The sequence below is a fragment of the Leucopleurus acutus genome, assembly GCF_964270905.1.
Source record: "Leucopleurus acutus genome assembly, chromosome: 10".
In the NCBI taxonomy this organism is placed as follows: Eukaryota; Metazoa; Chordata; class Mammalia; order Artiodactyla; family Delphinidae; genus Leucopleurus; species Leucopleurus acutus.
The window spans coordinates 65,054,608-65,124,431 of NC_139153.1; the positions used below are offsets into that span (position 1 = coordinate 65,054,608).

Here is a 69,824-nt window from a genome sequence, read left to right on the forward strand (position 1 = left end):
CAAAATCCCCTCCTCCCTCTCGCTGCACCCAGGCTTGGCACACCGCCCTCCCCTTCTTCCCCTTTCCCGTCCCTGGTCGTGGGGAGCCTCCAAGACAAGTGTGCAGACCGCTCTGTCTACCCACTGCCCCCGCTCTGTGTGAGGAGCCCCACTTTACAGGCCAGGATGCCCAGGCTCAGAGCAGAAGCACCCTCAGTTGCGTGATCCCCTCCACAGTCTCTCTCCGTCTCCCTCCTTTTCCTGCCTGTCGGGCTGTCTTGGCTTTTTCTGTCTCTGGTTTTTCTCTTTCTCTTGCGTTCTCTTGTTATCTTTTCTGTTTCTGCTGACACTTCTTGTTCTCATGCTGCTGTGTTCAGGCTGTATGTGAGTGCAGTGTGAGTGTGCATGCATGTGAGTGTGTGCATGTGTGTACTTGTGTGTATGTATGAGTGTGAGTACGAGTGTGTGAGTGTGCATGTGTGTATTTGTGTGTGCATGTGTGTGAGTGTGCATGCCGGCGGGTGCAGGTGAGTATCCAGATGTGGGTGTGTGAGCACGTCGATGGCAGGGGAGCATGCTGGGCTGAACAGGTATATCCTAATTAGTGGGCCTTTGGGATAGGCTGCTCTGGGGAGGACAGGGGTATGGGATTCTGCCCAGAGACTTGGGCCCTGAGGGACATCCCATAGGCCTTGGGTGCTCCAAAGGGAACCGCAGAGCAAGGTCCCAGGCAGGGAGCCCCTCGGCTTCCTTTGTGGTTGACATGTGGATCTCGCTCACCTGCCTCCCCCATTCTCCCTGAGTCGTCCAGAGCACCACCCGCCCCCCCCCCACCTCGCTGGGCCCTCTGGGATTTGGCCGCCACCTCCTCCATCAGCTTCCACTCCCTCCCTAGAAAGCCGAGGATGGACCACACGCTGAGAAAGGTCACCGGTCACTAGCAGCTTCTCGCTGTCAGAGGAGGCTGGGTAGCTGGTGACTCCCCCTGGATGGGGTCTGTGCTGGCCTGACTGAGCCCCTCGACCCCAGCTGGGAACTTGTAGCCTGGATCCCATCCCGGGCTCTGCATCAGAGGCTGCCCGGGCTTCTGTTGGGCTCCCAGATGGCAGATGAGCTATGACCCCTGGGGGCAGAGGGCCGTAGGCCACGGCAGGCACCCCACTTCCTCAGCCTCCACTTGACCCAGGGAACCCTGGAATCTGAGGAGACTGCACACTGGAGGGCAGGTGTTAAACCCTCTGTCAGTCGGCTGGGCTGCCTTGACCAGGACACAGCAGGGGTGTCACCTACCAGTCCTGGGAGTAATGTCAGGGGGAGGGGAGAGCGTTGAGGGAGCCACTAACACGGCCACCATTCAGCAGGGGCAGGGAGTAGTTGGTGGGCAGCCACTCTTCACACGCACACGTAACCTCATTTGACCGTCACATCCAATGTGAGGTTGGGGCCATTATTAACCGCAGTTTACAGCTGAGAAAGAGGCCCAGAGAGGCCTCATGGCACACAGCTGGTAAGTGGCAGAGCTGGGATTTGAACCTGGGGTCCCCCGCTCTAAACCTCTATCTTATTCACCAGGCAGCCCCACAATCACACACCCGTGGTGCAGGAACTCATTCCCCGTCGGTGGGGGGATGCCTGGGGTGATCCCCCCCACTTCCCCAGCCAAGCCCAGAGCCAGGTCTGGGCTGGGGAAGTGGAAGGAGGGAGGTGTCATCCGGTCCCCCCATGGGGACACAGGGAGGGGACCTGGCACAGGGCTGCTTTCGTCCCCCGCTCACATCTGGCTGGGGCTCAGTGAGGACGCCTTCCCCAGACAGTGCTCAGGGGGGCAGATTCTTGTGGGCTGTTAATCCGAGCAAGAGACAATGGGTGGCACTGAGAACCCAGTTACACGCCAGGACTGCAGCGTCTACCTCCTTTGCCCCTTAACCTTTATGAGGCCTCCCCGGTGGCTGATATCAGAGGCCGTCAGAGGGAGGGCAGTGACGGCCCCTGCCCTGCCCTGCCCTGCCCTGCCCTGAAGCCCGGAGACTTTGCCACCGTTTCTAGGGTGGAGGACTGCCCTCCTGGAGGGCACAGGCTGCCACCTGCTTTCTGGGCATGAGGGGAGGGGCACAGGGGCGCGGCCTGCCCCAGAGCAGCTCCCCAGGAGGTGAACCCACTATTTGTGCCTTTATTTTTCACAACTTTGTTGGTTCCGCTGGTCAGAGCAATGCTTTATAGAAAGAAATGAACTCTCAGAACATCTGAGCTGGTGGGACCCTCAGAGGCCACAGGCCAACCTTTTCATTTCACAGGAGAGGAGAGAAAAAGGGAGGCTGCAGAGAGATGAAAGGACTTGCCTAGAGTCACACAGCGGCCAGTGGAGGATCCAGACTTGAACCCTCGGCCCACGCTGCACGCGATGGGGGGCTGGTGAAGAGTGTGGACTGAGATGTGGACACGCCTCGGTTCGGAGTTCCAGCTCTGCCATTTCCCGGTGATGTGATCTTGGACAAGCATCTTAACCACACCGAGCCTCAGTTTTCTCATCTGTGAAGTGGGGATAATTTTCTTAGGGTTATTGTGACATTGCAATGACGTAGTACAAGTAAAAAAATGTTTAGCACAGTGTTTGACAAAAGACCCCCCCCAAAAATGTTGACTTATTATTATTATAAATGCCAGCAAGTCCTCGTGTGAACTGGGCCTCAGTTGGGGAGGGGAACCACAGTGGCCACACTTTCCAACCCTGAATTCAGACTCATGCCCTAACATGGTTATATGGGGACAGTGCCCCAGAATAGTTGAATCTTAGGCTGTCCCCCCAATGCAGGACCCATGGGTACCACAGAGGCACATATGAGGTTCTGTGGGAGTGTAAGGAGGGAGAGATTAGTCGGCTTGCCATTGGGGGGTGCACTTCAAGGCATCCAAGCTGGACCTTGAAGGGTGCATAGGAGTCCCCAGGCAGAGAAGGGAATGAAGGAAACAGCAAGGGGAAGAGCATGCACGGAGGCTCAGAGGCCTAGAAGCACATGGCGTTCCCAGAAGCCTTCAGAGTGGCTGGAGTAGGGGCGGGGGCAGTGAAGAGAGGACCCTTCATCTCTCCCCACTTTGAGGGGTGCTGCATTTTGACCCTGAAGCCAGGACCATAGTTCCTGGCAAGGGCAACCCTTCATAGCTCACACGAACTTTTTCTGTCATTTCACAGATAAGGAGCCAGAGGCCCGCCGAGGGGGTGGCCTCCTGGGGACCTGCAGCTGGGTGGGTAGAGCCAGGTGGGAGGCCAGATCCACCTGCTCTCAGGCCAGGGATTGACTAGCAGACGTGGGTGGTGGGAGCTGGGGAGGATTTACTTGGAAAACTGGGATGCACAGGGCGATGGTGCGGGGCTTGCAGGAAGGGCCAGGCTGGGCCTGTAAGAGTGATGGGCAGGGGTGACAGCTGGGGGGCGACTGACACACATTATTTATGGCTGTTTCTCCGCGAGTCCTTCAGGGCCGCAAAGGTAATTGAATAAGTGAGCATGAGCAAACGTGGGCGATCATTTAATTGTGGCAGAAAATGAAGTTGGTTGCAGCTGGGGGCCGCCAGCCCATTGCTGCTGGCCCTGGTTTCTGCTGAGCTGGGCAAGCAGGGCTGGAACAGCCATCCATCCTTGGCCCGCCCCCATCTGTCCCTGGGCAGCCGACCCCATGCCAGCAGGGCCCAGGGAGGCTGGTGGTCAGGGAGTTTGTTCTTTGGGCAGCCGCTCCCCAGGCCCGCTTCTCTGCCCCAGGAAGGCCCTGGAGGCTGCTACAGACAGTGAGGGGCCTGGGAGGACCCAGGAGGGCAGGTTGAATGCCTGGGGCCTGGGGGCAAGAACAGGGGTTCAAATCATGATATTTTCACAGCAATGTCAGCAGACACGTGTAAGGCCCTTGCTAAGTGCCTGGCACTGTTCAAACCACTAATTTTTATCAACTCCGGTTAATCCTCGCATCACCCTACGAGGGAAGTGCTATTGTTATGCCCAAATTGCACAGGTAAGGAAACTGAAGCTCTGGCTCCTGACTCCTGGCCCTGGATTGAGAAGCTCTGAGATTCTGGGGGGCCCGATGGGGGGCTACAGCAGTGATCGGGTGAGATGTAGCAGGGGCCTGGCCACGAGGATCCCACAGGGCCCCGTAAGCTTTCTCTCCCTCACCTCTTGCCCTATTTCAGCCTGGCTGGCCACCCACTGGGCAAGACCAGGGCAGAAGACTGGATCCCAGGTTCTGAGGCAGGAGGAGGCCCCTGTAGGCCTGGGCCAGCTCATTCCTAAAGCTCTGGCCCTCTGGGCTTTGTTCCTCTGGTGTCCTTTCCAGCCCTTCAGAGGAAGCAGAGAAAATTAGGCCTGAAATGTGAGAAGCCAGTTCACCTTCCCCAGTGGCGGTGGCAGCAGGGCAGCCAGAGTGGCCCCAGGGCGACGCCACGAAGGCCCAGCCCAGCTGACTGGGGGGCCAGAGCAGGGCTGGGGGCTGGGCTAGACCAGGAGGGTCCCTGCGCTTCCTGCGTTTTATCTGATGACCCTACCTGCTTCTGGCCCCAGTCTTCCCCTCCATTCCCCTCCACTCCCATGCTGGCATTGGCCCTCATGTCTCACGTGGAGGGCATCCCCATCCTCTCTGTGCACCCGGCCTTCTTGGGGCACAGCCGTCCTCACGCCTCCACCCGGGCTGCGGCAGGGCAGAGCAGTGGGGCAGGGCCGATTGTCCGCCTTGCACTGGACCTCCCAACCGCCCTGCCTGTGCTTGGAGCTTGTCTGCCCAGATAGCCTTGACCAGCCACCCCCTCCAGCCTCCTCTCACGCCTTCTCTGTCCTCCCCACTGGTGCAGGTGGCATGCTCGACATGGCAGCCGAATTCCCATAGCCTGTTGGCTGCATGGCCGCCTGCAGAATCCGTCCCGTTCTGAGTTCCGGTGCAGGGATTTGTCTATCTGCTTTCCCCTCCCTCCAACCTGCATCCTCCACCCCATGGGGCTGTGAGGTTTTTGAGGGTAGAGGGTCGTGTCTCTCTGCCTTTCATTCATTCGTTTATCCAGGTGGCACCTGCTACATACCAGGCATTGTGCTGGGTCTCAGGGGGTTTACAAAAACGAATCAAAGATGTCCTTGCAGTTGGTCCACACAGTGGAGTGAACACTAGGTCCACAATCCCTACTAAGTGATAGCAAAGGGGTCAAAAAGAAGGAGCCACAAGGACAGAGAGGATGAACCAGGAGAGGGCTGCAGGGGAGAGAATCAGTTTTGGGAGATGGAAAGAGACAAGCGAGTGGTAACCAACTAATGTCCAGCTTTCTCCACTTTGGGGAAGGCCCGCAGTCAAGGGATTCAACAAGGAACAGGGCGGGGGGCCTCTGAAACGAGGCAACTTATACACCTGATGCAGGAGGATGGGCTGAAAGCTGAGGAGTGGCAAGACCACATCCCCTCCCCAGCTGGGCTCCAGGGGCTGGCGATGTCCTACTTCTAGATCCGGGCTCTGGACCAGGCCCTGCCTGCAGGGTCAAGGCTCCCACAGACAGAACAAGGGAGAGGGAATACAAGGAGGCCCAATGACTCAAAGCCAAGTGAGAAGAAGCAATCATCATTTTCACGTGCATTCCAGCGACACGCTCTCTTTCCGCGCCACTCAACTGTGAAGAAAGGCAAGAAACACAGCCCAGCCAGGTAGCCCCTCTGGCACGTGGAAGGAGGGAAGGCAGATCTTGGTGGCTGCCAGCAGTCGGCCACAAAGGGGTCAAAAAATCGAATTCCCATGCAGCCTGAGTCAGAAAGCTCTCAAAAGATGACGTCCACCAAAATGAGGAGAGAAACCAAGAAAGAGAGCAACTCAGCACCCGGCAAGCAGGGAATCTAATGTTGGAAGGTGGTGGAGGGGAGGCCCAGGACCTCAAGGTTCTGCAGGCCTGGAGAGCCTTGCAGGTCAGATTACCAAAGGGCTGTGACCACCTTGAGAGGAGATGTTTCTTCTGATTTTTGTTTTGTTTTGTTTTTTTTCTGTGCTGCATGGCTTTGAGGATCTTAGTTCCCTGACCAGGAATTGAACCCAGGCCCCGGCAGTGAAAGCGCCGAGTCCTAACCACTGGACCGCCAGGGAATTCCCCTGAGAGGAGGTTTAAAGTCTGGTCAGAGAGTCTGACATAGATTGATGACAGTTGCACAGAAATCTCAAGGAGCAAACAAACAGAAAGCCTCAAAAGGCAACTTATTAACTTCAGGAAACAAAAAGTTTCCTAGGAGAGAAAATGTAATCCTGAGGCACTATAGGACTCAGATTCAATCATATTTACATGTTGTGACAGGAATGTAAACAGGAGATGCTGATTTAATAAAAATGGTAATAGAAGTATGAGGCAGGAGGGGGAGGGGAAATGGCAATAGATTAGTTAAATCTTAATGGGAAGTAAAACTCTAATCTACAGTAAGAAATCAATAGAGGGACTTCCCTGGTGGCACAGTGGTTAAGAATCCGCCTGCCAGTGCAGGGGACACGGGTTCGAGCCCTGGTCCGGGAAGATCCACATGCTGTGGAGAAACTAAGCCTGTGCACCACAACTACTGAGCCTGCGTGCCACAACTACTGAAGCCCGTGCACCTAGAGCCTGTGCTCCCCAATGAGAGAAGCCACCACAATGAGAAGCCTGTGCACCACAACAAAGACCCAACGCAGCCAAAAATAAATAAGTAAACAAATAAATAAATAAAATAAATCAATAGATAAAACCTAAAATAGAAAAATCACGGGCTTCCCTGGTGGCGCAGTGGTTAAGAATCTGCCTGCCAATGCAGGGGACACGGGTTTGAGTCCTGGTCCGGGAAGATCCCACATGCCGCGGAGCAACTAAGCCCGTGCACCACAACTACCGAGCCTATGCTCTAGAGCCCATGAGCCACAACTACTGAAGCCCACGAGCCTAGAGCCCATGCTCCGCAACAAGAGAAGCCACTGAAATAAGAAGCCCATGCACCACAATGAAGAGTAGCCGCCGCTCGCTGCAACCAGACAAAGCCCGCATGCAGCAACGAGGACCCAATGCAGCCAAAAGTAAAATAAATAAATAAATAAATAAATAAATAAGAAAAGTCACAAATTTGTAGTATCTCCACATTGTGTAGAAGTGAGACAGAAGCAGAAGAAAATGGCCAACAAAGGTGAAAGTAAGCCTGGGGGCGGGGCAGGGCAGCTTTCTTCATCAGCCATGAAATACTATTTGATTTTTACAATTATGTCCATGTGTTACTTTGATAAAAGTTAAATTTACTTAAAAAGGAGGGGAGGGTGTTTTGCCACAATAAAAAAAAAAGGAAAGGAAAGGAAAGGAAGAGCCCCCCCCCCCACCCCCGGCATAACGACCTAATGCACCAAGGTGGACCCCCTTGCTCAGCTGAAGCCCGCAGGTGGATCCGGGCAGGTGGGCGGGGCTGTGGATGCAGAGGGCAAGGATGAGGGAGGTCCCAGGCTGATGTCAACGTGAGAAGCTAATCCTAGCTAATGGGTTCATCGCTCCGCCTCTCAGATGTCACAAGGGCCTTCAGCAGCTTCCTGCATACGCTCCAAAAATATTCACTGGCTGCAGTCAGTAACTCTAAATCAGAAAGCAACTCCTGGGGAATGCAGCTTAGGGCAGCTGCCCTGGAGAGGTGCTGGGAGGGGACGGTAGAGACCATTCTATCCTTGCCTTCCCCGGAGGGTCATCTGGGCCCAGAGCCTTCTCTGTTCTGTATTCCCTGTCACGCACAGGAGCTGGAGGGTGAGATTTGGGGGTGGGAGCGTGTCCGCACATGTTGTTTCTCATACATACACAGGTGTGCACAAGAGCCCACGGATGTGCGGACGTGCGCACATGTGAATGGTGTCTGGTTGGAGGGCTGCGAGTCTGTTCTGTCTGTTCTCACTCCCTGAACCCAGGAGCAGTACTGGGAGGCTTAGCTTCCGTCCCCTGCAGGTGTCTTTAGAGCTGGCCCTCACCCAATGCTGTGTAGGCAGGGAAGTAAATCCTGAGAAACCCACTCCCCTGCTCTCTCCCTTGGCCTCCTCACATTTTTTCTTCTCCAGGATGCTATACATTGTCTCTCTTCTTTCCTTTGACAAACCTACTCTTAGGTGAGGCTCTGATGGGTTTGCATTTTTAAAAAGGACAAAGTGTTAAGCTAAAGGAATGAATTTTTAATGGTGGAATTTTAGGTCTTTTCCTCTTAGGAGAGGTTTTATTTGTTTTGGCTTTGGTTTGGTTTTGCCAGGGAAGCTTCCCTGTGTCCCTGGAGCCACCCTGAAGCCCCAGGCTCCCTCTTGGATGCTGCTGGACAGGTCATTCTCCCCACAAGTCACCAGAGCATTCCCTGGGGTGGGGGTCATTAGCTTCCTCTGGCTCCAAATGGGCCCCCAGCCAGGGAGGGTCTGCTCTCTGATCCTCTGCTCCACCTTCAGCCCGCCCCTTTCCCTCCTGCTCTGCCCTGGTACACCCTCCCCAGAGGGAGGTGAGGGGGGCTCTGGGGGCCAGAAGTGACTTGCACGCCCTCCCGAGGGGCAGGGGCTGGGCAAAGGGCACCCCAGCCACCTCTGAGTCTGTTTGACAGCTGTGACACCTGGGCCTGGCTTCCCTACCTCAGTCTGGGGCGGCAGCTGCCTTCTCTAAGCGGGAAGGCCTCAGCGGAGCCAGTGAAGGAATGAGTCCCTCACACACCCTCAGTCCCCAGCAGCCCACCTGGGGGCTCTGTGCACCAGAGCGGGCTGCAGGGGATGTACTGGGCTCCCCCTCCCTGCCCACTTTCAGAGCAGCCCAATCGCAGGCTGGAGGCCAGGAAGGGAGACATGCCATCTTTGGGTATGTGGCTGAGTCCCTGCTCCTCCCTGGACCTGGTCTCCTCATCTTCATTCTCCTGGCCCCGGGAGGCCCCCAGTGGAGCTGAGGGAGGGCTCGACACAGGGCGGGCATGATGGATCCTGGCAGCCCCCACTGTGGAGATCAGAACAGATGGCCGGGTCAGCTACCCGCGTGACCCTTCTGATGGCTGTACCCAGAGCCTCGTCTCCTGGGGTGCCAGCATCACTGTTCTGGTCTCCCCAGTCTGTCCAGAGCCCCCGAAGGTCCACTGTGTGTTCAGCCACGGGGCTCCTTATGGGAAACCTTAGAGCCCTCCTTTTCCCATCACCCCTGTCCAGACCACTGGGTGTCAGGACACTGGCCTGACCTGCCGGACAGGCCTCAGCCTGAGCCAGAAGCAAGGCCGCCTGGCTCGGGTATCACTGCTGTCCCCACAGCTAGTGGGGAGGTTAGTGGTGACCTCCCTTATTCCTGCTGTGCTGCTGACCCCTGCTGGCCATCCTCACACACCTGGGAGGCCTCCCCTCCCTGCACAGGCATCAAGCGCAGGGTTTGAATACTTCCTGGGACGGGGGGCTCATCACCCCAGGCAGCAGCCTGCTCCAGGCAGAGATGCTTCTGCTCCTTGGACAAGTTCTTTGTAATGAGCTGAAGTCTGACTACTGGTTAATTCCATCTGTTTATACATTTTCATCATCCTCATCATTATCGATACTGTCTATGCACCAGGCACATTGCAAAATGTCGTTTAATTCTTTCAACACCTGTGAAGTTGGTGTCTATGTCATCCCCATTATATAGATGGGAAACCTGAGGTCCAGAGGAAGTGTGTCACCTAAGTATGTCACACAGCCAGGAAGTCACAGAACCTGGGCTTCCAATCCAGAGCCCAGGCCCTTGCCAGCTGGGGATGTGCCCATCCCACCCCCACTGTCCGCTTGGCCCCTGTCTCCAGCTGTTCTTACTTCTCTGCCAGGCGCTGCTACCCCACATGAACTCACACCTTCTCCCCCAGACCCTGCAGCTGGATTAACTCCTCTTCCACGAAGCCCTCCCGAGACAGACAAGGGGTATGGAGGGAGCCCTCTTCCCCAGGTATCTTCTAACAGTGAGAGGAGGAGAGGTGTCACATTCAGGAGGATTCCCATGGATCAAAAACCTTGTTTAAGGGCTTCCCTGGTGGCGCAGTGGTTGAGAGTCTGCCTGCCGATGCAGGGGACGCGGGTTCGTGCCCCGGTCCGGGAGGATCCGACATGCCATGGAGCAGCTGGGCCCGTGAGCCATGGCTGCTGAGCCTGCACATCCAGAGCCTGTGCTCCACAATGGGAGAGGCCACAACAGTGAGAGGCCCACGTACCGCAAAAAAACCCCACCTTGGTTAAGCTTTAGCCAAGAGCTTCCCTAGTGTCATGCCATCTCATGTAGGGCAAGACCTTCAAACTCATCTAGTTCCATCCATCTATTCCATGCTAGCATCTCTGTTGAATGCCTGTGCAGCCTCTGCTTACATACCTCCAGTGATGGGGGGCTTATTACCTATCAAGGCAGCCCAAGGCTCAAAATAGCAAGGGCCTTCCTTCTCCTACAGAGCCGAGGTTTGTCTCCTTGAGGCTTCTGCTCGCAAGGCCCAGCCCTGCCCCTCAGGGGTCATCAGAAGTAGCCTAACCCTTCCCTTATGATGTTTGGAGCAAGGGACCATCTTCCTGCTGAATCTTCTCCCAGTCACAGCCAAGAGAGGGGGCCAGTAAGAGACCCCTCAGAGAAACTGGGAGGTGCTGGCCAGACAGGAGAAAGACATGTCACTCCCAATCCTCAGCTGAGCTGCCAAAACTCTGAGCCTGGCCCTGTCAGCTTTGGGGTGCAGGGTGGAGAGAGTTCTTGGAAGAAGTGACCTGAGTCTGCCCCCACCCCTACTTTGACCACTTTGACTTTGGGAAGTCCCAGGCCTGTCTCTTGCTGAGACGTGTTTGAAGGGAGAGGCTGCCTGGGGAGGCCCTGGCCATAGGAAGGAGAGACGGGCATGGGGGCCTGATTACCAGGTGGATAGCATGGAGGGCAGTTGGGCTTGAGCTGCCTGAAAGGTACCTGCCCAACGGGACGGCCTGACCACACGGAGCTTCAGACTCAGGTGCTCCGACTCACGGTCCCCGCTAATCTCCTCAGTCCTGGGTGCTATACCTTTATTGATGCAGCCACAGACCGACCTCCCCATTGCTTCCCATAGAACTGACCATGATCCCTAAGTCCCCAGTCCCCTGCTGGAGCTCAGCCCCGGCCCCTTCCCCACCCCCACGTCTGCACAGTCAGGTCTGTGGCCCTGAGTGCAGGCATTTCATTGCCTTCCTCATGTGAGCCACTATTCCTCCCCCATTCCTTCATGCATGGAGGCAGGGCACAAATAAATAAATAAAACAAAATAAACATGCTTGTCCCTGTTAAGTTTCATCTCGTTAGATCCACCCCATCGCTCCGGCCTGTCAGCTTCCCTTTAGATCCCAGCTCTGTCATCTGACCTACTTGCCATCGTCCCCCACAGCTGTGTGGCATCTGCAAATTTGATAAAGTACATGGAGCGTGTTTGTCTCAGATGAAGCCTCCTCCCCCCGTTGGGTGGCTGGAGCACAGCCGTGCATACATGCCTGTCCACACACACACACACACACACACACACACACACACACACACACACACTTCCCTCTGTCTGGGTCCTGTCAGCCCTGTCCAGCCACCTTCAAGATCCTGGTGGGGACACTGGGCACCTGTGCACTCATTGTGCACGTGTCCCTGTGGGGGATGGGCCACTCTGGGGCCATCCACACCTTCTCACTCCACTGGCCACTGTTTAAACAGCCTCTGAGCTGGCCACGCCCTATCAGCCTCTTCCACCAAGCTTGGGGCAAGGCTGGCCAGCCAGCCTGGGTCTCGGCTCTCCGGGACGGCTGTGTGGTCCTCCCTCCCCTGCTAATCAGGCAGCACATCCTCCTCTAGGTTGTGGCTGTCAGTGTAGAGCCAGCCCGACTGCCTGGGGTGAGGACTTCTTCTCCCATGCGCCTGCTGTGCACGTCTCTCTGATCCTTCTCTTCAGGGGACCCCAGACCTTGTCTTTGGAGTAATTGCATAGCTGGGGTAGCCAGCTTGGAAAGATCCAGATCCTCACTACAGAGCCTGCCAGACACTGCTTTAGCAGAACGAAAATAATCCCAGGGCCTAAACTGATCTTCCAGAATCTTCTAGTCCATTCCCAGCCTCCAGGGTGTAGAGGACTCAGGCAGGTTCCTCCTCCTCCCCTACTGCAATACCAGCCATTCGTTCTTCCCTCTGGGCAGGTGGCAAAAGTTAGTCGCCTGTATCTGTCAGCTGATGTTAGTAACAAACACCCCCAGATTCTGGGTGGTTTATGCCAACATACAGTGATTTCTCACACTACTGCACTGTGGGTCCGCTGGGGATTCCGGTCCAAGCCGTCGTTGCTCCAGGACCCAGGCTGCAAGGCAGCCCCAGCGGTGGCACCACCGCAGAGGAAATGAGGCAGATCGGTACCAGCTCTCGAAGCCTCTGCCTCCTAAGGCCATTGCCACTTCCATTTCATTGGCTAAAGCAAGTCACATGGCCAGGCCCAATTTTCAAGAGAGTAGGGAAGTGTGATCTTTTTTTGTGGCAGGAATTTTGGCAAATGGCCTCAGTGACACCTCTGCATACTAGCCGTTCCTGTCCCTCAGTCACTGGAGTTCCCACCGTACCACTTGGATGCCAGTTCTCTGAGCCCAGCATGGAGTGCTCTTACACCTCCCTGCCTGTGGTCTGTGTGCCCAGGATTTGGCCCTTGTCTCTCACATTTCTGCTCTACAGTGCGTGTATTTTCTCTCCTCTTCCGGTCTCAGTGTCCCACCCCTTCCTTTGAGAGGCCCTCCTCCCATCTCCTACCTTCAGCACAGGATGCGCCCTGGCCCAGGGGAGGCCCAGGTTCAGTTCTGAGCAGCCTCTGGTTCCATCCCCAGTGATTGGCTGGGAGGCGGGCCCCCCACTCATGTCTGTCTGAGCCCTTCCCATCTCTCCTTCCTTTCGATGTCCTCAGAGCAGTAGTAGCCAGGTGGAGGAGACCTCTGAGAACATGTGGCCACACCCAGGCCCTGATGCTCCCCCTGCATCTGGATGGAGCTGCTCTGAGACCCGCCCACCCCTGCCTCTCAGGGGACTGGCTTACATGAACCAATGCTTGCACCTTGTGTTGAAGTTTGTCTGTGTTTCTGTCACTTCTAACTGTAACACACACTCCTGGAGATCTTGTCCATACCTGTATCTGTTCTATCACAAGCAACAAACCACCCGAAACTTAGTGATTTTGTGTGATAAAATTTCATAGAAACACACACGAAGCGCATGTCAAACTGGTGAGACCTAAATAAGGTCTGTGCCTGAGTTAATAGTATTGTATCAAGATCAGTTTCCTGGATTTGACAATGTACCACGGTTCTGTGGGGTCATTGGAGGAATTGGGTGAAGGGTACAGGAGAAATCTCTGTACTATTTAAGCATCTTTTCTTGAGTCAAAATATTTCAAATGAAGAAGTTACAATAATCATACAGACTTAGTAGCTTAAGACAACACCAGGCGTTTACCCCTGATCCACTGATGTGACAGAAGCTTCTGGATTTGCCCCTGGGGTCTGGTCCAACCTCCTTACTTGGGATGCGGGGATGGAGGCTGGAGAGGGTCATGGGTTTAGGGGCAGAGCTGGACTCCCAACCCAGGGCTCACCCCACGTTACCCCAGGGAAGCCCCAACCTCACGCAGGGCCACTTTACCAGTCTGGCATCGCTGCCTGGGATTCTGCTTCGCACATGTTGGTGTTTGCAATCAGAAAGTTCAGCGGCCCTTCCAGTGTGCTTAAATTAGTCCCCATGAAAACCAAATCATTTCATTTGCAGAGAAGGGCTTAATTGCAAGGGGAATGAGGCAAAGGGAATTCTGTTGCCTGTTTTCATTGGAGAAAATTACTGTACTTTCCCCTGTCTCCTTACTAAACAGAAGCAGCTTAGAAATCGGGCTGTAATCACCAGTGATACCTCTGCCACCCTTTCTTCTCAGAGCCTGCTCAGTAATTCCCCTCTCCTGAGACCCTGCTCTGAGCTGTTCTTGCCTGTCTGCCTGGCTTGAGCAGCCGGTTCCAGCCCTGGTGCTGGGTAGCACCTCCCCGGTTTGGCTGGAGTCTCACCTCACCCCTGTGATGTTGAGAGGATCGCCCGAGATGTCACAGGGGCCTCAGCCAGGGATCGGCCCACACTCTTGGCAGGAAGAAACATCTCATCACTTTCTTTCGAAAACACATGAAATCTGCTCCAAGCCCCCACTCACTGGGGCTGCAGAGAAGTCACATTTCGGATGAAGGGCATCCCCAATCGATATCTTACACAAATCCTGGGGCTCGTCTGCTTTGCTGCCTGGCAAAAGGTAGGGGACCTGGACCATCTTCACCACAGCTCCTTCTGTCCTAGGATGCTGTGGACCGGCAGGTCCTCGAGGCTCTGTTGGGTGTCCCCCAGGAGGAACTCCAGCAAACAGACCCCCTCCTGTCTGGGGAGGCTGGTTCCCTCTCTGCTTCTCTGCCCAAGAACCCCACCCTGGCTCTGATAGTCCAGCCTGATTCCCACTGTGGCCAGTGTTTCCCTGGGGAGGGGCTATGGACCCTTCAGGGAGCCAGGTGACAGGCTGGTAACCTGCAGGGGGCAGGTGCATGAAGAATTAAAATATGTAGCACGTCTCGTGTTAAGAGAGAAATCCAGGAGGACTGGGCCCTAGAGGGTGTGCAGGGTGGGAGGGCAGCTACAACTCCCCACAGGGATGGTGGTCTGGAGGAGGGAGGAGCCACGTGTAGATTGGGGGTGGGAGGGATCAGCAGGGTGGGTGGAACTGCTAGCACAGAGGCTCAGAGGCAGGAGTGGGCCTGGTCAGGGCGAGGGCGGCAAGGTGTGTGGCCCGAGTCGGGGGAGAGCGAGAGGGCAGGTCAGAGGAGCCTCCCAGAGCCTCTGTGAGGTCCTGGCTGTTTGTCTGGAATGAAGTGGTTTTATTCTGTTCCGGCAAACCCACAGCAGCACAACAGATCTGAGAGCGGCTTCCTCTTCCTTTCTTTGGAGAAGGGAAGAGAGCTGGGCTGTCTGGGTTCAAACCCCGGCTCCATTACCTTCCTGACCTCGCCACGCCCTCAGTCCCCCCCACCACCACCCCGCAACCAGGGCAGGTAACAGCACCTGCGGCATGGGGCCATCCTGAGGCTTCAGTGTGCTACGGTGAGCACGCTATAATGCTATCCTGTGTTGAATAATTTTATCATGTCTTTTAAAAAAAAAATTTTTTTTTTTAAATTTTTTGGTTGTGCCACGCAGCATGTGAAATCCTAATTCCCTGACCAGGGATCGAACCTGCGCTCCCTGCATTGGAAGCACAGAGTTCCAACCATTGGACCGCCAGGGAAGTCCCTATCATGCCCTTCTTAGTAACTTCCCCTGCTACAGGGATAAGTTGACTGGCCCGAGGTCCCTGCCAATAAAGGGCAGAGTTGGTCCTGAGAATGCCGTGTCCCCACCCCCAACCCCCTGGAAACATGGCAGCACCAGGCAGCATTGTGCCCCCCACTCACCCCTTTGCCTCTCTTTTCCCGGGCGCATCATGGGACCCGCTGTCCAGATTCTCTTCTTCTCTCTTGAGCTTTCTCTGGGGATGGGGGTGCAGAAGTTGGCCTGGCTGCCCAAGGAGGGCTGTTTTGGAGCAGTTGGGTTGACTTCCTGCATAATTGCTCCCCTGATCCCTCCTTTTGGGGGCGGCTGACAGGATAATGGATTTGAGTCCACACACCTGCCTCAACGAAAGGTTTTTTTTTTGTTTGAGGCTCAAAGTCAACGGCATATTAATTAAGGGGGAACAGCTGCTACAGCAGTTCTTATGATAAGTCAGCGACAAATGGCCGCGTTTACCTTTTTCCCAAGCAGAGACTCCGGAAGGTGGCCTGGAGCTCCTGGGTGGACGTCCACGGGCGAGATGTGTGGGGTCTACCTCTCCCTCCCTCAGCCCTCAAGCTTCTTTATTGGTGCCCCCCGAGTCCGAGAGGGCCGTTTGTCACCGAGGAAGACAGGGCTGCAGCTTGCGGAGCCTTGGAAGGGACTGGGCGGAGCAGCAGAAACTTCTCAACAGTGGCCCCCACCCAATGATGCCCTCAGACCCCTTCCTCGGGCAAATCCCACCACCCCACGCTGTTCCTTCTGAAATCAGAGTCGCTGAAAAGGGGGCCTGGCCCTTCAAAGCTGAGAAAGGGTGCAGAGTTGAGCCGAGACGCCTCGCTCGGGGCTTTTGTGCCAGGCGCTCTCTACCATAAAGGAAGAGGCTGGACATTGGGGGCCTTTTGTTATTTCTTTATTTTGATCTCCCTCCTGCTGTCCAAACAGCATCACAGAAATAGAGCCTTGCGTTAACTCCCTTCTCAGCTTAAAATGAAACACGGCAGCGCGAAAATCTTGTACTGAAAACCAGAAAAAGGAAAGATGGGCTCATTTTTTTCTGAGTTGTGTTTCTGGGTCCTTGACTATCAATTTACCCACCGAGTTTCCAGCTAATGGGAGGACAGCAGGATGGCGCTCATGTACCAGTAGGACCTGTGTGGACGGGCCGGCAGGGTGGTGGAGCAGCCTTCCTCCCAGGCTGAGAAAACGGAGGCCCCGCCGCAAGGGGTGCGGACCCCCAATGCCAGCAGCTCGCCGGCTGTGCCCCCAGGGTAGAGGCAGTGCTGGTGGAGAGCGGCAGGACCCCCAAAGCACTGCCAGCAAACCCCTGCCTCCACTGCAGGTGGGGGACCCCCACGTGTCCCCCGGACTGTGCTGTTCTCCCCAGTGACCGGCCCAGAGGAGACAAGTCTGCCATCGATGTCAACCTCCTGCCTCCCAGGAGACACCGTCAGCTGCCGAGAGGCCTCGTCCAACCTCACCCGCCTCTTCCTTCCTCCCCCTCCCAGGGCTGGTGCCGAGCACCTCCAGGAGCCTCTGGGGCCTCGAGGAAGGCAGAAATGGGGCGGGAGGAAAAAGGCTCTATCAGCCCCCACTCCTTGCCACCCACAGGAACCAGGCGTGCATCTTGCGAGTTCACCCTGCAGGGTAGGTCGTCGCACCGTGTTATAAACGTGGAAACCAAGGCTCCGAGGTACGTGGTTTGCCCGAGAACCCGTCACAGGGAGGCCGCTCCCACCTCCTCTTCCAGCTGACCTCTCCCGGGCCAGCGCTTAATGACTCAGGAAGTTGCCTCGCCTTACACATTGCTTTGAGGGAAGAGGAAAAGAACCACGGACGAGAAACACATCCATTTTTAATAAATAGTTTATTTATCCAACAGTTTCAGCCCTGACAGTGAAGCCTGTTGCAGTTTCTTCTTCTGGCTGGAGCCTGATTATGAGACTGTTGCGTTGCCACGGCGCCGGCGCTCGGATTCCGGCCCCGCGGATCACCCAGACATCAGAGGAAATGAGAGAGAGTATTGCTCAAATGAGAGAGACTGGCGCTTTATTAAGGAAACAAAAAATACCAATAACACCAGAGAGAGGTGCTTCATGCCTTTTGGAGGCAGCTGTTCCGTCTCCTTGGCTCGCCCCCTCTCCCGCCCGTCGCGGACGAGAACTTGTGGAGATGCTGCTCTAATGGAGAGGCTCCCGGCCCTTAACTAATAAGGTCCCCGCGTAGGTTTCCGGAGGTCGCGCCGCCTGTTGGGGAGGCTCTGGCGGGCGGGCGAAGGTCCGCGCAGCGGGGTCGCTCCCGGTGGCCGGCAGAGGGAGGAGATGCGGCCGCACCCAGCATACTGAAACCACTGGCTGAAGTTCCCGCCAAAGTGCGTGGGGTGCGGAGGCGTGGTCGCCGTAAACGAGGCAATCTTCGCCCATAGGAAGTGCGAGGATCCCCAGGTCCTGGAGCGCGATCCGGTGATGCGCCGTGGCTGCAGGCCTGGACTGGAGAGGCCGCCTCCGGTGGGGCCGCCCAGATGGGGGCTGGCGGCGGCTCGACCCTCCTCTCCGCTCTGGGGGGCGCATCGTCGCCGACTCCAGGCTCCTCCTGGGGCAACCCTAGCTGCTCCCGACCTGAGGCCCCGTATGTCCGGGGCCGCGTGTCTAGACAGTTCTCCTACAATACTTGTTCTAATTTCTAGCACCTTACCCCTCCGGGGTAAGAGGCCCAATCCAGCTAAAGGACAGGCTTTCTCCCCTCACCCTTGAGCTCCCACGTAACACCCCCCGAAGGCACATGACCAAGCTGCTCCCCAACCCCTGCCATCCCAGCCACCACCCCGACCCACCTCCCACGGGCGCGGGGCCCACCTCCCTGCCGCGTGCTCCACACACCCAGCTGCACACTTGCTCTGCAGGGGCTCATGGCTGCTGAGCTTTTATCTTTCCATGAAAAACCCTTCTCCCCTTTCTGCCAGCAAAATGGGGCAGAGAGGATCGGACCAACACAGAGGACAGCTGCCCACCTGGCCTTCTCCCCTGGCCTTTCGAGGAAGCCCACGCTTTCCTTCTGAAAGCTCGTCTCTGAAGAGTCTCACAGAGACACCTTTGGAACCAGGGTCAGGAGGAGGGTGATAGTCAAGGCAAGTGTGAACTCAGCACCAGCAGGATGGTGGCCCTCTCACGCCCCTGGAGGGGACTGGCCGGGGACAGGCTGATTGGGAACAGGCCCCGCCCAGGGTTTATCGCTCTGAGTCAGAGAAGGAAGAGGGCTTAGTCCATCTCCACACCAGCATGTCTTCTCCGGCCACGCGGTGGGACTCTGTCTGGATCCGGGATTCGTTGGAGGCCAGGAACTCCACGGCCCGGTCCCAGACCCGCTTCATGCGTCTCCTGCAACGAAGGATGGGGGTGCAGGCTCAGCAGGCAGGCGGCGCCCTTGGCCGCTGTGCCCAGCGCTGCTGAGAGAGGCAGGCTGGTCTCTGGATGCCCTCTGTACAAAAGGGGGCACAAAGCTCCAAGATCCCACACAGAATTTATCTGCGGGAAGAAGAGCGGTCAGGTACTAACTGGACTCCTGCAGAGGAGAGAAATTTCCTGGGCCCCCGAGAAATGATTCCTCAACATTCTCTGCTCCAAAAGCGTTCAATTAAAGTGAGCTGAAAGGGGCTGGAGTCCCCTCCCCCCACCCAGGTGTCCAAGTGGGAAGACTCTTGCTGGGACCCATTACTGCTACAGCCCAGCCGGGCGGCACCCCCCTCCAGTGCAGGCTGCATTTTAATGCCTCATGTGGGCTAATTAGAGTGGCCACTGGGCTGTTGAGTCCAGACTCCACAGCACTTCAGGGGATGGGGATGAACTAGGCATCCAACCGGGGAGGCCAACACGCTGGAGCTGCTTTTGAAACCTAAGCCACCAGGTAGGGCCCCTTCGCAGACACCAGAGTTCCTGCTCTGTCGGATCCCTGGGGCCTTGCACCCCCTCGGACAGCCCCCTATTTCCTCGTTCCCCCTCCAAACTAGACAGCAAGATTCCAGGGCAGTGGGGGAGGGCTGCCTTGACACCTACACTTCAGTGAGCCCCGGCCTCCTGTCTGACTGCAGACCACTCCCCAGCGCCCACACGTGCAGAGCGAACATGGGTACGTGTGGAAGCAGGGGGTTCCGCTGGGAGTGCGCAAATGGAGGGGAACTCCCAGGGTGGCCCATGTGTCAGGAGGCAGAGGGGGGTGGCGGGGCTTTCTTCCCGGGCGATGAGGTCCTGCTGCCAACCAAACCCCACGGCTGTTCAGCAGCCCCCACCGGCTGGTCTGGCCCTGGCCACACAGGTCCTGGGGGTTGAGCCCCTCACACCGGGTCCCTCAGGGGGGGGCATTGGCACTGTGTGGGGGCCGCGGCCTCATCCCCAGCCCCCTTTCCAGGCCGCCTGTTACCAGGTGATTACAAGCCGCCCCCGTATGCCTCCCTGGACAAGCTCTTCAGATCTCCCCCAACCTCCCACAAGCGGGCCCTCATCCACAGGGCAGTATGCCCACGCAGGGCCCACAGGAGCTGATGGGTCCTTACGAGTCGAGAGCTTGGCTACACTGACCGGGTGGCTGAGCCTCCTGGGTTCACGGACAGGGGTCCAGACCCTGTGGGGCAGCTGCCCGCCTGCAGTCTCTGCTGATGCACAGGAGCCGAGGTGTGGTGGCTCAAGCCCCCGATAAGCTGCAGTGCCACTTCTTGCTCTTATTAAAATGACCATGCGTGCTGCCCTTTGATGAGGGCTCAAGTGCTCCGTGCTGCCTCGGTGAGGTGGGAGGCCACCTCTCTGACACCCTGCTCCCCTTTCCTTAAGACCTGCCACTACCTAGTGGCAACACATCTTCCTTATGCACTTATGCCACTACCTAGTGGCAACACATCTTCCTTCCTTCTTGTCTTCTGTCTTTCTCCCCAGAACCAATGCTCCAGCAGGGCAGGGATTTTTGCTTCTTCCTCTCCCTGTCTCCGCATGACCCAGTAGAGTGTGGCATGCAGTAGGTGCTCAATAAACATTTGTTGAGAAAATGAATGAATGATGGCCTCTCTTCAACACAGCCCTCTGCAAGGCAGTGGGATTATCTGTTACAGCTCAAACAGGGCGTTACCCATGGTCACATGATGAAGAATTCTGGCGGGTCCAGGAATTAGGGGGGAGTCTGGATCTACCAGTGGCCTCCCCTGAGAGCGGGAGGGCTGTGTGCCAGACTCATGCTGGGGACCAACAGCTAGCACAAGCCCCACACCGTGGTTGGTCTGCTCTAAGCTTCCTGCCTGCCACTGTCCCGGGGGTGGGGTGGGCATGAGAGTTATTAAGCATTTTCACGTTTAAAAGGGGCCCTTAAATGCTCTACTCTTCCAGCTCCTCTTGGGTTGACAGAACGGGGTGACCTCGACCACAGAGCCTGGCCCTGGGAACACAGAAGTGGCACCAGCCCTGGGTCTCTGAGCAGGGTCTTAACCTCCCTGTGCTTCAGCGTCCTCATCTGTAAAATGGTGTCCTCAGTGAACTCCCTCCAAGGGCCATGCTGAGTGAGTGAGTTGCACCTGTGCAGGGCTCAGAGCAGTGCCCAGCTCACAGAGAGCACCCAGCAAGGGTGAGCGCTTAGCACCATCCGGAGAGGACGGCATCTGGCCAGAGACTGTGGCAAAGTCTGAGGTGACCCCGCAGTGGGCCCTGCTGGCTGCCTCCTGGGACTCTGTCCCCCAACTCTACCCTACTCCTGGTTTTGTCAGGGATCTATCCAGCATCCGCAGCCCATTTGGAAGGTGGTCCTGGAGTCATGCATGACAACGGCCTGCCAGCCCCTCCCATGAGCCATGCACCCTGGAAGCTGACCCCATTCACTGCTGTGAAACCATGTTTCCAACTACGTGAGTGTGCCTTTGTGCATGGAAACTAGACCATGATACCTTAGATAAGATGTGTTTCTGACTGTACACCATGGTTAAAAATGTTTGAAAAACAATCTCTTCCTCCTTGCCAGTGACTGATTCAAGAAGAGACAAGTAACCAATTCTGGCCAGTGGAGCCTCAAAGAGGTGTGTCCCCGGTGGCTTCTGGGAATGTTTTCCCTTGCTCATGAGAGCAACAGGTAGCCCATCTCTCCCCTGCTGGTTGTTGCAAGGCAGGTGTTGCTCCGGCTAGCTGCTGGCCACCATCCTGTGACCACCAGGAACTCCAGCCAGCCAACAACATCCAGAGAGCAGGACCACGAGAATCACAGAGCAATGGAATCAGAGCCCTTAATGTTCTGTGCCTGGACTTCCATTCATGGAAACCCATCAGGTCCTTCCCTGCAAAGCCCCGCGGGGAGGGGAGAGGTCGGGTCCTAGGGTTGCACCCCAAAGCGCCATCGCTACAGAGGAGCAGGACCGTGCTTCTGTACCTCTTGTCTGCACTCTGCCTCAATAAGCTGATAGCAAGAGGTGTGGATGGCGCCCCACCTCCCGCGATCCTGGGGCTGAACTGCCCCCCTCCCCACATGACTGACTCGAGGCTCTGGGCCTCCTTCCGCGGCACTCAGTGGGGTCCGACCCGGGTCTCACCGGCTCTGTGGCGGGATCAGGGTGTCACGCACGTGTAGGATGCCCACGTATGGGTAGCGCTCCATGTCCTGCTCCCAGTCCACGTAGTGGTCCTGGACCACATCTGCAGGACAGAGGGCACTGTTTAGGGTGAGGACCCTCTAGCAGGAGCCAGCAGCCCTTTCACTGGGGGCCACGCACCTATAATCTTCTTCACCATCTCATACATGGCCTGCTCTTCCTCTTCCAACTTCCGCCACCGGTATTTCAGGAGGATCAGGAGCCCCCACAGAAAGGCCAAGCCTGGGAGGGAACACAGCACTGTTAATCGTGCACACCACCTTCCCCGGCCAGGCGCCCACTGGCTGTCTCACCAGGGCAGGTCACTGCGCTGGAGGCTGAGGGGGTTTGAGTACCTACTGTGTGTCAGACCCAGGGCTAGCAAGCAGGAAACGAAGGACTGGGAAATGCAGAGGGAGGACAGGCTATTAAGTGATCATCTTCCTCCCACCTGCTGTCACCACAGAGGCCTCCCGAGCCGTCTGGATCTCGGCTCCTCCCAACCTCATTCTGGGCTTTCATCTCCTCCCTTGTGAACCAGAACACGGCGTTTCATACATATATACATGCCGGGCCCTTTGTATTCCAGATGCTGCTGCCGATAATGATGTCTGTGCCTGCCGGCGTGGGGGAGGGAGCCGTGTGCACGCCCAGACGGCCTGTGATTTGTAACCCAGCTCTCTCTGCAGAGCTGGTGGTTTCTGTGTCACGGCCTTTGGCCTTCAGAGACACCCCGAGGCCTCTGCTCAAAGGCAGCCCCTCATGTCGGGAGACTCTGCTTTGCCGCTCAGCACCCTGGGCCTGCCTGCTTTCACTGGGCGTCTGTAGCTCCTGAGGAGGTGCTTACATTGTTCAGGGAGTAAAATTAGGCCAAGCTCCTGCTGGGTCTCCCCCTCAGAGCGGCCTGCGGTCTGGGGTGCCAGAAAGGACAATGCCCACCTCCAGCCCAAGCCAGCACCCTCTCGGGGATGCTGATGACCCCCGGCCCCAAATCCAGGATGTTTTCTAGTTATCTTCCTGCTCCAGCCACCCAGTCTCCAAAGGGAAAGATGACCCGGGGCAGAGGCTGACTGGTTCATCTCCTCAGTTTCGTTAGACAGACCTCAGGTTCACTAGACAGAAACGAACTCCGAGAGACCGCATCGCCCATGCCCAGAGTGTTGCTGAGCTGGGCTCCCGGGAGGCGCAGTGGGAGGGGCAGGGTGACACAGCGATGGGACTTACACCAGAAGAAAATGAGCACATTGGTGACGGCCGTGAGCAGGGCGCGGCTCAGGCGGCAGCCGACACCCATGCGGGGGCGTGCGGACTCCAGGCAGACCACCTTGTCCACCGTGGTCACCAGCTCGGACGGGTCTTCCCCTTTCAACCTGAAACAGGACACAGGGCTGCAAACACGTTCAACAGCTCTGAGGAGCCGCCGTATAAGCCTCACTATCAGCAGGAGGAGGAGGAAGGCGGGGCTTTGAGGTCTCCACTTGCTTATAAAAAGGACTCGCTATCCTGGTTGCACTCTTTCCAGAAATTTCCCACGTTAGCTACTTAGAAAGAATAAAACTTTAAAGACAGCAGCAGGCTTGAACCCCTGCCGCTGAAGTGACGCCTCCCTCTGTTGGGCGGAAGATTAAAGTGTAAACTGGATGCCCCCCTCCCAGCACAGAGAAATGGAAATGTTTACGGAATCACCGGCTTTGTGCAGCACGGCAAGAACGGAAACAGAGTCTGGGAGGGGGTGCCTCTCCTCGGTGATGAGGAGGCACATAAGCTGTTTACGTGCAGAGACCATGGGGTGCCGCGAGACCCAGGAGCACGAACACCGCCAGGCTCCTGGAGGCCAGACCCCAGCCCCAGAGAGGAGGTGTCAGGACGCGCGGGGACGCTGCCGACACTCCACCTTCTGCCGGCGAGGCAACAAGCTCCTGGTCTGGATTGCACAGCCGAGTGGCTGGTGCCCAAACTGTCCGGATTCCTCATGACCCACTTTTTTTTTTTTTAAATTGAAGTATAGTTGATTTACAACGTTGTGTTAATTTCTGCTGTACAGCAAAGTCTCACGACCCACTTCTAACACTGGTCGTGGGAGCCAGGCTCAGCTCCCCACAGGCCACCCTCCTCAATGTGAAAAGGCAGTGTCATCATTCCTCTGCGTTAGCAGCTTCAGTGCACGCTGCCAAGGATAAAACCCGTGTTTTCTGCCTTTCCAACACACAGGAAAATCGCTCAGCCACTCAGGGAAACTTCATTTTTTTTTTTTAAGCCAAAGAATTTAAATCGTGCCACGCATCCAGTTACCAAGTTTTAGGCTGAGCTGCCCGAGGGGCTTCTGCTGGATGCACTGCTGATGGAATCAGTAATTTGGGCAGATAGAGAGGAAGAGGACAAAACCCTAGAGTGTGCTTTAACATCAGCAGCTGTAACCTGAACAGAGACCCCGACAAACCCTGAAGGGTGGGAGGGGGCGATGAAGCGAGTGTCTCTCCAGCAGGGGACTCAGGTATCAGGCAGTGGCTGGTGCCCACCCACCCCTGGGCCGAGCAGCCAGACAGGGCCTTTCAGGAGGGTGAAGGGCACGCTGTCTCTGCTAACTGTGCTCACCAGAAACAGAAACAGGTGGAACTGCCCAGCTGGAATAAAACCCAGTCTTTCCTTTTGCAATTTCCATACTGAGTGAAACCAACATTCAGAATCATTTCATCTACAAATGAAAACTAGCACCAAGGAAAGGAAGTGCAAAAAAATGCCATCTCCAGCAAGCTGTGCGGGGCCCGTGAAGGAAGGGGGCACAGACTGAGTTACCTGAAACAGGTTTAGCTGGACTGCCAGGCGATCACCCTGACACCTGGATTTTTGTCTCATTTTGAAACTGCTCCTTACACTGCATTCCTAATGCCTCTCCTTCCGCTGCCCGGCTTCAGGCCTGGCCCAAGATGACTTGGCTGGGAGACCTGCCCTCTACCTCCCGGCCTGAGACACCTTGATGGGCGATGACAGGGCCTCAGGTGCTTCCGGACGCCCCACCCACACTCACCAGATGCCCACGTCCTTGTTACTGTTCAGTATCCAGGTCAGTGCGGCTTCAAACTTGGCAGAGGAGCTGCCGGTCACATTCTGTGGGAGGGGGCGGGAGATTAGTCCTCCATCTGGGCGGAGCAGTTGGAGCGGTATTATTCTGCTGCTAGATTAAGGAAGCCCTCTCCATGTCCTCCACCTGCCCCAAAGCCCTGTTCTGCTAAATGCCCAGCAAGCTGGCAGGAAGGAAGTCTGTAGCTGATGATACCAGGGAAGAGGCTATAACCAGAGGAGGTGATGCGGAAGCACACACAGGAAAACAATGCAGGTCTGAGACAGCAGAAGCATGTAATTTTCTCAAGGACTGAAGCACCAGGCCAGAGAGCTGGCAGCTCATCTGCAGTGAGATGAAAGAGTGTCGGGGTGGGGGCCCTGCAGCCAGTCCCGGCTGTGTGGCCTTGGGCAAGTCCCTCCCCTCTCTAGGCCCCAGGTTCCTCATCTGTGCAATGAAAATTGGACGAGGTGACCCCTTAGGTTTCTGCCAGTTCCAAAAATCTGTAATTCTGTCATCCTGAGGCCACACCGAAAATCAAATGGACTCAGAGCAACCCAGACGGTAATCCTGAGGGGAGAGAATGACAGGTTAAATGTCTTAAGGCTGCTGAGAAGGGGGGAAAAATGAGTCAAAGGAAGGGCAAGTCACAGGGCCACTTAAAGAAGGGGCAGCGGCAGCAGCCCACACCGCTGGTCAGGGAGCAGCAGGTCAGGAACGAGCTGCAGCAGGCCTGGCTCTGGCTCACCGCTCACCTTGGGCTCAGTCACCCCATCATTGCCTTAACTTAAGGTAGCCTAACACTCAGTTAACTGAGTTAAAACAATTTTTTTTTTTAAAAAAAAGGGAAAGCAAACACAAAACAAAAAGGGAAAAAAAACCCCGCAGGGCTTGAGGGATCAATACAAAAGCACCAGGACCTCCCGGGAACGGAGCGCACTGCAGCCTACTTACTGCTATATATTCCTGGGCTTCCATTACAGGAATGCATTTGCTTTTTAGCTTCTCTGGATTTCCACATTCAAAATTACCTAGGAGGGAAAAAACACACATTCAAGTACAAAGAAGAGGTGAAAAAGATTTACCCTGAAACCAACTAAAAACTGCAGCAAAAAATCAAGCCATCAGCTCTGATGTGGAACATGTGGCCCGGCGGCTCCAGCTTCTGTGGGGCATCTTCACTCTGCAGCAAGATCAAAAGCCACTTAGCTTGGATCGATTCCAGATCATTAAAACCTGACCTGCAAAGCAGTGCAGCGATTTGCATTAAATGACTAAAAAGCTGCCCAATACCAAGGTCTGTTTGCAACTGATCCCTAAAAGGATCAGACAGGCAGCTTCGGAAGGCACTGGGATGGCACTATAAATAAACGCAGCCTGGGAAAAAAGAAAGGCAGGGAGGCTGTTGCATTGCAGGGATTTTGACCCATGACACAGGCAGGTGACCTAGAATGCCAGGTTTTGAGGGGCCCTAGGGAGGGATGTCCAAAATGCTCTGTGGAAGAAGGGGTGTCTGTGTGCTGGGGCCCCGATATGGTGCTCCAAAGCTCTCTTCTGAGCACCCTGGGTGGCTGGCTCCCACCTAGGATGGAGCTGGGAGCCTCCCCCTTAGTACTGCCCAGGCTCCCAGGCCTGGCCCAAGGCCCAGCCCCTCTGAAAAGCCCCCAGCCCTAGGGGCCTCTTGTTTAGCCAAATCGGCTGGACTTGGGGCCCTGCCACAGCCCTCGGCTCTTGATTACCCACGGTGGCTCCCCCAACAGGTGCTGCTTCACCACTAGACCCCTTGGAAGCAGGGACAGTGCAGGGCTGGGGCCGTACAAGATCCTTCACCCCCATACACGGCCTGACTGCCCTTGACCTGGCATAGCCTGGGGGCTGCGATGGCCAGTCTGTGCGTGTGCTGGGGAGGGAGTGGCTGAAGATAATATTAAAAAAAATCTTGAGAATGAACTGAAGCCTGCCCCTCACCCCCTAACACAGCCAAATCCTCCTATTTCAAAGTTGATCTCGTCCTTCTGGGTCCCCTGAGAATCAGCTGGCTTCTCCCGTGCTCCTGCCCCACCCAGATCACCCTGCCCTGCTTAGGCCTTCCAGGACCACTGCCAAGGTCTCCTGGTTTCCTCCTCTCCCCTTTCTCATCCATGTTTGGTCAACAAAGCTTTAAAATGATTCTGCTTAAATTGACACCGCTCCACTCAAACTGCTGCCACATTTGCCTCCCTGGCACCTGGCTCTCTGTCCATCACTCCCCTGCTCGAAGCCTTCCCGGCCCTCACTGCCTTCAGAAGGGACTCCCAGTGGCCTGGCAAGCATGGCCAGCCAGGGTGGGACTCAACTGGCCTTTCCAAACTCCATTCCCTCTGTTTCTCCTTCCTCGTGAAGCTGCTTCCATCTCTGACCCTATAATTTCTTGCCTCTCTGGCTCCACCTTTCCCCCACAAATACGTAACTAATCCCACCCGGGCTTCAAGGCCTGGCACAGATGCCACCTCCCCTGTGACGCTTTCCTGACTACTCTAGCTAAAAGGCATTGTGCCTCCCAGAAGTTCTGGCCTCTTGGTTCTCATCCAATGGCATTTTATACCACTCAGTGGTCAGGGGGGTAGGTAGCCTATCTCTTCTACTAGACCACAGGCAGCCTGTGGGCAGGATTCTGGGCTGAGTCGCCTTGTGTCCTGCAAAGGCCAGCCAGTGCCCTGTCCATAGCTGACCTCCAGCAGGAGGTGGGGGGAGGGAGTATGGCTGAGTACAGAGCCTGCACGGCCCTTCGGCCTGTCTCACTGAGACGTGTACCCTCAGGGCTGCCCCTGCCTGGTTTGTGGGAAGACGGTGGGTACTAGGCCCCTTGATGGCATGAGCCAGGACCACACAAGGAGGGTGGGATGGAGGAGAACTGTCTACTAGGATCCACGGTTTAAGAGCAGAGCTTCTCGACTTTATATCCTGGGGGACTTAGTAAAATTCAGACTTTGATTCAATAGGTTTGAGACGGGACCAAGATTCTGCATTTCCAGTAAGCTCTCAGGTGACACTGATGTTGCTGGACCTTGGACCACAACTGAGTCACAAAGGTTTCAAACACCCCCTCAGGCCAGAATTTATATGCCAAGCACCTGGGCGACAGATGACCGTGATGCTTTGAGCCCCAACTCCTACCTCTCCTCCGAGGAGCTCACAGAAGCCTCCCTGACCACCCCAGTCTCCCAGCAGTCAGGAGGGAGGAGGCGGCAGAGCTGAGGCCCACAAGACTGGCCCTGAGGACTGAGGGCCCAGTACAAGTCCACCCAACCTTGACTTCCCGGCGACAGCCTTAGACAAGGGTTGGCCCTACAGGTGAGAGGCGCCCCTTGAACCTCCCACAGACTGACGTCTGGTTCTCGAGTCGAGTACACTTAACACAGGCACAAGCCCTGAGCCGTCACCCACGTCATCCGTGATTTGGAGAGCCTCCTGGATGCCAGGTGTCGGGCAGGACACAGTATAATGCAGGTGCCATCTCTGGCCTCAAGGAACATGTTTACCAAAGAAACCAGTGGGGGAGCCTTCTGGATGGAGGAGATTTCAGGGGGCCATCTAGAGAACAGCACTTGGCTTTCATTTGGTTAAGAAAAGACAGACCCAAGATCATTCAGTCAGATGGGGAGACTGAGGCCCTGAGATGTCAGGGACTTGTCCAGTGTCCCACAGCCAGATGGGGACATGGGACACTAGGGCCCAGGAGGGCGGGCCGGGCCTGAAGGTGCTTGGCCCACCGCTCAGACCGCTCCATCTGCAGAGGCCTCTGCACCGAGCTGGGCCGACCACCTGGTACAGGGAGGCCCTCCAGGTTGGGGGACCCAGACTCTGAGAATACCTGAGGCCTGGGCCCTTCCAGTGCAACACGGACCCCCAGAACATTAGGTGGGGGGCATCCCAGAGAAGGGGGCACATCTGCTAAAAGGCCTATGCACGTGCCAGAACCCCTGGGATCCTTCAGGAACCTATGCGTTTTGCCCAGATGCAAGGCTTAAACAAGATGCGTCTGTGGGGAGGCGGGGAAGGGGAGACTGGGCTTCTGAGCGTGTCTTCTGGGAGATGACACGGCATCTCAGCCCACAACCCGCTCATGGGGAGTCTTGGGCCTCGGGAGACCTACTCACCCGCTTGGATGGCCAGGAAGTTGTACAGCTCGTGCAGCACCTCCAGCAAGGCCGCCTTCTGCTTGGCCTGACAGAACTGGAAGGGCACGGGACAAGCAGTCAGCAAGGAGGGGTGGGTGAGGGGGGCCTGTCTGTCTGATTTTACCTGTTCAGCTACACCGTCAAGGACTCAACAGCAAGGTACACCTCATACTTTAAAACAACAATGACAACAAATTCTGCAAAGGGGTGGGCCCAGGGATAGGGCCGATAAATACTGGGTTAACTGACTGAAAAGAGCACCATAAAAGCAGAGGCAGAGGGACAGCAGACACAGTAACTAAGGGTCCACCATCCTGGAGGCTCCTGGGCCTCTGCCCCGTGGTCCCCGTTGGAATAAAGGCCATCGGTGGGGCCGTGGAGCAGGGGCGGTGTGGTTGTGGGGAAATGCAGGAGCCCAGCCTCCTCAGAGGGAAGAGCAAACGCTGCACGGTGCAGTCTGGTCTCCCCCGTGGGCCATTCCTGTCCGTTTCTGGAGAGCCAAGGGTCTACGATCTGCCTGTGGATGGTCTACTTTGTGGATTATCTGATGCAAATGTTTAATCTTAGACTGCGTTTCCCTGGAAATGGAAAATTTCGAGCAATCTTGCAACTGTAGGGAGAAAATAAATGTCACCTGTCTGAGAAAATCAGAATATCTGCACATTTACTCCTTCAGCACCTGTAACAGTGGGGACACCCTTTTGCTAGACTTACTGGATTTGGAACATTTAAAAAAGACCGCTCTTCCTTGAGAGTGGACGACAGACCGGGTGCCATGCTGAGTGGTCTACATGTGAGGGAGCACTGCGTCCTCGCTGCACTCCTCACTGTACCCCAATTTCTCAGGCGAGGGGTCCAAGGTTTATAGACCTTAAGTGGGCCACCAAGAACCCACAGTTCATAGTAGATGGTGGAGCCACTTGGAGTGTGGCCAGTCGACTCCAAGCCCCCACCCCTCGAACTCCAGGCCTCTTCTGGGTTGTCACTGGGCAGAGACCTGCACTGGAAGTCGAAGGTCTGGGTTCTGGACCCGGCTCTGCAGCTACAGAAGGAACCAAGGTCGTTTTCCTTCTCGGGGCTCATTTCTTGCCCTGATCTAATTTGGTTTCTAACAGTCTCAGAGGCCAATATTTGTCCCTTCGCATGGCCTAAGGACCCTCATGCCTTTACAAGGTATGAAATGATGCGACCAAGATTTATGCACATGACTATAAATGTCCAGAAACAACTGACGTGCCTCCTAGTAGAGTGAGAAACCCCAACTACTTTTTAAATGCTATTTAACAATATGGGAAGAGTTGATAAATAAGTGTCAAATGTAACTAAATACAGAGATCCCAATTCTACAGACACACATACACAGAGAGATAAGGTGAGAAGGAAATGCTCCCAAAACGTTAATGGTAATTATCTCTAGGTCTCAGAATCACGAGCGATTTTTGTCACATTTTCCAAATTTTCTAAATATCTATTATTGTTGCAACCAGGAAAAAAAAAAAAAAGCAGTAGCAATTAATACTGTTCCAAACTCACAGACATTTAGGCAAAGCAGGGCTGATATCACCTAAAGGACAGAAGGTACCAGACAACGAGACAGCCTGATTAAGACAACACACCCACTCCCAGCCCATCCCCAGGGTTTCAGCAGGACAAAGGCAGAAAGAAAAACAGAGTCACAGTCAGCTGAGAAGGGAAAGAATACGTGTATCTGAAACCCAAATGCCCCTCTGGGTTCTGGGTGAGCTTGAGCCACACGAGGAATGAGACTCAGCAAGAAACTCACCCAAGCTGAGAAGCACCTCCCAACCCGCCTGTTCCTGTGTCCACCCACCACGAAGGCCAAGGGTACCCCATAAAATCTCAGCTCAACAGAGCCCAACACTGCAACCGAAGGGAGCCCGTGATGTCGTGGCGCAGGCCCTGCCTGTCTGTGCTCGCTGAGCAAGTCTTTAGCGAGGACCTGGATGGTGCCCGACTGGCCCACTCAGGTGGGGCCGGGTGCGTCCAGCGCAGAGGAGCACCCCGGAGCTTATCTCATATGTCATTCCGTCTTGGGCCTGATACACTCAGAGGTGTGAAGGACCAAGAGACAGAAACCAGGGAACCCGTTTCTAAATAAAAGACAAATGAAACTAACATCACCAGAGAAGTCTTACAGAAAAAGTATTTTTGGTCCCTGTTTTTGTTTTCAGTCTTCAAAATTCTAGTTTCCCCTTCTGGCCATTTTCTGGGCCACTTCCTTCAATCATCAACTGCAGTTTTTATGATAGAAGGCAGATCATAATTATTATGAGTCTGTTTTTACAAAACAATAGGGAAGCAAAGACATCTGGTGGATGAAAGCAATAAATACGTGTAATAAAAACACCCCCCAAATGACACAGCAGAAGCCAAAGGGAAATAGAACCGGTTGTCTGCGTCAGGATGCCCCTTCGTTAACACAGGTAAGAGAGTCAACGCAGGGGCCTGGAAATGACAGTGGGTGGTTACTTTCCCAGCCCCCAGGCTGCCAGAGATGTGCACTCAGGGCTCAGGGAGGCCAGGCGTTGCACACTTAATAATTAGACTACTAAGGCATGCCCTCCGGCAGCACGAGGCTCCTCCTGGCAGGATTTATGACCTGAAAATGTACTGCCTGGTATCTTCCCCAGACTACCACCTGTACCGGAGCACCCCAGCTCCTCGGTAATGCTGCTTTCATGACTCGTAAATGGATGGGGCTGCTCACCTTCCCCAAATATTATTTGTAGGGAACATTAAAGCTTCATAAAACAAATCTATAGACTAAGAGGGCTAACTCCACTTCAGATGTGTTTAAAACAACTCCCTGATGACCTTTCAAATCAGAACAGCATTTTCAGAGCCACAGACGTACAACTGGAGAATGTGGAATTGAGAACCTGGCCTCCTGATGCTTAAAAAGCTGCCAGCCCTTCCTCCTGAAGCGAGGGGAGCTTGTGAGGTCCCTCGACCACAACCTACTGCATCCCCCCAGATCGACTTAGGCAGAAGATTAAAGTCCTTAATGCTGCGATTGATGGGAGAGTTCCCGTAACAAGCCGGGGGTTGGATCTTGGAAGGTCAATTCTGTTTCAAGTACTCCTTCACTGCCACAGTTGAGTCTAACACATACATCAGGGAACACTATATGACTCTGATACATTACAGGAAGCACTCCTGACAGCGATCCTATTATCATCTTTTTGTGGGCAAGTTTACCTCCTGATAGAGGCCAACATCCTTGGGAGGAAGAACAAAAGCTAGAGAAACTCAAACTCACCTCATCTGTTTTTGTCTCACAGTCCACTGGCAATAATTTCACTGAGACCAAGAAAAGAAACAGAGGAAATTAAAAGTGCGGGTTGTGGGAAAGGGTACAAAAAGGGATCACTCTCAAAATTCAGGGTAAGTAAAACATTACCAACATAAGGGGGGGATTAGAAAGATGTCATCTAAATGAGGCATTTTAAAAATGTGGACAGTAAAAAACGTAAGGGATTCTCAGTCTTGGATTAGGGATTAGTACAGCTGTGTTCTAATCCCAGGGGAAAATGATTAGCCTCAGGATAGTAGGTAACTATTCACTTAACCACTCTGAACCTGTTTCTTCATCATAACATGGTGTCACTAAAGCCTTCCTTGCTTAACTCAGACTTAGTCTCAAACAAGACAACACATATGATGGTTTTATAAATTGTACACGTTATGTTAAACAGGGATTAATACTATTATGGGAGGGGAATTCCAGGTAAATCCCAGTATCTATCCAGGAGCTATTGTCTTAAAGCATCTCAGCAGTGAATACGACAGTATACCGTTTTTTGATGTCACCAATGTAAATAGTTATAGTTAGTACCAGTACGGTACCATGACACTCCTGGGACTGCCTAATTTCTCTAGCAGGTGGATTAAACTGCTCTCATACTCAAGAAATTATTTGGGTGTGTGCACGAGCCTGGGATCCTCGTGCCCACAGACTTGTTTATACACCCAAATATCCATCTGCTGCAACAGCTAAGACATAATTTAGCCTTTCCCTGCATTTTGGCTGTTCCTGCTAGGCGTGGAAAGACGTGGCCTGGGCTAGAGGCTGGGAATAGTATTAATCACAATCATTCTTTGCAAAGAATATTAAAAGTCAGTGAACTACAGTCATTTTATACTTAAATTTATAAAGAAATGGTCTTTGTGCTGTTTCCTATTAGCCTAGAGCCCAGAATTATGGAAGAAGCAAATTTTCCTTTTAGGAAACACGAACCCTTAACTATTCGTTAACATACTGTATCCTGCAGACTTCTTGTTGGTATGTCTTATCACGGAACTATCTGTGGACAGAAGCATGGCTGGGAACATCCTTGAGTCACGGGACCCTCTCTTTTAACACACCCCAAGAAGGTGCTGCAGTGATAAATGCCATCATTTACATCAGTTTAAACTCTTAAAAGGCTCTTCCACACCTGTCTCAGAGGCAGGGCTAGTATAATCCTTTGACAAATGAGGGTCCTGTGGTCCAAAGAAGTGGAGTATGTGGCCTTTTCAGTGCTGCGAAGTTGGGACCCCAACCAGAGCCTATCTGTGAGCCGTGATACCTGGGGTGCCTTCAAACGGGCACTAATGTGTGAAAGAGCAAGAAATCAAAAAGGAAGAAAGAACTCAAAAGCAATGGGGGTGGACCTTTAGAGGGGTGTATCAGAGGGCCTTCTCTGGAGAGGGAGAATAAAAGTGACCACAGAAAGATTGCTTCCAGCACGTGGTTGAAAGGGAGATTAGTAGGGACGGCTAGGGCAGAAAATGAGAATAGGACAAAATGAAGACAGAAATTATTGCAGATGCAGGAATCCCAGCCCTCTCCTCCCATCACTGGAGGAAAAAAAGTCAAAGTCTGGAAGGAAGAAGACGGCCAGAGACATCTGACAAGGCCCGGGAGTGTTCAGCCTGGTGCTGAGAGGACCGGGGCGGAGGGGTGTGGGGGGCGGATTATCCTGGTGGACACACGCGCGCTCAAGGCCCTCCCCTGCGCCGGCCCGGGACGTACTGTTGTCCTCCGCCTCCTGCGGCGCCGAGGGCTTGCCCATCTTCACCCAGAGGATGCCCAGGAAGACGAGCAGCAGCCCCAGGCTGGCCCAGAGCAGGAGCCGGGAGAGGTAGCGCTCCAGCCGCCGCCCCATCTCGGGCCGGGCCCGCGCCGCGCCCGCCTGGCCCGCTCTCGTCGCCCGCAGGCCCGGGCGCGGGTCGGGACCGAGGAGGGCGGAGGACGGCCGCACCGGGGCCGGGGACGAGGCCCACCACCGACGGACTCCGTGGCCGGGGCCCGGCACGGCCCTGTCGAATGGCCGGCAGTCCTCGTCCTCCTCGGAGCTGCCCCGGACCGAGGCGCGGCGTCTGAGCTGCGCGGGGCGGGGCGGGTAGGCGAGGCCGCGGCTCCTGGACCAGGAAGCGGCGGAGGCCCCGATGTCGCCGTAGGCCCCAGAGGTCGCGTAGGCCGGGCCCGAGGCCGGCGGGGAGAGCCAGGGCTCCGACCGCAGGGAGGACGCGGCGGGCCGGGCGCGAAGCGGAGCCTCCTCGCGCAGCCGGGCCTCCTCCCGCAGCCGCTCCTCGCCCCTTGCCCGGGCCTCCTCCCGCAGCCGCTCCTCGCCCCTTGCCCGGGCCTCCTCCCGCAGCCGCTCCTCGCCCCTTGCCCGGGCCTCCTCCCGCAGCCGCTCCTCGCCGCGCTGCCGGACCTCGCCCCGCAGGCGGCGCAGCTTGTTGCGGTAGACGTTCCGGGTGGTGTCGGTGATGGGTCCTGGCTGGAAGCCCAGGGCCTGCAGCTCCCGCCGCAGCTCCAGGTCCGAGAGGCCGGCCATGGCCAGGACGCCAACCCCCGCCTGCCCCCGGCGCACACCGGACCCGGAACTGTTCCCGCCGACGGCCGCGGCGGAGCAGGCGGGGCCCGCGGCGGAGCAGGCGGGGCCCGCGCCATGTTGAGAAGGTCGTTCTTAATCGCCATGTTGAGAAGGTCTGAACAGCCGTATGGGCGGGCCATGATGAGGAGGTCAGAATCAGCCTCCAAGGCTGCCATGTTGGGGAGGTCTGAGGGTTTTGGGCTTTTTGTTTTTGTTTTCCTTTTTTATTTCCCACCTTGCTCAGTCCTTCTCGTCTGTAAGAGCAAGTGGTGTTTACCTCTGAATCCTCCTCCCCTTGCACAGTCCCTGGCACGTGGTAGGCACTCGATAAAGTCATGTTGATTTAATGGATGAATTACTTAATGGTAAGAAAATATTGCCTGCCATATCAGTAAACTAGGGATCTAGCCACCACGTTACAGTCACCCCTAGTGATGAGCCCTGAGGGAACTCAAGAAGGAAACAAGGGATGCCCGCCATCTAGCAGCCACTTCCCACAGTGCAGCTTGAGGAAACTGGATGAGAAAACAGAGGATTCTGGCCCCAGATAGCTGAGGTGCATGTGAAAGAATGGTTTAAGTGAGTACAGACTCTTGCGTCTTCCCATACATAGAAAAGTACTAAATTCCTTAACTTGAGTTATCTGGTTTTCTTTTATTGACAGTTATCTTTTGTTCCAACTACCTGGTGTTATTGCAAAAACTCCTATATATCCTGACTGCCCCTCTTCCCCTTGGGAACCGTTTTCTCAGTGTTCTCTGAGAGGCTCTCTCCCGGGCTTGAAGTCCTAAGAATGTCTGATGAATAAAACATAACTCTCAACTTTTAAGTTGTGCAATTTAGTCGACAATGGTGAAAGACAAGCACTGCCGAGAGTGGGGAGATGGAATCCTTTGCCTCTCTCTGCACTTGGGGACCAATGTGTTCAGGGAAGGACTTTGTTTGGGTTGTGGTGTAGACCCCAGGCACGCTCTGGGACCTGGTCTGAACTAAGGTCATGGTCGGCAGGCCTCTGTGTTTTCCTGGCTGTTCACTCACTGACATTGAGCCCCAAGGGGCTGCAGGCCCTGCCCTTGGCGAGATGCTGGCAGGAAAGGAGCTCCCGCCAGAGGAGGACACTGCATCCCATCGTGGGGGCAGAAGAGGCAAATGCCCTTGGGCTCTTAGGGGCAGTTTGAGCCCGTGCGAGGAGGCCGTGTGGCCGGATGGTGGGATTTTCATAAGGAGAGATAGGTAGGAGAAGACCCCAAGATGTAATCTTGTGTCACCTGTGGATTTAGGTAGGGGGTTCTTGAATCCAGACTCCACCACTATTAGACGTGCGATCATATCCAATTAACATTTCTAGCCTGTTGGCCAGTAAACCTCATAGGATTGCTGTGAGGATTAGAAGAGGTAATTTGTATAAGGTGCTCAGGACACATGCTCCATAGTGTTTGCACTTAACCCATTTGTGTGCAGCATCAGTACTGTGTAGAACCTCCCATCCGACAGAGAAACCCCTAAGGAAAGCATGGGGAGTGGTGACAAATGGAAGTAACACTGTGGTCTTCCTTCTGCCTCCCACTCCCTCTTTGTATTCCTTCCACATGGATCATCAACTGCCTTTCCCAGACACTTACTGCTGGTCTCATAAGTTCCATTCTCTTTCTAACCCCTCCAATTCGGTTCTCGCCTTCCCCCAATCTCGCCTCCTCCCCTATGGTCCCGTTGCCCACCCCCACCTTGTCTCCGCACCCTGGGTCCCTGGACAAGGCACCTCTGCCAGCGTTTGCATTTGTGCCACTTGCTCTATCACGGAGAATTTATCACTGGCCACATTGCAGGGGAAATGACAACCTCCGCTTGGTCAGGCTTCCGAGTTAGCCTCGCCATCTCCCCTGACTTAGCTGCTCCCATGTGGTGCGATTTCTCTCACCAAGTGTTGTTTTCCTTTCCTCTGCCTGTGTTTGCACGGAATACCATGAATTTGATATAGTGATTGCCTAAGACATATACCACATAATAGTATTTTCTTTCTTTCTGAAGCACTGTTTGCATGACAAATGAGTTGGTAACATTTGTGCTTCTCCTTGCAGCTGTGCAGTTCAATATATAAAGAATGAGCCTTTCAGCATCAGTACTGGCCCCGTGTATTCTAAGAGGGCTTGAAACTGATGCTTAAACAAAGTTAATGTTACAGCATTTCGCAGAGTTACAGTATATTTCCACACAGTGGATCTCGGGGCGATTTAAAAAAATACCCAAATGGGGCCACCCCTGGGGTGGTCCCCAGTGTGGGCTTTGTCAGCTTTCCTTGTGTTTGGGGTCCCGGCTGCTGCTACATACACCCAGGGCCAAATGACCCCCAGCCCTCCCCCAGCCCCACCCGAACCCTGTTGTCTTCCCTTCAGCCTCGAACCCATCATGTTTGCAGCAGTGCCCTCCCTCCCCCCATCCCCCAGCGCTCCATCTGTGCCTCGCTGGGTCTAGCAGGCCTTTGGGGTAATGTGCCACCACTTACAGCATATTTGCCAATCATGCTTCCCTTCCCCATCCCTCCAAGAAGAAGTCTCACAATCTGTTTGGAAAATTCAGTCAGAAAAAACCTCATGAGGGACCTCCCTGGCCGTCCAGTGGTTAAGATTCCACGCTTCCACTGCAGGGGGTGCGGGTTTGATCCCTGATGAGGCAACTAAGATTCCTCATGCCGCGCCGCAGCCAAAAAGTTTTAAAAATTAAAAATAAGAAAATTAGAAAAAAGGAAAATTAAAAAAAAGAGAAGAAAAAAACCTCATTAAAAAAAAGAATAAAGAATAAAACCTCATGAGTCAATCATTCCTCCCATGTCTCGGGCCTCTGCATTTTCCTCCTGAACTCCCCGATCCAGTCTACCCCTTCCCTGGATTGATAACCCTTCAGGGTCCTCCTTCAACATTCTCCACCCCCAAAGCACTTTTACCAGCTTCAGTGAAGTCAGTTTGTTGCCCATCAGCTTTTATCCACGTGACCGTCCCCACACTTCTGACACTGACCCTTAGGTCTTCCCCTCGAAGGGCTCCATCTTAGTGCTTCTTTGCCACCACTGCCTGTGTTGTGTTGGGAGCTGCCCACGAGGCCCCTTTGGGCCTTCTCAGATCTGCCTTTCTGTGTCTCTTCTAGTTCTGCTGCTGGGCCTGTCGAGTATGGGAACACACATTTCCAAGAGGGCAATATCGCAAAGTCAACGGCTGTCCTGTATGCCCTCCTTTCTCATCACTTTGTTGTGGTTTTTTTTTTTAAGGTGAGCACCTCAGGCTGCGGTTGGTCTTCCTGATTTCTTAAAGTCAAAGAGGGAAAACAAGCTCCGATATCTAAATCTACTGCATAACCACATCCACACATTTAGTAGAGATGAGGGGCCGCTTGGAGGATGCTCTGGATTCCCAAGGGGCTGCCACGCTGCCTGCTGTCCTGCCGACCTCTCTCTGCCTCCGCAGAGCCTTATAATAATAACAGCCATAAATCTTTTAGTGGGTTCCTTTCTCATTCTCTTCCTGTGAAAAGCCCTGCACACATTTATCAGGTCCTTTAAAGATGCTCCAGACCATGGACTTGCCCTTGATCCACCTTGTCCCCAGCCTCGTGCATCCCTCTTGGCTATTCTGGGCTTCCTTCGAACCATAGCATGGGTGGCGTCACACCGTGGTGGGGGCACTGGGAGAGTATGGTTGGAAAGGGGGACGATGTAGGTGCAATTTTTGGCTCAGATTTGGACTGGAACGGCCCCAGCTCTGCCCAGCATCTTGCTGCCTCATCTCAGTACCCTGACCTATCTCTCTAGGTCAATGAAGGGGCAAACAGAGTCACAGAAAAGTGTCAGAATGGGTTTAATGAGCAGTTAGGTTACCTGCTTTTCATCAGCAGCTGAAAATTAAACAAAACTCTCACTCTTTTGGCCACTTTCACACCTTGAAATCTGTGGGTAAGAGTTCCTTTAGAGGCATGGAATACATTCCCCAATGTCAATAATGAATTGTGTATGAAGAAAAACGTAATGCTTTCAGAACATTTTCTTTTGGGCTTTGTCCATGATTAGATTACACTAAATTATAGAGTACAGATATCAGGCAATTACTCTTTGCTTTTAAGTATTCAATTTCATGGCAAGTCCACGTAGCTCAGTAATTTTAAAATCACACCGACATGGTTACCAAGAAAATACCTCATCATCTCCATCTTGTGAAACTAGGCTCAGGTCGCCCTATGATTACCCGTGGTCCTAAGTGTAAAAGTACATTCCAGATGAAAACGGGTCATCTGTAACTCTCTGTAATTGCCAGGTATCTGGAGAGACTCATAGATTTTGCTGGATAAATCTCAGCCAGATGTTGAGAAGCTGCGTCCTCGCCCTACTGGTTCCTCTGGGCACTTTCCCTGTCTCTGATGCTGGCTGGGTCCTGGTCTAGGCATCCTCTCGCTTTAATCAAGAGTGTGTCTCTCTTTACTTCTGTTTTGTGAAAACATGGTCATTTTCTCCTTGGCTCAGTTCAGAACCTCCCCAAGCTATCCCCCGCCCCTGACCCAGTTTTAATTTCTTCCAGGGCTGTGCATGTCCTGTAAGCAGTTGAGTCCGCTGTCCTGGAAATGGAGGCGCTCATTGGAGAAAAAGAATTATTTGAGCCGATGATGAGAAATCGAACCAGTGGCAGGAGGAGGAGGAAGACGAGAGAAGAAAGGGGCCGACATATCTAAACAGGCGGCCAGGGCGCTGTGCATAAAGAAGCAGGTGGTGGCTGGGTCCCCGTCGTGGCTCATTACTGGGAAGCACTTCAGAGGCTACCGGGTGAGGGTGGGGGACAAGTCGGCTGCAGCGCTGAGCTTTGAACCGGCCTGTTCTGCGTAACCGACAGCATCCTCACGCTTCCTAGGTGCTCTGCTTGCTGAAGCAATTCCCATTGAAAAAGATGCAGACCATCCGGGGTGAAATCTCCTAGGTGTCTCATTTCCCTCCATAGCACCCATTTCAACCCTCAGGAGCTTCGGGAAAATTCCCCAGAGGATGCTGGGACCCCCACACCCCGCCCCAGAAATGGGTGCCCCCTGCTGGGGGTGGGGGAAGGTGGTCTCACTGCAGGGGCAGATCTCAGCAGAGGGCGAGGAAAAGACGCGAAATCTGTGTTTTCCACAAGGAAAGAGACAGTGAACATTTTATGTTTTTGCTTCTTGGAGAGTGTTACTGATAACGGAGGAACTTGGTGGAAATTGGAAGGGCGAGGAGGAGTTCTGGATCCAGTTCCTCCAATCGCATGCTTTATAGCTAGATTCCTGTGGCTTTTCCTCCCTTCATGTGCCCTGCTGCAGCCCTCTCTCCCCGTTTATTAGCGGGTGTCTGGGCAGCATCTCCCGGGATCCGGCAGCTGTGCTTGGGTTGATCAGTACGTGCACTGGAAACTGTGTGAACGTGCTGTGTGCAGGCTCTGGGTCCCGTGTAAGCTTCCTCGAGGGGCATTCAGAGCACCCCAAGCGAGGGTCCTTTTTAAGGGCTGGGGTCATCTTGTTCTGACTGTTATCCATGGCTAAGCCCTTGAAGTGGCTGAGGCGGGTGGAGATATGGAATGGGCACTGTTGTCTAATTGCTGGTAACCTATGGATGGAGCTTGGGTTCCTACATGGCCCCAGTTTATAAATAAATGAGCATTCATTAGCGTAAAATTAAATTAGAATGAAATTTCCCATCCAGTTTTGTTTAGAAGGCAGAAATAAAATGGGTTGGCTGTGTAATTTTGCCATAGATGCTGGAGCATGTAGTCACAAGGTGATAATAATAATAGTAATGTGCTTTTTGCTGGTGCCTCCGTCCCCAGATCTCAAGGCAGATGTTACCACCTTGCTTTTGCAAAGGCTCATTGAGGTTAAAGGGCTAGCTGGAAGTTACCCAGCAAGGGGTTGAGCGCAGAGGCCTTAAAACGCTCTGGTCCATTAGACCTCGAGTCAGTAAACAGAAAATGGACGAGGATTCAGGAGGCCTGAGTTACTGTGCTTGCTCTGCCACTGACTCAGAACATGGGCAAAAGATGCCGTCTCTCCGGGACTCAGTTGCCTTACCTAGAACGGAAGGGCCGGCGCAAATCTTCCGATTCCGTGGGTCTCAATTAATATTTGCACACAGAACTTACAAAAGGCACATGCGTTGCTAATATATGCACCATTTATGGCCAAACTCTCTCTGAGCTTTATTATCTCCCTCTTTATGGCATGACCTGACTCTGACCTTTGGAAATTAAAATATTAAATAAAAGAGTCATTTCTGTATATTTCATGATTTATTTGCTGAAGGGGGATTTGCTTGGGAGACGGTGTTTTCCTTCCAAGCCCAGCAGATGGGCCGTGCAGATGGGCTCCCGGGGCCTCTCTGGATGGGGGGTGGGGGGATCCGAGTTCCATCCAGCTTCTCCCCCAGGTGACCTGTCACTTGGCTGCTGGAGAAAAGCAAAGGAAATTTGCAGCTCAGAAGTGTCATCAGGTCCATCTGTGAAACCGCCTTCTAAACCTGCCTGCAGGTCTGAGGAAGGAGGGGAGGTCTGGCCAGACTCTCCCTCTAGCTTTCTCCATAGCCTGGGGCTAGTAATTTAACCTCTCAGTTCCTCCACTCCAAACATTTTCCCCTGGCCTTTCTCTTCTCCTGGGGACTAGGAGAAGAAATTGGGGGCTGTTTGTCACATAGGACCTAGCTTTGCACAAGTAACTCAGGCCGACCTTGACCCGGGGAAGGCCAAATGGGGCTCAGGACTTTGATTTGCAGAATGGATGGGGGGAAGAAAATGCAGGCTTTTGTGGCATACTACACCAGGGTTTCCATTAGAGTCACCAACCAGCCTCAGTGGCGTTTGGGGAGGGAAGGAACAGATCTGTGCAGGGGGAGGGGTTGGGGTTGCTGTCATTTGTGGTCCTCTGCCAGAAAGGCGTTAGGGAAAGGGGTCTGAGCCCTGGAGGCAGGGCCTGGAGACGCCCCTGGCTGGGGAATTGGGCCTCCACAACCACTGGCAGCCAGCCGAGGCCCGCCCCCTCTCCCCCTCCCCGTACCCCCACCAAATCTGTGATTAGGCTCCCCTCGGAGATGGGGTGGGATGTGGGAGCTTGCGGTAGAAGGCAGCTTCAGGTTCTCAAGAGCAAAGCAGAAAAACAAATCACAGCCCCCAAACCGTACTTGGCTACGCTGCAGGAATATGAACCCAGAGGCGCCCTGGCTCTGCTTACCGTTCTGGCTGGACAGCAGCACCTCAGGCATCAGACCTTTCAGGGTGGCCCGGTCCTTTTCCAGCTGCCTGGAGTTCATCCTCATGCCAGTTTCCACGGGAGCAGTCAGCTGTGAAATAAGACAGAGTTAACAGAAGGCAGAGTGCGCCGTTGACCCCTGGGTACCCTACAGGTGGTTGGAGGGACCGCGGGGGAGCCGTGCCACTCTTCCAGATCCTCTGGGGTCCTCTGGGAACTCTGGCCCCTCTCCCCAATTCTCACCTGGGGGCTGGATCCTGGAAGTTGCTGAGACCAGCAGGGAGGGAGGAGGATCAACCAGCCTCACCCGGTGGGGGAAGCTGGGATCAGAGGAGGAAAGTCCCTTCCCCTTCTCCTGAATGATAATAGCTAACACGTGGGAGTGTACCAGGTGCCAGGTGTCACTCTAAATGCTTTCCGTAGGTTAAGCCTCTCAATGACCCTATGATGTAGAGACACTAACGGGGATTAATATCCCCATTTTGCAGATGAGGCAACTGAGGACAAAGAGGTCAGGTAACTTGCTCAAGGCCACACAGGTACTAAATAGCAGAGGGAGAAGTACACCCATAGGGCCTGGCTCCAGGGTCCGTTCCCGGGACCCCCAGGCTACGCTTTCTCTAGCACCTTGGGGACACATGTAAGACCATGGAGGAGCTGTCTGGAGGCTCTCCACCAAGAGAGGTTGTTGGGGCAGAGCAAGGGGCTCCAACCGATCTCCCCCCCTCAGAGCTTCCTGGTTCCATGGTCTTGCTGCATAAGCCAAGACCCCCTAACTCTCCAGAGACCCACGATGGAGGAGTCCCAGGCCTGCTCCCCCACCTCCCACCCGACACACCGGGGGTGGGAAATGGACTCAGGAGGCCTGAAGGACAACCTTTGGGGCGGCTCTGCAGGCTGGCGGTTCCAGCCCTGCCTGTGCTGTTCCCTTGCTGTGGGAATGGTTTCCTTACTTTTAAAATGAAGAGGCTGGACTGGATGACCCAGAAAGGACCTCCTGGCCTGCATGTCATGGTTCTAATGATAAGGAGAGGGGACAAGAGGTACCCACCCCAAGCCTCCTGAGATGTTACATCGGATATAACCTGTACTGTGGGAACCTCAGGGTCAGTGCCATAAACTCTGTCTCAGGTGCATTTTGAGGTTAATTCTGAGCGAGCTCCCCCTTTGCCAGGCGGAGGACTCGCTCCCGGCTCCCTCCTCTAGAGCCCAGGGAGCATTCGGGAAGGAAAAGAGTGCCCCCTCCTTCCTCCGCTGCAGTGACAGCACCGAGGTCACTCTCTGTGCCACATGTGTGACCTCACTGTCTGTGGACAGCATGCTGTGGGGACCCAAGGGGGTGCAAAGATCACTGGCCAGTGTTCACTGGGAGGCAGGAGGTGTGGAGTCCAGCTCTGTTCTGCCTTGACCACTGCGTGACCTTGGCAAGGCCCCCACTCTCTCTAGATATCAGTCTGCCAGTCTGCCCCACCCCCTTCCAGACCCCTTTACAGGAAAGTGTTCCACACTCAGTCCTGGGACTTCTTCTTTCGGCATCCACCCGCCCCGCCCCGCCAAGGATCTCGACTTGTCCTGGCCTGAAATTTTATATAATTGTGGATGACTCCCACATTTATGTCTCCAGCCCCAACTTTTCCTAAAGTCCAGACTTGCATATCTACCTGCCGGTGCAACATCTCCACCTGGGTGCCCAACAGGCATCTCACAGTTCACAGGTCCAGTCTGACCTCCTGATCTTCTTCCTGCCAACCTGAGCCAACCACAGGCTTCACTGGCTCAGTGAGTGGCAAATCCTTCCTTCTAGGTGTTCCAGCCAAAAACCTTGAAGTCAGTTTTTACTTTTCTCTTTTTCACATCCTATATCCATTCTTTCAGCAAATCCTGTGGGCTTGTACCTCCAAAATATTTCCAGAATCTGACCACTTTGCTCTGCCTCCCCCATGACCACCCTGGGCTGAAGCGCTCTCTCTCTCTCTCTCTCTCTCTCTCTCTCTCTCTCTCTCTCTCTCCCCTTCCCCCTCTCCTCTCCCTTCCTCCCTCTCCCCCTCTCCTCTGGGCCCACTCCTGCCTCAGGGCCTTTGCACTGGCTGTTTCTTCTGCCTCGAAAGCTCTTCCCTCAGATATCCTTATGGTTCACTCCCTCCCTCTCTTCAGGTCTTTGCACAAACACCAATCTACTCATGACACCCGCTTTGATCACCCTATTTAAAATTACCACCCACCCTATCTCCTTTCCCTGTTTTATTTTCCTCCACATCACCTATCCCCACGTGACCTACTGTAAAGTTTGCTTATTTACCCTGCTTGCAGTCTGTTGCTGATGCTTCCAGTACCTTGTTTCTGTTCTCCCCAGGAGTGTGAGCTCCATGAGGGCAGAGGATTTATCTGTTTTGTCACTCTGTCCCCAGTGCCCAGAAGCGTGCCTTGCATGTAACGGAGGCTTAGTAAGTGTTCTCCATCTGAATAAATGAGTCTGTGAAATTGAAGAGTCCTACTAGACAAACTCAAGACTCTCTCCAGCCCTGACAATCTGTGCATCCTCACTGGGCGCTCAAGGCCCTGGACCCTGGGTCCTGACGCAGTAGCTGTCTCCCGGCTCCAGTCTAGGGCAGGAAACGGCACCCGCGTCGTCTCTCCCTGAGGACCACAGCTGCCTTCTGACCGGCATCCTGCCTCCACTCCTGCTGCCTCCGTTCTTTCTGAGTCGGAGCAGATGACCTCCCTGCTCTGAACCCCCAATAGCCTCCCAGGTATCTTGCCTGGCCCACCAGGCCCTGCTGGCCTCTTGCCCTCTCTCAGCACCCGCTGGGCCTCGAGGGCCTCCGACCCACCGGGGGCTTCCTGAGCCGGGCCTTTGCACTCCCTGCTCCTCCTTCTGGGGTGTTCCTTCTCAGCTCTTTGCATGGGTGGCTCCTCCTGATGCTTCAGGTTTCACATCAAATGTCACCTCCTCTGAGAGGCCTTCCCTCCGCTCCCCCAGCCAAAGCAGTGTCCCCAACCCCACCGTCACTCTCTGCTCTGCCTCCTTATTTGGTGCCTAAAATGGTTTATTGTCTCATCTTCGGTATCTGTTTCTCCCTCCTAGGATAGAGCTTGTTGCCTCAGTGTCTGGTTCACAGAACATTCTGTGGTGGCCGGGGACCATCCCCCTACTGGGTTTCTCTGCATTGCCCCCCTGTCTGCTCGCCTCGGTAACTTCCTTTACTTCTTCCTCCGAGGGTTCTGCGGAGTCCAGAGGGCCCACCTCCTCGGACCTCTGCTGTACCCTCAGGGATTTCTTTTGCCCTTCGTACCGCTCCTTTTCCTAGGGGTTGAGCACAAAACTGTACAAAACTCACTCTCCCTCAACCATCCATACGGCCCCTTGGAAAAGAAAGAACCCCTTTTCCCAGCACCTCTCACAGGGTGTCTAGACACCCAGCGGCTTGACAACGGCCCTTGATTTGCCCGGCAACAAGTCAACCAGAAGAGGAATCCGTTCCTTTGTAGTTCAAACATTACACCCAGGTTGTTACTGTTAATTAAGTTAAAATGCTGAAAATAACGGCCGCCCTTCCTGCGTATTAAGTGTGAAAATGTGTTTTTCTTCGCAAAGAGCCTACAAAAAAGATGGTGAGGGCGCCGTGGGGTGGCCCCGAAACTGGAGCCCCTGGGAGGTGATTTATGAGGCAAGACAGGGAGATGAATTATGGAGGAAGGAGTTTGCAGCTTCTTCATAAAAATGCCGGTGCCTGGCAATGATGAGGAGGAAAACCACAGAGCAGATTAACGCCAGGCGTCCTTTGGTTGCCACTTTGCCAGCTCGTGTAACGCTGAGTTTGATTCTTTCTGTCCAGCCCCACATTTGCCGGGCATCCTGCTTGCTAGGTCCCTGAGCACTGAGATCAGATACACCCCCATTCCTTTGGTTTCTCTGAGGACACTCTGGGGGTTCAGCTCTGGGCCTGCCCTGGGACATGGTGTTCTGGAACAGCTGGTCATCTTTCCTGCGGAGGGAGCCAAGTGGTGGACGAAGGTAGGTTTAGGGGATCCTCTGTATCTCCTCCATCACTTTGCACGTCCACCCCTGAAGAAGGAGAGCTGGGTCCAGCCTGGCCTCTGTAAAGGACGCTGTTCACTGGGTGTGTGGAAACCTACCCTGGGACAGAGTGCGTTGCTACAGAGGCTGTGCCTCAGGGCCACGCGACCTCCCAGAGAACTGACTCAGTCATGGATCCCTGTTGGAGCCTTGGTCTCAGACACGTGGGACATGAACGTCCATTACTTCATCCCATTTAAAGAGAAACAGGGAATTCCCTGGTGGTCCAGTGGTTAGACTCTGCACTCTCACTGCTGAGGGCCCGGGTTCGATCCCTGGTTGGGGACCTAAAATCCCACAAGCCGTGTAGTGCGGCCAAAAAAGGAAAGAGAGAAACAAAGGTGGCGAGACACTCAGAACCCCTTGATGTGTAAAGTAAAAGGTCCAGGGAGGCAGGTCCAGCAGCCCAGTTTTCCTTAGGCTCTGCTGCCTGAGTTCCATTAAGCCTGCCCTGTTTTCTTCTGGGCTCTAAAGAGAAGGAGGCTTTGGCCACCACTCCCCGGAAAGGCACCTTCTTTCCCGCTCGGACATTTGCGCCCACCTGTCCCCCATCCTTCTCTCTCGAGGCCCTCAGCTCAGGTTCCCCTCTTCCGCACCAGCCCACCATGTTTTCTCCAGCCCTGAACTCAGCGCATACCAGCAGCATTACTTACTGGACAATTAATCACATCCTGCCTTGTGACATCTCCCTTTTGTTTGCTGTTATTAGTGAATCTTTCATATGTTTGTGTCTTGGCTCCCGAGCCAGCTCCCTGAAGACGGGAGGTTCTGAGATTTCCTTGTGTGTCTGGCCTCTCACCTGGGGTGCCCTTTGTGCTGCAGAGATGCTCCACAAATATTTATTGGCTTGTTAATTGAAAACTTCCCCTGAAGGATGGGCAGAGGTGGGAAAAGATGTCGCCCGTGGGAGCCACTGATACCTTTGTGGCACTAGTGAAAGAGTGGAAGTGGCCGGGGGTACGGCTGGGGTCTGGGGTTATCTGGGGTCCTGGTTTTTCATACTCGCCTCAGTGTCCCTGGCATAGCTGATTAAACGTGGGTTTACTGAAGGGACACTTATGCCTCAGAGAAACTAATGTGACTTCAGTGCTGAGCAGGGCTGTGGGTCAACTCGGCCACACTGGGGAGGCGGGCAGCCTGGGAATATCTTACCTGCATCCTCTGGACTTCGCCGTAGGTGAAGATGGGAATGTAGGCTTCCGTCTGGGAAGCCAGCATGGTGGCTGCATGCACCACCAGCAGAAAGGCCACGGCCTTGCAGGACAGCATCCTGGAGCTGGACGAAAACAGGGAGCTCCTGTCACCAATGTCGGGTACAGGGACAGGCTGCTGCGTCGGAGGCAGGAGCCCTCAGCTCTGGTCCGTGGCCCACCTGGAGCTGTGTGATCTGGAGCAAGCCACCTACCCTGTCTGGACTTGGGTCTGGTGTGGGGCTGTACCAGAGGAACTCAGAGCCCCCTCTCTGCCCTAAGCACCCAGGAGAGGCTGCCCTGCCCCCTGCACACACCGGGGAAGAATCATTCCACTTGGCCCTTCCCTTTGCTACTGACGAGGTCTCCTGGGGTCAGCTGGGCTAATGAAGCAGGAGGGACCCCATGTCGCAGATTAAAAAACTCTTCGATTGTCAGCAGAACCAAGCCCCAAGATCCAGAGAACCCTGCCTGCTCCCTGAGCCGATTAGGATGATAAAAGGGATGGACCCAGGCCCAGCTGATTCCAGCTCTGCCTGGGAGCACTGGGCCAAGACCCCAGGTCTAGAGAGGAAGGGCGGAGACCCTCTGCCCATGCGGAGGCAGAGCCGGATTGTAAGACTTCAGCTTGGAGCAGCATCTAAGAGCAGAGCAGGGTTCCCATCCCTCTGGGCCAGCACCGGCTCTGGAACAAACCCTTTCCCAGCTCCAGCGAGTCCAGCTGCCTGCTGGCCGCCATCCAGAAACAACTTCCTCCCTGTAACAACCCGCACCAATGCCGCCAGTGCTGGCGAGGTGCCAGCGTGAGCATGTGTGAGGCCCTCCCACATCCTGGAAGTGGGTGTGTCAGGAATGGCTGGCGGGAAGGAGGGCTGCCAAGACACCAGGGAGCAGGTGGGCGTGAGGACCTCAGGAGTGCAGGGACTTGAGAGAGGGGCTGGGGCAGGATGGTCCTGGGGAGGGGGGCGTGGCCTGCTGGGCGCTGGCCTTGGTTGATTCCTTACCATTCCAAGCCCTCTCCCGCACACTCCTCATGTCCACCTGGGAGCAGGTGTGATCTAGGGAGTGCAGGAGGCCTGGGGAGGTGAAGGGACCCATATGAAGGCAGCGGGGGCTGGAGGCCTGGCCTTCTGAGGCCCGGCGCTCGTCCTAATACGCTCTCCATGTGGCCTCTGCCCACAGAATGGGGAGAAGGGCACCACAGCGGGCAGGCCCCTGGAGCAGGGAAGGGAGACCGGAGCAGCCTCTGCTGCAGCGGGGGTGGGGGGATTACAGGGTTCAGATAAAGAGCTTCTGGGGGTCACCTCAGGGCTCCCACAGCCCTTGGGCAGGCTGGATTCCATTAGGAGGAGAAGGTCCTGCCCCAGACTGGCCTCCAAGCTTCCCTGCAGGTCCAACTTCGACTCTCCCTTTGGAGAGAATCTTCCAAGGCTGTGGGCCTGCGTCCTGCCTCTCTGCTAGGACCCGTCTCCTTGGTTGTGTGAAGGCCCCTCTGTCTTCTTGTTCTCCCACTGCCCTGTCCTACTTGGTCTCTCCATGTCGCTAAAACTCCACGAGAAAGAACACGACAGCTCAGACAGCCAAAGCCCCCCATGCCGGCTGCATACAAATTCCCAGGAGGGTGGGACGGACCACCCACCCACTGAAGACCACGTCTCAGAAACTGAGGCCCTGTGCTCTGTTGAGGTAACAAAGCACGGGTGAGGGTGGGGTGCTCTGAATCACTGTTCCTCCTTTCCTTTCCCTGTGGAGTCTCTGGGGCCCCAGCTCCCTTTCAGAGGACACAGCTGTGTCACATTAATGGTGTCGCATTTCCTTCACGGAGATGCTATGGGTCCCTTTTCATTCTGGTGTTCACATTTAATTCACTCCAGAAGAATCAATAAAAACTTTAAATTAAAAAAAGGCAAAAATCCAATTGCTGCTCATTTTCGTGCTCCAACTGGCAGCCGGCATGTCACCTACATTCATTTGCGTTCCGGGGAGCTCAGAATAGGAGCGAGGGCTTTTCATATGACGAGCTGCTGATTTTCCTTTTCCGTCACCGGGAGTGGGGCTCCAGGCTTCCGGCGCTCGGCTCTGGCTGAGGGGGCACCTGTCTCTTCTCTCTCTCTCCTTTAGGAAGCCTGGGCCCCACTAGTCTTGCCCAGCCGTGCCGTCTCCCTAGGGACCCAGCCTTTCCCCTTAACTTCCCGGGGCCAAGACTCCATGCCAAGTGGGTTGGCCCTGCACCCAGGCTGGGCTCTGGCTTGGGTTCCCGGCCTGCAGTCGATTGCACCACCGACCCCAGACAGCTTCACTTTTGACAGGATTTGCACCCCGTGCTCCTCCCTCCAGCCTGCACGCCTCCGGGCAGCCCTGCGCTTGCCCGCTGTGCGCAGCTTTAACCCGTGCGCTGGAAGCCAGCTCGGGGTACTCAGTCTGAAGCCCAGGTGGGTATTTGAAGGTGGCAGAGGGCCACAGGAGCGGGTCAGCTCACCCCGGAGAGCTCTGGATGGGGCGGGCTCGGCTCACATCCCATCCTCAGGCTACTGCTGATACCTCCCCCGCCCACCTTCTCTGGCTACTCACAGTGTGAGTGTGGTCTGAGTGGGCCAGGCGGAGCCTCTCTCTGCTTGTCCACTGGTGTCTGACTGGTCTGATGGGCCCTTATATACCTCCTGCCCTCCCTTTGGAGCCCATTAACCTTTGGCCATACCTTTGGGGGCTCTGGGTGGGGAGTCTGGATTCTTGAAGCTCGTGGAAACAATGGGCAGGGCCTGCCATGCTGTGGATGTCGGGCCTTTCCTGGATGGCCTTTTCCTCGAGTGACAGTCAGGTTTGGTGGAGGCCAGCCCCCACCCAGATGGCATTCTCCTGTCCACTTAGAGCTCGACTGCCGCTCAGAGGGTCATTTTAACAAAAGCCCTTTCTTTTTGTTACTTAAATATATAATGTTGACCGTCTCTAGGCCACCCTATTGATCAGATTCTCTGTTGGCCTGTCAAAGTGCTGTACTAGGAAGATAACTTGTCTTTGGCCTTTCCCCTGAAGCTCCTCACGAAAGAAAGGACACCAGAGTGTGTGGCAGCATTTCAATAGATTAGGGAAAAGCAAATGGCAGTCCAGACCCAGGGCCGTGGAGGCCCAGAGTCTCCGTGGAGGGCCAGGGAAGGCGTAATGCTTTCAGTACAAAAGGTTTGTAGCCTAAATGGGGAGAAGGGACACCTACCCTGGAAATCTTTTGTGGTAATTGTGTCATTCAAATGGTAACTTTAAAAATATTCAAAGAGGGAAGAGGTGAACCTATTCTTCAGTCAGACAGGGCTGGCCGCTGCTGGCTGGTGCCCTTTCCAAATACAGTGGCGACTCTGGTACCACTCAGGGGACGCTCGGCACACGTATTCTAATTAAATCTCAGCAGCCCCATGAGGTTGGTGCTCCTATTTTCCCCATTTTACAGATAAGGAAACTGAAGCACAATTAAATCCCTCTTCTGTGACCCTACTGCAAGATCTCTTCATATAAAGGTCAAGGCTGGATGTGACCAGGTGTGGCAGAGGGTGGGAGCGGGGGCTTCTGGGATGCAGGACACACACAGGTGCAGAGGATGGTGGTGTCCCGGGAGGTCCACTGTGTGGTTGGAAAAGGGTCAGTCTGGGAGCCTTAGAAACCAAGTAGAAGGATTTAGATTTGATGGGGGAGGAAGCCGGGGGTCCTCACGGTGTCTTGAAGGGGATACAACAAACATGTCATGGTGTAAGATCACTCAGTTCCTGGGTGTAGGCGTAGGAGCAGGGAGAGGCGGGGCTGGGAGACCAGTGGGGAGGTGGCTGGGCAGATTGGTGTGAAGTCCCGAGAGTCTGGTGGGCAGAGGCCTTTCCCCAGGTGAACCTTGTTGGCCATTAGTGTCTTCCAGAGAGGCTGCCCCAAACATTCAGAAGCCCTGCTCCTCATCCAGGAACGCCTATCCTGTCATCCTTCCATCAGCTCTGGCTTTTGCCCTCTGAAAGAAGCAAATGTTTGCAGTGCTTCAAACCCAACTCAGATAACCTCTAAATTCCCTGCTCAGCAGGGCTTCCCACCAGCTGGGGCTCTGTGTTCTATTCCAGATGCAAGGTTAGACCTCTTCAGGTGTGCTGGATTGGTGACACACTTGTGCATTGGGTCTCTGGAGTCTGAAATTTATCTTAGAGGAATTAGAGCTCAAAATGCCGGGGCTTGGAACTGAATTGCCATTTCTTAACCCTGGCCTGATCAGAGTCTCAGTGTCCCCGTTTCGAGAGAGACTTTTAAGACAAGGTCAGAGAGCTTGGTGGGGGCATAGTAGTCTGAGGGCTGTGAAGGAGCCCTTCCCAGGCTCAGGGAAGCTCGTAGGCTCCTACGGCAGGACATGTCAGCATCTGCATCTCCAGCGTCTCGACCAGGGGTCAGTCAATATGGGTCAAATCCAGCTCGCCCTCTATTTTTATATAGACTTTGAGCTAAGAGTAATTTTTACATTTTTAATAATTAAAAAAATCAAAAGAAGAATAATATTTAGTGACAGGTGAATTGATATGAAATTCACATTTCCGTGTCTATAAATAAAGTTTTATTGGAACACAGCCATGCTCATTCTTTGCTTATTGTCTATGGCTGCTTTGGGGCTATAGCAGCAGGGTTGAATAGTTGAGACATTAATGCCCACAAGGCCAAAAATATTTATTATCTGGACCTTATAGGAAAAGTTTGCTGACCTCTGACCTCAACAGCGTCTGGAGTGTGAAAGCTGTTCGATACGTAATAAATATCAGCCAGACATCACACGTATCAGTTTTAAAAAAATCTCACAACAACCCTATGAGGCTGGTGTGGCTACTATCCCATTTTATAGGTGGGAAAACTGAGCTAAAACAGCTGCCCTAACGTCACACAGCTATTAAAATGGCAGGACCAGGGTTCAAACTCAGGAGTCTGGCTTTAGAATCCAGTGTACTCTTCTGCCTCTCAGTATCTGATGAGTGAGCACGTGAATGTTTACAGCTGGGGAAGGCCCATAACAGCGGCCAGGTGCAAATTCTCCAAACCTGTGGCTCTCTCCCTAAGCCATCTGCCTGGCAAGGCATCTGACTGTGACGCAGTCCCAGCTGACCAACTGGGACACGCATAGACGGTTCTCGTATGTTCTTAGGTTTGGAGAGACCAGATCTGGACCCAAGAAGGACTGCAGCTGGCAGGGGGTGGGGGGGCGCGGCAAGCCTGTCTGCCAAGCACGGGGGAGATGCGAAGCTATTCCTGCCCCCCGCCCCTTCACACTCTGCTGGGCCAGTCTGGGCTCTGGTCCAGAGACACCTTCAAGACACTCTGTCTGGGCTTCCCTGGTGGCGCAGTGGTTGGGAGTCCGCCTGCTGACGCAGGGGACACAGATTCGTGCCCCGGTCTGGGAGGATCCCACATGCCGCGGAGCGGCTGGGCCCGTGAGCCATGGCCGCTGGGCCTGCGTGCCCGGAGCCTGTGCTCTGCAACGGGAGAGGCCACGACAGTGAGAGGCCCGCGTACCGCAAAAAAAAAAAAAAAAAAAAAAAGACACTCTGTCTGAGAAATGATTAGGAGCCTGGAAACCGGAGACAGGCCTGCAATGAGGGATGGGGAGAAGGGAAGTGTTGGAAACAGTAAATAACCTGGGATCAATTTTCTGGGCGTAAATAGCATTATCCTGAATTGCTTCTGTGATTCAGTACTTCTGATCCAAGCAATTTGCAGTGCTACGCTATGATATCTGCAGTTTGGTGTGGAAGGAAGGCAAATCGGGGTTCATAAAGGGCTACTCCTCATAAGGCAGAGAGGGATGTAGACTATGGGGGAGGGGGCGGGGGGGCTCAAGGTCTGCTATGGGGTCACAAACAGGGTTAGCGGCACCAGCCACAAGGACATGTCCCTCTTGGCGGCAGATCTTGTGGGTCGGCCCTTTAGGAACCGACTCAGCGAGAACAGGCCTGTTTTCCCCTAGCTGTCAGGTGCCTTGGCCTCAACGTGTATTTTCCACTGTCACGGTTACTGCTTCAGGAACGGAGAGGTGGCCGGATAACAAGCCTGATAACGACAACTTTGTCTTTATCATGTACACCGTCTCTCCCTCCAAATGCTCAATTAGTGGCTGTTTCTCCTGCTAGAAACTGGACAAAAATAAGACGAAGGCATAATCTGATGTTCTTCATTCTCCAAATGGGAATTGCCCCGGATGTGCAGCGGCTGAAGCTGAGGGGAGGCATAAAAACCTAACGCAAGTCAAGAGAAAGGAAGTTCCCAAAACCCAGAGGAAATGACTCAAACCACATGTGGGCACTTGATTGCCTCTTTCCCCCGTGTTGGGCAGAGGTATTAGCAGCTTAGCTCTCCTCTCCTCATGACCTTGGAAATATCATTTGCAGGGTACCGCGGTAACATCTTCATTAATGGCCTGGAACAGGGAGGCAACGGCATGTTAATTACATTTGCAGCTGAGGCTAAATTGGGAGATGTAGCCAATGTCAGGATGGACAGAGACCTAATGCAAGAAGACGTCAGGAGGTTAGAACTGTGAGCTGGAAACGGGCAGGTGAGTTGCTGGACATATGTCATCGAGGCCCCGAGGACACAGCACGGAGGATGTGGGTGACAGGCAGGTGTCGGCAGAGAAGGAAAGCTGCGACTGGGGGCTCCTGGGGGGAGGTGTGGCGGCTCGAACACTGTTTCCCCTCAAAGAGGCAGAGGGCGTCTAGAGGATGACGGAGTTCAGATGAACAAAAATAGCCCGGGATTGCTGGGAGTGCCAAAGCTTACGGCATCAAAATGAAAAATGAAAGGTTTCCAAAGGTCAGCTTGCCCAGAACTCTGGGAAGAATTAAACATGCACTGCTCACCTTATGCCAAGGCCAAGGAGAGGCAAAGAACCCGCTTCTCAAGTGTGGGAGCTGCGGGGGAGGGGGAGGGATAGCTGTTGCTTCCCCTTCGGTTCCAAGCCCTTGATGCCCCCCACAGGGCAAAGGGGGTGTGCGACTGGGCTCACGGGCAAAACTCCTAGCCCATGGGGACGGCATTTAAAACTGGGGCAGGCAAAGCACCGAGAGATGTATTTTAGGCAATGACTGTGCCCTGGCCCAGGGGACACAGGCTTCGGTGACCTGTGGGGTATTTTTGTTCTTTTCCTTCTATGGCTCAGGGTCCTTTTTCAGAACACACAAATGATTCACTGAGAAATGATACACAGCAGACACCACTGTAGCCCAAGAACCCCTGGTAGAGAAGCAGCGCCAGTGGAGAGGAGAACATAGACATGCAGAGGGTCCATCCAGAATTAACTTCCAATTTGTTGAGCTTCTTGTTTGTGTGTTACATCTGCTACTTCAGTGAACATTCCTGTGTCTCCGGTTTCCTGTAGAGTCCATCCCACACTCGACCACAACCTGGACCCGAAACAATCCGATAAGATCTATTCGGTTCGGCCGCCTGGACTGTCAACAGTGTGCACAGAACTTCGGGACTTGGCTGAGTTTCACAATAGCATTCCTGCCGACCTCCCGGTCAATACATCCCTGGGTGGTTAATATACTCCTAGAAATGTCCCAGTCACCAACTTGCTTCTGGGTTCCCTTTCTATTTATGGGAGTTTATCACGAAAGCTGCTGCTATAAAACTTTAAGAAGAAGAGGTCCCATAACTTTTCTTCCAGGGACAGGACGCGGGTGCTAAGAGCTGGGTCTGTGGCCCGGACTTCGGTGAGATCTGTTCCTTCTGTGAATTGAACTGATAACACCGGGTCTCCTTTTCATTGAATTTTAGCTATATGTATTTATTTTTATGGAGATGATAGATGTGTGTGAAGAGAAAGCAGATGGCTTTGCAAGTGACGAATTAATTTTAAGGAAAGTTCGGCGTCTGATAAGCTAAAGCACCTCCTTTCTCTTCAACCCCGTCGGGGCAGGCAGCTCGCAGCTCCCTGATCCCAGGGCACGAGGTGCTAGAACAAGGAGGCAGAGACAGCTGACACGTTTTCATAAATGATCAGGGAAGTTGGTGCTTGAGAAAAGTTCGTGCTTTCATGTTTAAGAAGGAGAGAAGTCTTGGTAGAGGTTTTATGCTGTGTGGATGGGAGCCAAAGTCATTTCAAATGTCAGCCTAATCCAGGGTAGATTCAGGTAAAAGGTGTTAGCTGTCCCAACTTCTTCTCTTCCATTGCATCACTGAACCTCAGTCGCTGACCTTCCCACATTTGCTGGGCTGACGCTTTTTGGATCTGGGGGGCTGCCAACGGCTCCTAACGGGAGCAGCGGGCCACATGCAGCCTCTGCTGTTGACAGCTGTGGCAGTCACGCAGGCTCCTTCACACCAGCCCACTCTGGAGGCGAGTGGCAGGGAAAGGGGGAGGATTCTGTTTCCTCTGTGGTCCAGCGCTAGGGTTGGGTGGCCAGGTGGGGTCTGGGCAAGCGTGGTGGGCAATGGAGGAGGGTGAGTTTACCCAGGAATTCAGGGGCCATTGTTTGCTGCTAAAGGGGCCATTCACAGCTCCGGCCTCTTCATGAACGTCTGGCTGAGCAGAGACCTGGTCTCCCATGACAGTAAGCGTGGTCCTCAGGTCCTGAACCATTGTGGTCTATCGTGCACCACATCTAAGTGAAGGAGGTGCCAAATGGGAAGGTCCTAAAATCCCAGCTGGGATAGCAAGGCAAGACAGAGGCATGACCTCGTGCTCACACCATAGGATCCAGGACATCAGCAAGATGAATTTGGAGAGAGCCGTTTAGATAGTGGCAAGCCTTGACTACTCTCCCCTAGACTTAACACAAGAAAGAGCCGCCCGGAGCAGCCCTGAAGACGGGGGCATTAGAGCTCACCCTCACCGCCCCTGGGAGCACTCAGAGCACTGTCTGTTTCCTTTTCCACTTCTTAGAATATGATTTTTCTTGAAAGAGCAACCAAGTTATTGGGAAACTGCAGCCCCAAACACTGCAGGACTTTGAGGGAACACCCCCCAGTCTCAGGCAAGACCCAATCACAGAGATAATTCGTTTAATCGTTATTCACCCAGGGCCTATAGCATGAATGTTTGACTGTCAGAACTGAATTCCACCCCAAAGAAAAGCTATCCTCAGAGAAGATTTGCAGTTGTTCTTTGTAAAAAGGAGAGAAAAAAGAGGGAATTTATTTAAAATAGACACGAGTAAGCTCCCAAGGGACAGGAGACATAAATTGAAAGAACAGCTCCTATCAGACTTGAATCCTCCCGGTTTAGGGTTCTACTGAGGAGGAGGGAAAATGAAAGGGAACCGAGTATCCCCACTCACTTCCAAGTGACATCAAGGCAGTCGGCTTGTGACAGGAAGATTACCTGCAGGAGGGCTTTATTTGATGTGAAAAGGGTTAACGTTATTTTAGTAGATTAGACCTTCTCTGGGTCTCTTAGGGGTGAAAAGCAAATTCAGAGCTTTCACATGAAGGGATGTGTATGAGCCCTTTCTAGATACTGGCAACAAAAGCGGGGGAAATGGCCAGACTTGCTTTGTGTTTTAACACACAGGCTCGTGAGGACCATGGTTTTTATTATTCTCAATGTAGGGATGGACTTGCTGGGTTGTGGGGAGGTGATAGGGTGCAAGGGTGGGACTATGTTAAAAGCTTCAGCCAGAGACACTGGGTGTGGACTGATAAAGTAATCACAGTCCGTATCCACAGAAGCACATGCTCTGGTGGACAAGGAAGATGAATAGCCAGGAATCAATGCTGAATACCAGGAGAGGGGAGTAAGCTCTAGAGGACTCCAGAGGAGAGGACTTCCTTAAGGCCAGTCATCAGGGAGGGCTTCCAAGGCGGGGTGGGATGGGAGTGGGGTGAGCAGACTTTGGCTATGTGGTGGGAAGGCATGTGAGACTCAGAAACCTCCATTCCCATGCCACCATTTTCTCCCTTTCCGACTCTTGCTCTTTCCTCGTCGCCGCATTCCTCTGTCCTCGGCACCTCCCCACACGCCACCTCCACCCTCCCCAGAGACTGAGGACACGTTTCAGGCCAGCCGTGTTATTGGATTTTAAATGACGCTATGGCTTTTTTTTTTCCGGTACGCGGGCCTCTCACTGCTGTGGCCCCTCCCGCTGCAGAGCACAGGCTCCGGACGCGCAGGCTCAGCGGCCATGGCTCACGGGCCCAGCCGCTCCGCGGCATGTGGGATCCTCCCGGACCGGGGCACGAACCCGTGTCCCCTGCATCGGCAGGCGGACCCCCAACCACTGCGCCACCAGGGAAGCCCGACGCTATGGCTTTTTAATTCTTGCTTTAATTGCCTTTCCATGCAGGGCACCGAGAATGGTTGATTACAGGGCATCTGGGCCTGGCGATGACATTCCTTATCCGATGTCCCTTCAAGCTGCAGTGAAAAGGACGAACTCTCAGGGCCTTGAGAATGGAGTTTTCTTAGGCCTCGCACCGCCACCCCCCCTCCCCCCTCCTCCAATCTGCAGGCACCGGGTGGTGGCTCGGGACGAAGGTGCTGTCCGTGGTGCTGACGGCCCAGGCCGCCCCAGTCAACCAGGCTCTCTGGCCAGCCCAGGGCACACCTTCAAGCAGCTTTGGAACTTGGAGGGTCGAATAATTTAAACGAATGGACTTGGACATACTTCCCTTTTCCCCTAAGGGCAGAAAAACATTCCCTGTTGCGTCTCTGGAATGACTACCCCTCATTCAACGGTACTCAGCGGCAAAGTGGGGTTAAGTGGCACTGCCGGGAGCTGGGAGAACAATGGGGATGGAAGGATGGGGAGAGGAGTGTGGGCAGGCTCTGCTACAACCTTCCTGCTGTGCGTGGGGGCCCAAGGGAGAGGAGCCCTGAAAATAAGACCCAGCCTGGCAGCCACGCCCAGCTCCTTCCCTCAGCCTCTGGCCTGGTCAGGCCCATATGGGGGGTCCAATTTGTCCCCTCATCACTTTCCCTCAATGCTCATCACAACAGGCTCAGCACTGTGCCAAAGAGAAGGCTCCCACTTTGTCCTAAACGACTCACAGCTGCTTAGTGAGGCCAGGCTCCCACGGATGCACACGGGCAGATGCTGCGTGGGGATGAGACAGCTCATTAGAGGATTAAACATTCTGGGTGTGGTGGTAACTGCGTGGGGTGGGCAGCAGGCCTTTCCTCAAACTCACAAGCTGCTGCCCAGAGGTCCTGCATGACAGCTTCCGGCCTGGGCCCAGCTCGCGTTCAAGGGAGGGGTACCCTGGAGGTTCCCAGGGAGGGGTACTGTTCCATCTCACTGGCTGCTGCTCTGGGTTTCTGCTCTCTTCTCCAAGCATTCTGTTTTCTCCCTCACACCCCGTCTCACAGCCTAGCAGTGAGTAGCTGCATCTGATGGGTCCCTCTCCATAGATGTCACACATCTCTTTCTCTACTTTTCTTTCCTCTGAGAACTTAATCCACTTGGAATCCTCCTGTGTCTGGTAGATCCATGGTCATAGTCAATGACCAGGGGGCTATGTATCCAGTGCTCTGTGAACAGGAATGCAGTCCACTTCCTGAGGGCTGAACACTCTCTGGGACAGAGGAGGGCAGGAGGACCACTTCTCATCCAGGGGGGTCCTGAAAGGGGTGATTTCTAGAAAGCCAAGGAGGCCAGAATTTCTTGCTGAGTCCTCCTTGGCACCACCTGTATTTTTTCCAACACCAGCAAACAATTCCGTGTCTAAGGATACAGATGAACAGCCAGATGAAGAGATAAACAGGGCGAGGTCTGGGAGGGTCCTGAGTGCGGGAGCTTCTGTCCCAGGGAACTGGGGTCCACCACCCTCTCAGTCTGTGAATGCATTCACCAACCCAGAAGCTCTCCGAACCCTGTCCTTTTGATTTTTTTATGGAGGCTTCATTACATAGGTATGATCAGTTATATCATCGGCCCCTGGCAATTGATCTCCATCTCCAGCCCTTCTCTCCTCCCTGGAGTCGGGGCAGGGAGAGGCTGAAATTTCCAACCCTCTAATCACGTGGCTGGCTCCCCTGGCAACCAGCCCCCAGGCTTTAGGGGTTTTCCAAAAGTCACTTCATTAACATAAACTCAGGTTGGTCGAAAGTGGCTTGTTAGGAATAACATGGTACAGATGAACCTATCTGCAGGGCAGGAATAGAGACATAGACATAGAGAACGGACATGTGGACATGGGGGGAAGGGGAGGGTGGGACGAAATGGGACATCAAGATTGACATATATACACTACCACGTGTAAAATACATAGCTAGTGGGAACATGCTATAAAGCACAGGGAGCTCAGCTAGGTGCTCTGTGATGATCTAGATGAGTGGGATGGGGGGGAGGGAGGTCCAAGAGGGAGGGGATATAGGTATACGTATAGCTGATTCACTTCATCGTACAGCAGAAACTAACACAACCTTGTAAAGCAATTGTACTCCAGGAAAAAAAAAAAAAAAAAAAAAAGACTCTCCCTTCACCTTTCTGGCTCGGGCGGGGGCTGTTCAGGAACAGAGGACAAAAGGCCAAATATTATAACAAACGATGCTCTCCTTTCTCTTATCACTTAGGAAATTTCAAGGGTTCTTGGAGATCTGCGCCAGAAATGGTGGGTGGGTGGGGAACCAAATACGTATTATCATAAATCTATATCACACCACCATTAGGGAGCACTTTCCTAAATGACGAGGGGTGTAGGGGGCTTAAACACGGCGCGGTGGTGGGAGGGGCTGACAAGAGAGCTCCTCCAACCCGTCCTGTGTGAACTGGAGGGCGCGACGAGGAGGGGGAGCCACAGGGGAGGGAGCTCAGGAGACTGCAGAATGGGGGCGCTGACGTCAAGCCGCACAGCCTGGCTCTGCCTGCGTCCCCCACCATCACCACGCTGTCACTGTCAGCGCGGGTGTGACAGGCTCCACCCGGCAGTCCCACTTTCATCTCCGGCATTTCAATTCGCTGATTTAACATTTCCCCGGAACGCAGGGCTGGGTTACCCCCCCCTCCCCCACTTGATTTCCGAGGGTTTGTCTCTTCGTTGTTTTTCTTCTTAAAATAATAAAGCCAAAGACGAGCACCTGTCTTTTATGCTCTCGGCTGAAATTTTGCAGCTGTTGGTGGTGAAGAGGTGGGGGGAGGCGGAAGGAGGCACGTTTGGGGAGAAGGGACTCAGAGGGACCGGATTTCTGTGCCCACTGAGGATGGGCCCTGCCTCTGGGAGAAAATTCTGGGCCTGGAGGAGGGTGCGACTGGCACCTGAGGGTGCTCCCTTACAGGGGGGAGGCCCTAAGTGGCCCTGACAACATCCCTGTCTCAGAAAATGTGCTGCCCCAGAGGCTGGATTAGGGTTACTCACCACAGCTGACTGCAGCATGGCCTGGGCACCTACCGGACACAGGATTAGCTCCTTCACTCCTCACACCCCTCCAGCGGGGAAAGTGGGGGGTGCAGGAGGGCTGCAGGGCAGCCCCAGGGGTCATGGTGCACCGCTCCTCTGTGAGGGGCAGCCCTGTTAGAGAATATAGAGACAAGAAAGAGCTTGACTATGTTTTAGAAACTGACAGGTCAGCATGGTGTGGAGTGAACCCCAGAGGGGAGGTGGTGAGGGGTGGATGAGCTGGGGATGAGGAGGAAGCAGGAGCTGGATCATGCAGTGCCTGAAGTCCACCTGTGGATGTGTATCCTGCTTTGCTTTGGCTGCCCAGCATTCATCCTCCCTCTCTTTTGGGGTGGAGAGAGGGAAGCCAGAGAGTTAGATTCTTTCTCTCTCAGCTAGGATATGGCACTTGGGCAGGTTTGTCTGACACCTCCCTCCTGCCCTGGACTTTGAGTCTCAAGTAGCCAAAGATGGGAAAAAGTCAGGCTCCTTCTGGGCAGTGATGGGGGATGTGGGGCCTAGCAGCCTTGGGCATGTTCTGTGCTGGTTGTTCCTGCCAAAAGATGCTTCTTGCCTGTTTTCCAAACCTGGAGCCTCCTGCCATCAATTCTGAGGGCCCAGATATCTTTCAGCAGAGCCTTTTTTTCTTAAGCCATCCAGAAACAGGTGATATTACACATGAATGGACACATCCTGATTGAGCCTGGACAGGAGTCTGGATTCAAATGGGATCCACTGAGAAGTTTTAGTCAGGGGGCAGTGGTGGGGGTGGGGGACAGGATCTGAGTTTTGTTTTTAAAAGGCCATTCAGGGTGCTAGGTGGAGAAAAGATTGTGAGGAGGCAAGAAAAGAAGACTGGACACCAGTTGGGAGGCTCCAGGCCAGGTGAGAGATTATGACAGTGATGGAAACCAAGGATTCAAGATACATACTTGCAAAAGGATTTGGTGATAGACTGGATATATGGAAAAAAGAATCAAGGATGGTGTTTAGTTTTCTGACTTGGGTGCTGTGTGGACAGTGGTGGTATTTACAGAGCTGGAGAAGACTGAGGAAGGAAGAGATAAGTGTCGGGGGAGGTGGAATTAATAGTTCCATGTTGAACATTTTAAGTGTGAGTTGCTGTGTCGGTCAGGGTCCAGGCAGGAAAAGAGAACTTTCACCAGATAATTTCAATAGAGGGAATATAATATACAGAACAAGTTACAGAGGCATTGGAAGAGCTAAAACAGGAGATGGGGAAACAACCCAGAGACTGCTGATGGCAGGACTCTGCCCCAACCTAGGAGGGAGGTACAAGGGAAAGAGGTGACGGTACCAGCCCAGGATCTGGGGCTGCTTGGTGGGAGCTGGGATGTGGGGAAGGGGTTGCACAAGGGGCCTCCCAGGCTGGAACTAGAACTGTGGAGGACACAGCAGAGATGTGGCCAGTGCCAGATAAGCAGCCACAGGCAGAGACCACAATCAGAGAGAGGGAAGAAATACCCTGGCTTCTCCTCATCTCCCTCCCACCAGTCTCCAGCCAGAGGCTTCCACTGGCCAAACCTGACAGGAAGCCAGCAGGTGAGGAGCCTGGGAAATGTAGTTTTCTGGGGGCAGCTGCTGTGATACAGAGCAGAGCAGGAGAGGGCAGGCAAAGCAGGCAGGGATCAACACACGTGCCTACTGGAAATCACAGGGGCAGTTTAGTCTCCCTCCAGGAATACTTGTATTTTTAACATGCCCTTTTCAAAGGGCTAAATCTCTAAGGAGGGGATTCAGGCATCAGGGACAGGTGAGTTGTAGGCCGTGGGGTCATGAATGTCTCTCCTAGTTTCCCTGCCGAGAGACTGGATGTGACCTTCTATTCCATCTTGGACAGCTCTACCTTGGAAGTCACACCCGGCCTTGTCACATTCTAAGAAAGCCACCCCACACCCCTGCAACCCCCAGTCTCCCTCTCCAACGGCCTCCTGCCTTTCTGTGCAGGGAAATGGAAAGAGCAGACCTGTCAGAAACCTGCGTCCAGGAGAAAGAGAAGGAGAAATGTGATTAGGAGAACCGTGAAGCGGTGATGACAGCAGCTGCTTAATATGGAAAAAGGGATCCTAATTATTGCTTGGACAAGTGGGGAAGTAAAAAATCAATCAGAGCTGAGGGAGAAGGCAGACACGTGTCCGGGCAGGCTGCACCCCGCTAGGAACCAGGGATCCCCTCACCAGGTGGAGGAGCCTCTGACTGAGAGGCAAGGAGGGAGGGACCCAAGGGAACTTGGCCAACCGCTCACTTGGCCCAGTGGGAGAACTGATTCCAATGAGGAACAGGGAGGGCTGAGCTGCCTTCTTATTTGAGCCAGGAAAGCAGGGGCTCTGAGGAGCCTTGCAGTAACCAGATACCTCCTGCTCCTGTGGGGAATCTACAGGGACTGGGCTTCCTTCAACACCCACACGATACTCTGAGCCCCTTCCCCTGTGCACAGGAAGCCCAATCTTTCCCAGGTTCCCCTCCAAAGTGTCCTGCACGTCCCCCAAATCCACGGCGGCAGGTCCCCCAGCAACTTACCGGATGGTGCTCTGCCCGCCACCTCCCCACTGTGGGCATTTTCAGGCCAATTCCTTCCTTCCCAAATCCTGCCCCTCCAGGCTGGAACGGGGTCCTAATTCCTATGATTCGTAAAGCCTGGCTAAGATTAAGCTCCGGAGTTTAAGCAAGCTTTCCTTGGGGCTTAGTCAGCGGTAGAGTAACATGGGTTAGCAGGTGCCCCGATTCTGGGGTCTGAAGGCCCCATGCCTCCATGGGCACCTCTCCAAGCCCTCTCCCTCTGAGCGGCTCTCACCTTTGCTTGGACTTGATGCCCTGGGGTCTGCTCATACCCTTAATGAGAGTGTCTTTGGCCATAGCCCTGCTATCCAGAGCCCAGGCCCGGACCTCTGCTGGGCTGGCGGGGAGAGAGAGGGAGGGGGGGAGAGAGAGAGAGAGAGAGGGAGGGAGAAAGGCCATATTGCTTCCAAAATCATGTGCTTCTCATCAGCTCTATCCTCTCTAGTCAAGAAGAGAAGTTTGGCTGCACTTTTACACCAAAAACCTGCTAAATTATTTCCCACAGAACAAAAGAGCTCTCTTTCCACAACATGGATGGGAGAATTGGTGACAACTTTGACACAGAAGTTTGTTCCCACTTCTGGCCATTGAGACGGCAGAAATACTGGGGCTCAGCTTGGTTAAAGTGCCTTTTCATGTGAATGATGGGGATCATAAGGTCTGCCTTGCTGGGCGTTGTATTAATTAGATGATGGATGTAAAGAGTCTGATGTATATGGAAGGTGCTCAATAAAGGCTGAGGCATTTCCCTATCTTGGCTCAGTTACTTCAACTGTAATATAAGGAGTTGGGGGAAAAGCAGGCCATACAGCAGGGTTTTGGATGCCCCTCCCAACTCTCTGATACCAGAGACAGGAAGGAGGAAGCCTTTTCCAGGTGATGACAGAGGGGCGTGGGAGGGGCCGGACCAAGCACCGTGGTTGTGGAGCCAGGTCTCTGCTCAGTGTGGTCCCTGGAGGCCAACTGTGCAGGCCACTGAAAAAGCGTGGACACCTGGGTTTACATCCAGGCTTTCTCCCTCCCTGCCTTGCTGTGTGCCCCTTGGTCAAGGCACAACCTCTCTGTTTCCCTTTCATCAGGCGACAGCTGGACCTGTTAACCCTATCAAACCCCACTTTACTCCCGGGTTGGCCTGAGATTTAATGAGATGTGGAAGTGAAAAGGTTTTCCCAATTTAAGTGTCATCTCTTCCAGGATGGGCCCGAGTATCTGGCTTTGACTTTCCAACGCCTAGATGTGTGGCAGATCCAGGCCTTGTGGGGATCGTGAACCTCCAAACACATGGAGGGTCTGGAGAAGCTGCCGGCAGTCGTGCCTACAGATGCGTGACATTATCCTCGACCCTGCACCCCGCAGACCTTGCCTCCTCCTCCTCTCTCTGAGCCCCGAGGGCTTGGCCCTGCACCAGGCACACAGTGGTGCTCAATTAGAGTTTGTGAAGTAAACAGATTTCTGGGTGAGAAGCCTGGTTTAAAAAGTGAGAAAATAGGGCTTCCCTGGTGGCGCAGTGGTTGAGAGTCCGCCTGCTGATGCAGGGGACATGGGTTCGTGCCCCGGTCCGGGAAGATCCCACGTGCCGTGGAGCGGCTGGGCCCGTGAGCCATGGCTGCTGAGCCTGTGAGTCCGGAGCCTGTGCTCCGCAACGGGAGAGACCACAACAGTGAGAGGCTCGCGTACCGAAAAAAAAAAAAAAAAAAAAAAAAAAAAATCGAGAAAATGGCCAAAGGGGTGCTGAGAATCAGTAAGGGTGGGAGGGAGAAGAAATATCTGAGTGGCAAGTGGGTCTGCTATTTATTCAGCTGTAAGTAGTTACCAAGAGCTTATGGTGGGGGAGAGGGAGATGGACAAGGCACGGCCCCTGCCCTTCAGGAGCTCACAGCGAATGATCCACAGTAAAGGGTGGGCCAGGCAGAGTCCAGAGGACGAGAGGACAAAGGTTGGTGGGCTTTTAGTGGTAGGTGGGCTCCTGGAGGGCTCCCTGGAGGAGGTGGCATTTAGACGCAGAGTGGAGGGTAGGGTGCTTGAGAATAGCTTCTCACAAGGCCTGAGGGAGTTGGGGAGAGCTTAAATGGGTGAGGGCCCCCAGGAGAGTGGCTGGGGATGTGACCCTATTCTGGACAGCAAGGGGGGAAGCTGACTCTGTCCCCCCACCCCGTGTCTGGACCTGGATCCTCTCCTGGTGGGTGTGCTCCTGGTAAGAGGCAGGGTGCCCACTGCTTGTCACTGCCCACCAAGCTGTGTTCCAGCATAAAAGTGCAGCTCAGTGCAATTGAACACGTGTTTATGGAGCATCCACCGTGGAGCCCTCAGTGGTGGTCCTGACCTGCCTCTCCCCTGCGGGTTTGCGGGGAGAAGAGGATGTTGACCTGGTTTCTGGCCTGAGGTTGTTGGGGGGTGGAGTGAGGTGGAGACTAAGGGGCATGCCCAGTCACAATCAAGTGACAGGATGACATGAAGGCTGTGGCAACCTGACTTGACAAGTATAGGATCCATGTTTGACATAAAACACTTCCAACAGCTTTGAACGTGGACTAGGATACGAAAGAATTACCACTAATTTTGATGACGGTATTTTGACTTTGTTTAAAAATGAAGGGTCGGGGCTTCCCTGGTGGCGCAGTGGTTAAGAATCCGCCTGCCAATGCAGGGGACACGGGTTCGAGCCCTGGTCGGGGAAGATCCCACATGCTGCGGAGCAACTAAGCCCGCGCACCACAACTACTGGGCCCACGTGCCACAACTACTGAAGCCCGTGCGCCTGGAGCCCATGCTCCGCAACAAGAGAAGCCACGCAATGAGAAGCCCGTGCACCCCAACGAAGAGCAGCCTCCGCTCGCGGCAACTAGAGAAAGCGCACGTGCAGCAACGAAGACCCAATGCAGCCATAATTAATTAATTAATTAATTTAAGAAAAAAGAAGGGTCCTCATCTTCTAGGGATATACAGTGAAATATTGACAGATGATATGATACTATGGCTGGGATTCTCTTGAAAATAACTGGGGTGTGTGTGGCTGGGGGGGTGTAGATGCAAAGACTGAGTCGACGCTAGACGATGGGTACATGGGCCTTCATTAGACTATTCTCTGCACTTTTGTGTATTTTTAAAAATTCTCCGTAACACAAAAGTTATAAAAAAAAGAAAAGAAAAACCAACAGCACCACTTAGTTTGAAAACAAAAACTTTCAACTGTACTTTCCAGTCACTGTGTAGGAAGTTCAAGATGCTGAAATAATTCACCACAGCTTCAGGAGCGCTTTGGATGCATTTGGGTTTTACTCATCACAATAACATCAAAAGGGTAGTGCAAGCATGGGGGACATTAGGGGCACTGTAGGCTGTGCTTGCCTGGCGTGCGATGCAGAAAATTTCTGACATAATTTGACAGCTTCCTGGGGGCTTGGATGTGCAGGCTGAGGATGGGCCTTGGGGGACGGATAGCGGTGAGGGTGACGTGGCCCAAGGCTCCCTAGGAGGAGGACGGAAACCCAGGGGCTCCGGCGCTCCCAGAGATGTGGTGGGAGGGGCACTGGGCCAGACCCTGCTGAGGACCTGCCACATGTGGCTACTATGTGTGGTGGGGGTGGGCAGTGGGGGCCACCTTTGCACCGCGTGACCTAACTCCACCTGCTGCATAGCATTAGGCAGGCGACAAGGTTCCCCCAGGCCCAGGGACAGGGAGGAAGATGGCTCTCCCAGGTGCCTGCCCCAACCAGGACAGGGCTCTGGGCGCGCTTGCCGCGGGGTGGAGAGTTGGAGTCAGCCCAGTTCTCTCCCTGCCCACCCTGACTCTTCCCTGCGGGCTGGTGCTAACACTTTCCCGGCTTCCCAGCCTCCCCTTTCTCTGTCCGCTTCTCCTCTTGCCGTTGCAATTCACAAAGCAGGGTCCAAGGGGGTCAGTGGGAGTCCCCGCTGAGAATGGGGGTGTTCTTCACCTGTCCACCCCTTTTGTGTTTTCACTTTCCTCCTTCCAGGACCTGCCTTGCCAAGGTCTCTTTCTGTCATCAACGGCAGTGGCTGATATTCCCTGAGAACATCCCCAGGGGTATTTAAAAGGAGGACAGAGGAGGAGGTCGAGGCTTAACCCACAGGAATAACCTCCGGGGAGGAGGAGGGAGGAGGAAGGCAAGTAGGGGAGAGACAGGCAGGAGAGGGAGGGAGAAAGAAGGCAAAGACCCATGGGGGTGGGGAGTGGGGGTGGGAGCAGGGTTGGTGAGAGAAGGATGGAGTTGGAGCAGCGTGGGGAGTGTGGTTCGGGGAGAGAAGAGAGTTTGGTACAGAGGGAAGCAGAAAACAGAGGAGCTGGCAGTGCTTCCTGCTGCCACCCGGGCCTGGACCAGTCACCAGAGCGGGGTTAATCCCGATTTTGGGGAGACTCATCCGCATCCTACTTCTGCTCCCGCAGCACGCCTGTATCCACCTGATGTTGATGGCTCGGTCTGCAGGTCTGGGCGCCTGGTGCCTGTCCTGCTGTTACTTCCACTCAGATCCCCGCCACCGAGAGGTCTCCGGCCCTCCGCCAGCAGAGCTTCTGGCAGTGTGTGGCCGACGCTCTGGAGGGAGGGTTCAGAGAACCCCCAGGCCAGATGGGTGGTCACTAGAATGGGGGGTACAGAGGCAGGGCTGAGGCTCCTGAGGTCTCCTGACCTCAACCCCGGGCCCAGCCCCCTCTTCCGGCCTCCAGGGGCCTGCGGCTGGAGCTGAAGGGGTTTCTGGGCAGCCTTGCCTCCGGTCTGCACAGCCTCCCTGGGCTCTGGGCTCTGAGTCAGCATTCCTGGGCCAGTCCTTGGTGTCCCATACAGGCTGGAGATTTCACCACATGGTGGTGGTGCTGCTGGGCCAGATCTGACCACCTCCCCAGTGGAAAGAGGCCTGGATTTGAGGTCCTGCAGGGCCACTAACTGAAAGTTTGACTTGAGGCCAACTGCTGCTCCCACTGGGCTCATTTCTTTAGCTGCAGGGAGGCCACACTCCTTACCGGACCTGCTCTCAGAGAGCCCAGGCCCCACGGGCAAAGGGGACAAGGAAGTCAGAGCTCCTTCCCAGGTGTAGGACTGCACTGGGGCTCCTCTCCTGAGAGGGCTGGAGAGGGAGAGATGGCCTTTAAGGACCTGCCTGGCCCTGTGCTCCTGCCATGGCTTCTACCCTTCCCTCTGCCCATCTAAACCCAACTCTCTCCCCCAGGAAGCCCTCCCTGATAGTGCCCGCCCTTTCTGCCCTCCTTTTCAATGAATACCATACTGAGGGCCCAGTCCTGTGCTGGGACCAGGAGGGTGGCAGGGGTATCAGGGCTGAGCCCTTAATTATACACATTTTGCAAAGGAGTATTCTGGAGTAGGTCTCCATCCCCCCAGGTGTTTCCCCCACCCACTGGATCATATGCCTGGATGCGGACCGAGTGGCTGTGGGGAAATAGGGCCGGGTCACAGGACACAGACCGTGGCGCCACTGCAGGCCTGTGTCCAAGCTGGAGCCTCAGAGCATGTCTGCTCCTGCTTTTCGCTCTCCCTTCCCGAGGCCAGGCATCCACACCCACACTGTCCCCCAGCCCAGGGCCCCATTACCCCTCTCTGGTCTCCAGCCTCTCTTTTCTGCCTCCTCCCACCCAATCTACCCGCACAGCCTCTGAGACGTCCTTCTGAAAGAGCTGAGGGGCTCACCTTTCTACTTCAGCCCTTGCAGGGCTCTCTGTGAGGTCACAGCCACTTAGCTCCATAGACAGGAACTCCTGCCACCTCCCCCCCGTCCCACTTTTTCTGGCTTGCCTCCAGTGCCTTCTACCCACCCCCGTCCTGGAGGCCTCCCGGCACCCCAGCCTTTTGGTCCATTTCCCTAAAAACTCAGGTACCGGTTTCTTCAGGCTCTGCTCATGCTGGTCCCCTTGGCTGGGGTCCTTCAAGGCTGAGTGAAAATGCTACCTTCCCTCTGGCAGCGTCCCTGCTGTCTCAGGGGGGATTAATTACCACCTGCATGCCCACTGTGCCTGTCAACGCCTCGAGCGAGGTCCCTCCTTCTTTCCGTAGCGCTGTTCTGTCTGTCTCACTCCCCATCGTGACTCTTCCGTGTCCAGACAATGGGATTCTGGGTCTTAATCTTTAAGATTTTGCCAGGCACACAGTAAGCGCATAATAAATGCTTGTTAAGTTGAACAGATAAATGCCATTTGCACCATGCGTGAATCACTTCTTTTCCTTAAAAACTTTAAAAAGTTATTACAAAAATCATCCCTACGGGCTTTTTTCTTTTCTTTTTTTGGCCATGCCATGTGGCATGCGGGATCTTCCCCAGCCAGGGATTGAACCCGTGCCCCCTGCATTGGGAGTGCAGACTCATAACCACTGGACCACCAGGGAAGTCCCCTATGGGTTTTTTTTTTGTTTTTTGTTTTTTGTTTTTTTGCGGTACACGGGCCTCTCACC

General features: G+C 54.3%; 2 protein-coding genes across 3 annotated transcripts; both read right to left on the bottom strand.

The window, feature by feature from the left end:
- Positions 1 to 18,159: 18,159 nt before the first annotated feature.
- Positions 18,160 to 35,067, bottom strand: LEMD2 (LEM domain nuclear envelope protein 2). 2 transcript variants are annotated; one of them, XM_082848581.1, is made up of 9 exons: positions 34,155 to 35,067; positions 32,400 to 32,440; positions 29,099 to 29,174; positions 25,914 to 25,990; positions 24,927 to 25,006; positions 23,123 to 23,268; positions 22,040 to 22,141; positions 21,860 to 21,962; positions 18,160 to 18,680 (listed from the first exon to the last, which is right to left on the bottom strand). In XM_082848581.1, the coding sequence occupies exons 1-9, from the start codon at positions 34,960 to 34,962 to the stop codon at positions 18,530 to 18,532; spliced, it is 1,584 nt and encodes a 527-aa protein (XP_082704707.1). In that variant the 5' UTR covers positions 34,963 to 35,067; the 3' UTR covers positions 18,160 to 18,529. The 2 variants fall into 2 exon arrangements, with proteins under 2 accessions (XP_082704707.1, XP_082704708.1); XM_082848582.1 differs by lacking the exon at positions 18,160 to 18,680 and adding an exon at positions 18,815 to 18,827.
- Positions 35,068 to 41,899: 6,832 nt separating this feature from the next.
- On the bottom strand, positions 41,900 to 47,584 carry MLN (motilin; the record flags this gene model as incomplete). Its single annotated transcript, XM_082848401.1, has 4 exons — positions 41,900 to 41,913; positions 42,220 to 42,328; positions 45,425 to 45,541; positions 47,468 to 47,584. 4 exons carry the CDS (start codon positions 47,582 to 47,584, stop codon positions 41,900 to 41,902), a joined length of 357 nt encoding a protein of 118 aa, XP_082704527.1.
- Between the last annotated feature and the right edge of the window lie 22,240 nt (positions 47,585 to 69,824).

Bases quoted from the DNA above. Each gene is read 5' to 3' on its own strand.
- LEMD2 (XM_082848581.1), bottom strand. From the start codon at position 34,962: ATGGCCGGCCTCTCGGACCTGGAGCTGCGGCGGGAGCTGCAGGCCCTG. The intron at 25,007-25,913 runs GTAAGTAGGCTG...CCCCTCCCACAG, and splicing joins AAGCCCAGGAATATATAGCA to AATGTGACCGGCAGCTCCTC. The intron at 18,681-21,859 runs GTGAGACCCGGG...CCTTCGTTGCAG, and splicing joins CTGATCCCGCCACAGAGCCG to GAGACGCATGAAGCGGGTCT.